The 60,948-nt window shown below is 40.9% G+C and overlaps 2 protein-coding genes and 1 long non-coding RNA gene across 3 annotated transcripts; all 3 read left to right on the forward strand.

The window, feature by feature from the left end:
• Positions 1-883: 883 nt before the first annotated feature.
• LOC122133472 (C-type lectin domain family 4 member E-like) lies at positions 884-28,941 on the forward strand. Its single transcript, XM_042709742.1, has 4 exons — positions 884-1,842; positions 2,588-2,712; positions 27,780-27,877; positions 28,061-28,941. The coding sequence occupies exons 1-4, from the start codon at positions 1,647-1,649 to the stop codon at positions 28,203-28,205; spliced, it is 564 nt and encodes a 187-aa protein (XP_042565676.1). The 5' UTR covers positions 884-1,646; the 3' UTR covers positions 28,206-28,941.
• Positions 28,942-50,106: 21,165 nt separating this feature from the next.
• LOC116223546 lies at positions 50,107-56,583 on the forward strand. The gene is made up of 3 exons (XR_004165133.1): positions 50,107-50,154; positions 55,605-55,847; positions 56,536-56,583. It is a non-coding gene; the product is annotated as an uncharacterized LOC116223546 (long non-coding RNA).
• Positions 56,584-56,598: 15 nt separating this feature from the next.
• LOC116223498 (CD209 antigen-like) lies at positions 56,599-58,733 on the forward strand. The gene is made up of 3 exons (XM_042709743.1): positions 56,599-56,660; positions 56,871-56,968; positions 57,153-58,733. The coding sequence occupies exons 1-3, from the start codon at positions 56,613-56,615 to the stop codon at positions 57,298-57,300; spliced, it is 294 nt and encodes a 97-aa protein (XP_042565677.1). The 5' UTR covers positions 56,599-56,612; the 3' UTR covers positions 57,301-58,733.
• The last annotated feature ends 2,215 nt before the right edge of the window (positions 58,734-60,948 follow it).

The raw sequence follows: 60,948 nt of genomic DNA on the forward strand, positions 1-60,948 counted from the left end.
GGACGTTTCTTGCCATGTCTTGATCCAATGCCACGATGTGCACACACCCATGCGGCCCATTTATCCACCGATATCCACACAGAGACTAACTCATGACTTGGGATCGACTTCTATAGATTTCCACTGTCAAGTGCCCTGGTTCAATACAGCTGCGCCATTGACGTACGAACCAGAGGCCAATGCAGCATCTACGAAGGCCTATATGTTTATGCAGTCGACGTTGTAGGCTAGAAGTGTGCGTGTGCGTGTGCGAATACAAATTATTTAACATAAAAGTAGCGAAACGTGTAAGCGCATAATGTAACAGAGCATGAGTAAAAGAAAAATGAATTACAAATGTACTAGAGTAAGAGTGAAACATATTCTGCATTAGATTAATTCGTATAAGTAAAATGTACTGAAAAAATACTAAAGTAGGCTACATGTAACAGGGTTAACACCCGCCTCTGAAAAAGAGACTCCCTGTAAACTGCCTCAATTTCGGTGTTCTCACAGTCCTCCTTCAGAACTTGTACATACAGTATGTTTTGCATTTTGAAAAGTGTTCCAAATATTCAATGTTCAATGGCAAACAATGAGCTTGCGAATTTGGTGTGGGGTTTTGTCCTCTGAATCACGTTTCAGAAATGTTGTGTGTAAGCAACAGTAAGAAAAAAACTGAGGTATAGCATCAAGAAAATCACAGTTTTTTACAACTGGTCACACACGTTTTCTGAAACTTATACATCTAACACTCCTGTCTTTATTAGGAACTCCTTTTGATGTTATACTGTTACAGTGCACTTCATAGAACAATCTGACATAACTGTTTGCAACAGACTGAATATATGAACACACAAATACAGTACTTCTAACAAATTTCAGTAATTATTCCTCAGTTCTGTGAAACATTGACAGTGCACCTTTTGCATTTTCAGTGCTAGAATTTTTTTTGCTAAAAATGTTCATGATAATAGACTTTAATATACAACTGTATTTAGTCAACACATACGCAGGTCATTTAGGATGCTGAGGGTTGTAACAGTGTGTTCAGTTATAAAACACATATACACAATATTTTGTAAGTTGGTTGGTATAAATAAATTAACTCTTAGTACTTGATTCATAAAAAAAACCTACAGTACTTGGGTCACAGCAACATAAAATCACAACCAATCTCTACCTTTGGAACTGGTATGTGTGTCTTGCATTTGCATTTTGAAGGGTAGTGCCGTAAAAAATGCACACTAGTGTTCAATGTCTGTGTAATGTTTTGCAAAAAGTATTTTATGATATTGAGAACTGAGTGAAAAGCTGAGAATTAGCTTATAGTATAGTTTATAGTTTCAAGATTAGGTGTGAGTATTTGCTCTTTGAGTGACATGTTTCAGATATCGTATGACATGAAGATATTTTGTGTGTAAGCAGTTAAACTGCTATTTTGTAAATGTATCAAATTATTTGTGCATAGCCTTGATATTGGTGGAGTGTTGTACACATGACACTTATTTTTTCCCCTCAGCATAATACACTAAGTGATTTCCAAATGATTTCATAAGGTATTTGTTAACTCTGTAGGAGCTGATACCACAGAGGTAAAATACTACAGAGGGGCTGTAGTGAGTCTGGGGCTGCTGTGTGCTCTCCTACTGGTTGTCATTATATGGATGGGCACCAAATACACTGCAGAGAGAGACCAGCAAGAAAGGAATATGGACCAACTGCAATTAACTAACAACAACCTGACCCAAGAAAGAGACCACTTCCAGGCAAGAAACACCAACCTAACCGCGGAGAAAAATGATGTGATGGCTAAAATCAACATTTTAACTGCTGAGAAAGAGATGCTTCAAAAGGCCTCTGGTGAGTATTCCACAATAACTGACCTCTGCAGCTCAGATGAGCATTTAGAATAGCCGACCTTACAGTCTTTTTACAAATATGTACACACCTTCTGTGTTTCATTTTTTAAAAGCTCTACACACAAAATGCAGAACAACTCATATATCCTACAACATGAGACACAGCACTGAAAACTAGAATCTCATTTTTAAAATCAAATGGCAAACACAACTATTCATACAGTTAGAATTTTTCAAAAACAAAGATTAAAGTGGTACATTTACCATCATATTCCTTTAGAACTTTTACATGTTTAGACTTTTGAAGGACAGTGCCATGAAATGGCACACAAGTTTTAAATGCGTTGTGTCTTAGGAAATAAATCATGTGTGAAGTGTTTTCCAAAATTATTATTGGAAATTCAAAAAATTGAGTGTTACACAGCAAATTAGCTTTTTGTTGTTAGCGAATTCGTTTTGCAGAATTAGTTTGTTCTTTGAGTGACGGTTTCAAAGATTGTGTCACATGTAAGATTTCTGTTTATAATCTGTTGTTAAAAAATGTGTTGTCCTCTAAGTACTTAAAATCCCCTAATACCATGAATTCAGTATAATGCAATAAATACAGCAGCAAGCATTTTTAAACTTTCCTTGGCAGGAGATCTTCAGGATGGATCCCATATATGAGAGTACAAAGTGAGAATAGAAATGTAAATAAATGTGTCGCTTTATCCTTTTGCATAATAATGAAACTTTGACACTTCAAGGTTGGAGGTGTTCCAATTCCAGTTGTTACTACATTTCAACCAGCCTGAACACTTGGAATGACAGCAAACAGCACTGCATGGATCTAGGGGGGCATCTGGTGATCATTGACAGTGAGGAGGAACAGGTGGGAGACAAACACACTTAGCCAAGAAAATACAAAGAGGGGAAATAGAAAAGAGAGATATTTGAGTATTTGAGAGAGATACTTGAAAGACCATAGCAGCACAGTTATGTTGTGTAGAAATCGAATCAGCTAAGAACCATGGGCCTCATTCTCGAACGCAGTTAAGAAGAATTTAAGAGGAATTTCTTCTGAATTGGATTTAGGAAAACATTTGGCATTCATGAAAGATCTCTCATCTGGGATTTGTTCTGAACTTCAGAAGACTTTCCGAACTCGAAATAGCAGTCGTAACTCCTTTTTGGAGGAATCGCATTTAAGAAAACTCTCCGTGTTAGAAGTGTTAATGAATTTGTGAGAACTCGTTGGTGATTGCGTTCACATCAACTCTACAGACATCCTCGGATTAAAGTAATTATAATAATAATAATTATGAGAATATTTGTATCAATAACAATTACGTTTCACATGTATAGTCATTCTACGAGGCACCGTGATGTCATAAAATAAATAAAAGGACTGCGCTCGTCTAGTGAGCGTCGTTTGGCACTGCCGTCTGTGCAAGTACGGCAATCCAGAATTTTCATTTGTAGTTCCACGTTGGTGGAACGAACTGCCTAGCACTACCAGAGCAGGGGCGTCCCTCTCTACCTTTAAGAAGCTTTTGAAGACCCAACTCTTCAGAGAGCACCGCCCTTCCTAACTGGCACTTCGACTAGTGCTTAACTTGCACTTACAGCAGTTACATTCCTGCACTTCGTTTTTATTTTCTATTTCGTTTTTCTATTTCTTATGTAAAGTAGTATTTATTGTTACACTAGGTCTCTATTGCTCGTAGCTTGACTGTTCTCTCCCTTGTACGTCACTTTGGACAAAGGCGTCTGCTAAATGACTAAATGTAAATGTAAATGTACACGAACACTGCAAATGTAAGTGAATAAATAAATAAGCACTAAACTCAATCGCGTAAAAATAGCCATAGTGGAATATAATGGACACATCTATCCTGCAACAGTACCTCCACCTCTACACCGGTTCTGCGTTTACTTGTGCTCGCTTTCCGCTTTGACATGACTCGCTTACGAGTTGCTTTCGCGTGGACTTGGTAGATTCCGACAGCACATGTCACTACGGTTGCGTGCCCTTATAAGGTGCTGGCGGGGCGTGTATGTATGCAAATCCAGGTGCACGAGAACGCGCTTTCAATTTAAGAAAACTCTTCCGGGGAAGCACAGCTCAGAACACTTCTGCTGTGTAGGAACACATGTTCAAGCGTTCATGAATTTGGTGGAGGTCTTTTTCTTACGTTGCTTTTCCAAAGCACGTAAGAAACTTTTAAGAAGAAACTTCAGAAAATGTTCGAGAATGAGGCCCCATATGTATGTCCTTACCTGCATGACAACAGATTTGTTTTGGACCTGACTGTTTGTTTACATGTTCATGGCAGAAATTCATCTCAGGATTTAAGAAGAACGTTTGGATTGGTGCTGTGAAGACAGACGGAGCCTGGAAATGGGTAGATGGCGAAGACCTGGGTAATGCAGGGTAAGATCACTGGAACTCACTCCTTAAAGATAATGAATTGCTGCATAATGTTAAGATCTCCAGTCATGTTTGTGTAATTTTGATTTCATGTCAAAATGTTATTCTGAAACCTTACCCATGAGCAACCTAACAAAGCATGAAATATACAGCATATGTGTAGGAGCCATTTGTACTTTAGTTAGATTTTCTTTGAATTGAAGGTTGAGCACCTATGACCCTGCTGGCAGAACTAATTATTGACACCTGGAATGATTGATTGGTATCGCCTTACCTGTGTTAATTAAGAGGTGAATAACTACTAGACAAAGGCATTGGGCATTGCGTTTGGTAGAGAGCCTGTCGTGTGGAATGTTGGAACTTTAGAGACGCTAGCAGGCATATGGTTTTTCAATTGCATCTATTTGCATCAATATGGTTTAGTTGTAATAGTTGCATCAAGTTGTATCATTTACTTTATCATTTATATTTTGTGACAACTAAGTTTATTAAACAAACTGAACTATTGAAAACTCCTACGGTGTCAAGATGGAAGTGACTTATAAGAGGACACTACAATATGAATACATCTCTTGCCTTATCTAATTTCAGGTACTGGGATGAGGGAGAACCAAATGACCACAGAGGAGAAGAAAACTGTGTAGAGATCAGAGTTAGGGCTGACCCTCTGAGAAACTGGAATGACGGAACTTGCAATTTCGAGCGAATATATATTTGTGAGAAAGCAATGTGATTTCAATTAAAATCTATCTTATTTCGAATCTTCCCATAGGACAATTATAGTTTTCAAATATTTTGATAGCTCAGGAAACATAGATGTGATCTCACTGTTGTTTCAATTATGTATCAATTTAATCTCAGATATTTCTGCTTAGTAGAAACAGTTGGAGACAGAAATGAGATGAGACACTTTATTGTAACAATCCACCATAATTGAGAAAAATATATTTTAGCTACCCCTCTCCAAAATGTCTTTGAGCAGTCTTCTTGTAGGCTGGTTATATACACTTAATTGTGAAAATGTGTGCCTCACCGCCAAACATCAAGGATGTCTTGAGAGAGAATCAGATGAGGTAATATTGAGATGTCTAAATATTTAGTAAAAATGGAGCATGATTTGTGACCCTGTTGAGATCTCTCCTTTAACCCCATCGGAGAAATTTGGTCCGTATAGAAATCTGAGGAGCAGGAGATTTAAGCTTTAAAATCCTTTTCATCTCATTGCTGTCTAGGGTAAACTGAAAGATCTCTTTTTAGAAAGATGATCTCTTTTTAGATTTTCTCTTCTTAATGTTTTTCTAATTCTACTAGGATTTCTTCTGATCTATTGACCTGCTGATATACAAACTCCCTTGTATCAATGATGCCAGACTGCCCATGAATCTTTAACTGCAGGGTTCCATGTTAATGATACCTTGTATTAATCAGGTGCTGTGAGCAGTTTTACAGAAATGTTTTTTGAAAGCAGAATTTGTTTTAACTCGAACCTCCCTGTAGTCACTAACTTGCTTTTTATTAGTAGTTATTCTCAGAGTGTCCACCAGATGACGCAAAATGTGCATATAATGTAAGGATGACTTTAGGCCTACAATAGTGACAGCAAAATGTAAAAAAAAAAAAATGAAACAAATAAAAACATGTATTCTTTTCCATATTTATTGTCAATGCTGAGGAGCCACTAAAGAGGGGCTAAAGAGCCGCAGGTCGCTAACCCCTGGTCTAATCAAACACTAAACTCACAGTTGTCCACATATACATTACAGTAACAGTTAGTCATTTGACAGACGTTGTTATTCAAAACAACAATGACCCTTCTCCATGCAGTTTCACCTGCCGTACATATCAGATAAGTCACAGAGACTGGGGGAAGAGGGAAATGTTTTGTTTTAATTTAAATGGGTATTATGCATGGTCACGATGTACATGATTATGATGTTGTTAAAATGATAGGTCATTAAAATGACCAAAACACTGATATAGACATCAAACAATTCACCCACTGGAAATCCCCATACCCTGTGTAGAGTCTGCATGTGTAGAGTGCGTTAAAAAAAACAATCAGTGGTCAAAACCCATTTATTCACCATCACATGTTACAAAAACAGGAACTTGTATGTTAATGAATAAATCCACTCACAAGAATAAATAATGTGGAAGATCACGTAAAACAATTTTTCCTAAATAAAGAACTATAGTGGGTAAAACATTCAGAATTACCCAAAGTCACATTTAACAACAGAAATCAAACCTGAATTTCATTCCTTGCCCATGATACGTATTACTATCAGAATTAAAACATTTCTAAACAGTGAAAAACAGCCTCCTATTCCAAATCTAATTTCAAAACCATAAGACCTGCCAATACATTTCCAAGTGTCAGCATCTACATTCCTGAGACAGCAGAAATGCCAACTGAAAAGACCGACATGAGACATCAAAAGAGAAGGAAAGAAAATGAAGAATGGAAAGACCTGACCGCTTGCCCTGCTGTAAACTTGCGATGAGCAAATGACATTGAGACTCACACTCACGGGCGGAGGCTGGGGGAAGTGGGCCGTCCATTTCATGGCATGGAGAAGTCCCATACGCTTGACTCTACATCAGCATCAGCCTAACAAGGTTCAGGATGATTTTAAACAGTAGATGGCGTGTTGAGCTATTTCCAACCCATAAAATGTAGATTTAAAAAGAAAAATGGCAATATCAATGATGTGTTTCATCACAGTATAGGCATATTAGGCACTTAGTTTATAGTTCAAAACAACACATTTAAGGGTGCAGTTACACTTTCACTTGAATTGTGCTGTCCATAATCATTTAATTGATCTTGGTCATTTAAAAAAAAAAAAAAAATGAAACCTTTACAATTAAATGTAGAGTTGCCACTACAAGCCACCAGATAACTTACCTAGCAATTACCTATTAAGTAAGGCCTGAAGAATTAGTTTACTGATGAACACATATCTACCAAAAAAAAAAGTGGTGAGGTTAGTGAATTGCAATGAGCGGAATACCCTACGTACCACTACTTATCTCCAGTGGTGGGGGAAATACTGAAGCTTAGTACTTAAGTAAAAGTACAAATACCCAGCAACATATAAACTTTAATAAAAGTAGAAGTACTACATCAACAATTCTACTTAAGTAAAAGTAATAAGTAATTACTTTTACATTTACTTTAAGTATTAAAGCTACTGGTAATACTTATGCCTCTACAGATGTCATTACTAGTAATAATTATAATTAAGCAATATAGTACGAGTGCGAGTGGGGTAGGTAAGGGATATTCCCACGGGTGGTGTTCGGCCGTAGCCACGAGACATTTGTTCATTGGAAAGGTTGGTGTACTTATTGTGCTTACCCTCTGTAATACTGTTCACACTCTAATTTACAATTCTGCGGATGACAAGTTATCTACCAGGGATTATCTGCAAAGTTAATACCATTAAGCCAAACCAAATAAGACAACATGTTATATCTTTAAATCATTTATTTAATTGTAAAACTATTCAAAACATTGGGCTCTGTTAATAGCAGTATAGGGGAAAACACTAGCCTGACGTTGTCATACTCATAATTCTAGTCAGAATATGAGTCTGATACTGCTCCATTGGGCTGTGATTATGGGGCGTGTTTCAACCGAACCAGGAGAAAAACTGCCTCTTCGCTCAATTGGTTACCTACAACCAATCAGAGCAACGTAGTATGTGACCAGGGCCAGCTGATAAATTCAACTTTTACCGAATCCCTTGGAAGGACGGCAAAATCTTTTCGATCTACAAATGCCTTGATCGCGTTTCTCTGTTCCTCTTTCAAAATGAATGCACTGTCAATGTCTAAATGGACTCGAATCTATAGGGCGTATTCACCCACGTGACCCCTATCCATAACAACAAGCTTTGGCGGCCATCTTGGGGTCCATGTACGGCATTGTTTTGCTGTGTTTTATTCCGCTCTGACCATCATATTCTGAAGGAGACACAATTTCAGTGCCTTGTAATTATGGTACTGTGCCTCATTGTTGGATGTGGGACTAGGACGGGTAAAGCGCACACACACCGCGAAAAGGTTAGGTTATTTCGCGTCCCGCGTGTGATAACTAACCAGGGGGAACATGTGGATAGACTAACATCTACTCGGCGCAGACAATGGATTTCTGCCATAAGTAGAGCGAATCTGACAGCGGAGAAGTTGGAGAATGAACGTGTGTGTGGTAGCTTCAAAAGTTCTTGCTGCTCCTGAGGAACAAGACAACGCTACTACTGGTACCAAAGAAACATGGACAACTTCACATCATCCAGAAAACCAGACTCCATCCAGTTGTACGGAACTCACAGGTACAAGCACTTCTGACAAATCTTCCCAGACATCCGAATTTAACTATCTGTTCAAGGAAAGCAAGATGCAGTCTTTTACTGAGGAGTATTTTGTCATGACAGTGATGACAAGGTACGATTTTACACGATTTTACACGATTTTACACAGGCTTGCCAAGTTTTGATACATTGAATACAGTTTTCAATTTTGTTGAGGCCCATGTGTCAAGGAGGACCAAAACCTTAACACCATTTCAAGAGTTTGTGATGGTTCTCATGAAACTGAGGCTCAATGTGCCTCAGCAAGATCTGGCATATCGATTTGATGTCAGTCAGCCTACTGTCTCAAGGATTTTCTGGTCATGGATGATAGTGATGGATGCACGACTCTCACCCCTTCTCAAATGGCCTGAACGAGAGGAGATCATTCGGACAATGCCAGCATGTTTTGAGTACTCATTTGGTAGTAAGGTGACTGTAATAATTGATTGTTTTGAAGTGTTCATCGAGAGGCCTTCCAACCTGCTCGCAAGAGGGCAGACCTTCTCCAACTACAAGCACCACAACACTGTTAAAGTACTAATCGCTATCACACCACAAGGATCCATCTGTTTTGTGTCTAGGGCATGGGGGGACGTACATCTGACAAGCACCTTACAGCAAACTGCGGTCTGTTGGAAAGACTGAAACCTGGTAACTTAGTCATGGCTGATCGTGGTTTCACAATTCAAGAGAGCCTTGCCCTACGCCAAGTGAAACTGGCCATTCCTACATTCACTCGTGGTAGCAAACAGCTTGACCCAGTTGAAATTGAGCACACAAGAGGAATTGCCAATGTGAGGATACATGTTGAACGTGTGATTGGACAGTTGAAACAGAAGTACAAGATGTTACAGGAAACCTTGGAGATTGATTATGTCAGCCTTACTGGTGGTTCCACAGAACCGATGGTAGACAGAATTATCAGAGTATGTGCTGTGTTAACAAACATGTGCCCATCAGTTGTACCCTTAACTTGAATTGCAGATGTCTCAACCATTACATGATAAGGACACTGTTTTTTATTTGATATACTGTTTTGAATTCATATTCATACTGTACAGATAAGGATAGTAATAAATATACTGTTTTGATATACTGTTTTGATTTTATATTCATACTGTACAGATAAGGATAGTAATAAATATACTGTTTTGATATACTGTTTTGATTTCATATTCATACTGTACAGATAAGGATAGTAATAAATATACTGTTTTGATTTCATATTCATACTGTACATATAAGGATAGTAATAAATATACTGTTTTTTATTTTATATACTGTTTTGAATTCATATTCATACTGTACAGAATAGCGCTAAATCAAGTTTTAGTGCAGATACTACCATACAAATTGTGACAGTGTGAATGTAGCAATGCATCTTGAATTTATTTCCATCTTTATCCAAATGACTTAGATCATTCATTGCCCCAAATAGTGATGGAATGGGGGTGAACGGGCACATGTTGACCCTTCATTTCTGTAGAGTTTTTTGTAGTGCTCAGTCTTCAGGAACAAAACCTCACAACTCCAAGGTATGTGGGGAGGGGGGCACCTGCAGCACTGTATGACTTTATTTAGCCTTGCACTGTAAACAGGGGGAAGGACAGTAAAGGTTACTATGGTAACAAGAATTACAAACAACGACATTATCTCCAGGTTAACATAACCTCAAATGTAAAATACAAAAACTTTCCCAACCACGACGTATTTCCCATCAAACCGTTTTCCCTTGACGCTTTGTACAAAGCCAGAGACGACGTAGTTGTAAGCCTGCAGACTTTTGTACGCCTTGCAACTTTCCTGTGTGTAAAAAATTGTCTCCAGTACTAAGTACGACGCAAGATCCATTGCCTCCACTGGCGGCAGGCGATCTGCTTCTAACTGCTCATCTTGAATCAAAAAAGGATCGATTCCAACCGCTGAAATCTTTCTTTGGTAACGCAGAAGGACATGAGGTTGCAGGCCTCTCGCATAATCAGACAGCGGACACGCTAGGTCAACTTCTTCTGACATTTAATAAGTGGACCCCAAGATGGCGCCACGCGAGATGCTGACGTCACGTGAATACGCCCTATACATTTCAGCTCTCCAGCGGCAGCCATGTTTGTTGAAAACGAATTCAATCCGTGTGTTGGTGACGTGTTTGATTACGTTACAGTTGATCATCTGTCCATCATCGTATAAAGCCCGCCCTGACAATTTGATTGGTCCGATCAAGTTCTTGATTGGCCATAATTTCTCCCCAACGGAGTAATGCCCATAGACATAGTATACATGGGTATGGTAATGCCAGACCGAACTTCCCGACCTAAAAAGTTGTGGGCGGGGCTAAGTTCGTTTGGCATCCAGGCTAGGAAAACAGTAACCCAAGTAGTAGTAACCCAAGTATAGGCACAAAGTGTGCATGCCAAGCAAGAGACAGTCAACAGAAAAGGCAGATCGTACAATGAGGAAATTGACAATAAATACATTTTGAGGGAAATCAGAATTTGACCATTTGCCAGGCAGCCAAAAGTTAATGAGAAAAAAAAAGAAAATATGTCAAATGGCTATCGGTATTTTAAGCCTAATTTAACCTGCACCATATAAGCAAAGTGCAATTGCAAACTAATCACTAACACTATTCTAACAACCTAGAAAGACAACTACAAATATAGCTGCAGGCAGCAATGGCGGGTTCCTCCAAAGATTGCGAACCAGGGAAAAATGTATATTCTGCACAATTTGTCACTGTATAGAAAAATCCATGCTACAGACTTAACCAATGGGATATTCAATTTGAAATGCAATACTGTCAAGATCCACAAGGGCCTTGGCTTCAAGCTAAGGAGAGAGCGGGGCCTTGGTCAGGCCACAATGTCATGAAATGGTGTGTGTGCGTATTGCCAAGCCTTTGGTGTGTCAGTGTCTGTGAGAATTGGCACGGGAGCGAAGGAGGAGAGAGGGAGAGATTACATTGGAAATCGTGCTAGCAATTAGCCAAGCATGCATGTTTCAAATATTCACCAAAAATCTACTTTTCATCTTACAGTCAACTTTTTTTTCAGATTTGTGTACTAAACATTCTCAAGTGTCTTCATATGAACTTGTGATTGAATCAGAGTATCACTTTTTGAATGAAAAATGTGTAAAGCATTATTTTAGAGTTAGCGATTAATGCAATTTGCTTTATATCAATCATTTTTGAAGATATGAAGTTGCCTTTGCACATGGGAACATGTTGTAGTGTCTTCCACGTGCTTACCACGTTTGGTGTTGATATCTGAAATATTTGCTGAGATATGACTTCACTTCCTGTTTGGCGGCTTTTCTGCTGAATTTTAGTGGCTGTACCGGACAAACGGTTGTGAGGATCAAAATTCTGTTGGGTAAATTCTGTGAGGCTTGGTCTGAAGATCATCTCTGGTGATTTTGAAGAAGATTTGACAAAAATTGTAGTAGTTGAGGCCTTTCAAAGGTTTTTGATAAAACCGGAAATTGCGGAAAATCTATATGACCGGAAATTGACGCCATAGGGTCTGTTGAATTCGTCTTGATCCAAGGAATCCAATGGTACCTCATTTTTGAAAATCGGTCAAACGGTTCAAAAGTTACCGTGTTAACAAAAGTCCAACTTTGACCCATTGGTGGCGCTAGTGTGGTCTAGTGGAAGACATGAAACTTAGTGTGAGTAAAGTAGGGACTGTCCTTAATGAGTGTGCCAAATTTCAGAAAAAGTTACCATACGGTTCTAGGGGCTGCCATTGACTCCAATGTCATTAGGAACCCTAATTACTGCAATTTAACCTGGTGTCCTGTGATCACCATCTCTAGTGAAAGAGGAGCCACTGACAGCCGAGACAGGCGGAAAGAACCACTGTTCCAAGCAGACCATGGACGTCGAGCTAGCACGCTAGCTTGACATAGCTAACCTACCAGCTTTATCTTACCACTAAGTTAAATAAATAAATAAGGTGCAATCGTGATATTTTGATGCTATTGCTGTATGTCAACATGCATTTCGCTAGACAACAGTATAATATCATGTCAGTAACCAAATTAAATATAATATGCAAAAGTCAGGGACATTAACTCAGCATAGCAAGAACTCTGCTTACCTCGACATGTTTCTTCAAATTTGAAGGGGAATTTTTGAAAGCCAGCAACTCCTTTCTTTGAGGCAGACTGAAATCTCCACGAGTCATTCTTGGGGCCTCTAAACTCGAACAATTCTTTTAAATGGGGCCAAGGGTGGCTAAATTCAGAGGGGTCAGTCGAGGCTGACTGGATCCATGTTGAATGATTAGGCTATATGCAAAGGAGGCAAGTCTACCACACGTGCTGCAGCCAAACGCGTGCTCTGCTATCATTGGAGCTGGAGTGTGTAGGCAATATTGTGTAACGAGTAAGGACACATATTGTAGAAATGTAGTGAAGTAGAAAGTATAGATAATAGCTGCAAAATGTAACGGAATAAAAGTCAAAAGTATGCACTATTATTTTTACTTAAGTAAAGTACAGATACATACACATTTACTTAAGTACAGTAACAAAGTAAAAATACTTTGTTACTTTCCACCACTGCGTATCTCATGCCAGTGTTAGGGTTTGGCCGTTCTGGGCCCCTGTAGAAACATAGCGGACTCGGTGGAAGAGGACCTGCTCCCTTTGTAGATACGAAGGGCTCCTTCTAAGCTAACTAAAGCGCAACTAAAGAGGAGTTGATTGGCAGTGTTGGCCATGCGTTGGCACCGGGTACAGGTCTGACCGGCCGGACAAATGGCATTGGTTAGGACAGGGCTAAGCATTGTTTTGGAAAGGTATGACTTGTTAACGTGACAGCTAAGCCTACACTTACCCTTACCCTGGATTCATCAGAAATGATTGACCTCAGCTCGCCAGACTGAGACCTTAGCAGTACAGGACCCAGTCACAGAACAAACAACTGTCAGTTAAGAGCTACTACTCTTCTGCATTGGGTTTCTGTCAGCATATCATGTTGTTCTTTTCCAAATAGTGAAATATAGGTATAGTGTCAGAGGGAGGGGGAGGATACGGAGTACAATCATAGTGATCACTGTGTTAGGATGAAGCAAAAATTAATTAAAAAGACCAAACCAGCCTGTTAGCATTAGCGTGAACACAGGGTCAGGAGGCCAGGCTGGCTTTGCTGTGGCTGTGGAGGTGGGGGAAGGCTCAGCAGCAGCGCCCAGGTGAGCACGGACAACAGGAAGAAAGCCAGCACGCCGTAGGCTTCCAGCAGGAAGTAGCAGGAGTAGGCCTGCCACAGGAGCAGCGCCAGCATGCCCAGGTGCACCAGCACCGTCCAGCGCCGGCACCCCACACGGCAGAAGTGCAAGCTGATGGAGTTTCCATGACAGCGCAGGTGGGGGCTCCAGCAAAGGTGGCAGTTGAGAGGGATGTTGAAGACCAGCTGTGGGGGAGAGAGGTAAAAAAGGAAAAGATTGCGGTAGTGTTAGATTACAAACAGTGATATTTTATTTTTTTAAGTAGAGAAAAACATAATCTTTTAAAAGAGATACTGTGTCTGTCATGATATGTTCAGTAATACCAGGTTTGAGGTTACTTTATCTACTTTATCGTATTGTATTACGCATGACAGACAGCCTACAAGACTTTCTCACCTGGAAAATCCAACAACATAGGTAAGGCTGCCCTCTCGGAAGTGTCCGTCAACAAACACTCCAATGGCAAAACAAACACCGCTGTGTCCGTCAATCACCTCACCGATTAACACGGGACGTGAAAAGGGGACCAGAGACACTATGTCATCAGACAAACCATGAAGCTGTGTTGTCAAAAAGACAAGAATAACAGACAACTCATAAGGCAGCAGAGATATTCCAGTCGGAACTAAAGTCTTATGATTCGTAAATATTAATGTCCTTTTATTCTACTCAAATGCCTTTATGTTCCTTAGAATTAGTAGTAGGGTTAAGCAAATATCTGTGTGTTCCTGAATGTGCCATATATGTCTGTGTGCCTCTGTGTTTCTAAGTGATAAGGATTGTGGTGTTTTGGTTACGTCTCAAAGGCCATAGGGTCGATCTGAGTGTAATCTGAGCTCTGTGACTTAGACTGAGATGGAGCGCATAGTGGTTGTAAAGAGAAACATGACACAGTGTGTGGATTCACACTAGTTCTGTCATTTGGATTGTGGAGGTGTTGTAGACGTGGCTTGTAGTCACTGATGACTTTGTTGCTGTCTCACCTCTGCACACTGGAACAAGCTGGAATCTAAACACCACGAGAAGACCAACATTGAGCAACACAAGAGTCATGAATCCAACATGTTCCTACAAGCACACACAAGCACACAAACAATCTCACTGGTGGAGTCATGATAGGATATTCTAGCTAATACAGCCCGTTATCAAGCCAGTCAGCCTTGATTGTTTTCCTGTTGGCATGTGGCAAAAGACAGTATGGGACAACACTGGCCATTGTTCCACACTCAGAATCACACAGATATATTGTATTAATCAGGTGCTGTGAGCAGTTTTACGTGTATGTTGGTTCATGGCAAAACCATGTTCACTTTCACATCCTTGTGCTGATAACATAAACTTGCTTGCTGTAGTTGCTGCTGCTTTTCTAGTTGCTGTTACACAACAAAAACATTAAGTTGACAGCAGTGAAGAATGTTGGATTGTTTAAGACAACATTTTGGCTGCTGTAAAAGACAAGGCCTTCTTTGATATTTTTGTACAATGGTATGATGTGAACTAGCTCTGTTAGACCAGACAGCAATGACGGCATGTATTCTTCAGCAGCACACGTACTTTATTAACTATCTCCAGCTTCGTACATCAGTCATTACTCAATGGTCAAGCGCACCCTAGTGGCCTGACATTCCACTACATCCCCCCCTTTCAGTCATTAACCATATTACTGTTAAAACTTCATTTAACTCTCAATAACCTGGCCACAGAACAAACCAAACATTTAGCATAGTGCATTTCCATCAAACATGAACAACATGTGTATAACATTCTTTAGTGTTTTTCTTTTCCTAAACTTGAAGGAAAGGGTAGACTACCAAAACCTTCCGACTCTGCTACAGGGGTTTATTCTGCCCTTTTTCACAGCAGGCCTACTAAGCTACAATGTTGTGTGTGTGTTACCAGTCCAGTCTTTCAGGTGGGCGGGAGACTCTCCCGTATCTGGTCACAGTCACATTAGAGTCGGGCTGGTCTTCCTGTGGCTGGCCAGGTTCTGGAAGAACAGTCAGCTGAGCCCGGTTTCTTCTCAGCGTTCCCAGCTCCGTCTCCACATTGTATGATCTTGGAGATGATGCCGGTTCTTGGACTGTTCCAGTGGTCTTTGCCGTCCTGATCCATACCCTCTGGCCTGGTTCAAGTATCGGCAACTCTTTTGCTCTGTGTCTTGCTCCATGCGCTTCCTTTTGATTCTCTTTCAGCTTTGTGTCTTTTCTTCTGAAAACTTGGAGATCTGGCCACTTTGGCTTGAGAGTTTGTGGCGGACTGGAACTGTAGATTTCAATTTTCGTCCCATCAGAAGTTCTGCAGGTGAGACTCCGTGAGCTAATGGGGTTGTTCTGTAGGCTAATAGAGCTTTTTGATGATCTTGATTCTTACTCAGTATCTGCTTCACGGTTCTGACCGCTCTCTCCGCCTCCCCGTTGCTCTGTGGGTATCTGGGGCTACTAGTGACATGTACAAAATCATATTCTTGGGCAAATGCTAAGAACTCAGATGAGGCGAACTGCGGCCCATTGTCTGTCATTAATACCTCAGGGATGCCAAATCTGGCGAAGATGACTTTCAGTCTCTCCACTGTGGTTGCAGTTGTGAGGGTCGGCAGATTGGCTACTTCAATGTACCTGGAGAAATAGTCAATCACTACCAGGTAGTGTCCTTTCCCCCACTGAAAGATGTCTGCAGCTAACCTCTGCCATGGTCTAGCTGGTAACGGTGTTGTGATCAGTGGCTCTGTGTGGTAAGCAGAGTATTGGCAGCATACCTCGCATCTTTCCACCAGCTCTCTGATGTCTCTTGATAACCCTGGCCACCACATGGATTGCTGTGCTCTGGCAAAGCATTTTGTCATGCCCTGATGGCCATGGTGTATTCTCTCGAGCATCTCTCTGCGCATCGGCGCTGGGATGAGGATTCGTTCTCCCTTCAGGAGGATCCCATCAGCCACATGTATGTCTGCTCTGTATGGCCAATACGGTAACAGAAGCTCAGGAACTGCTTTCCTCTGCACTGGCCACCCTCTGTCTGTGTATGCTCTGAGTTGTGTCAGTGTACCATCTCTGTTCTGTAAGTTTTTGATCTGTTCCAATTTAGTTTTTGTTGCAGGTATATGTTCCATGACGTGGTCAGTGTAGACTTGGCACTCTCTTTCCAGGTTGTCACATTCTGTGCTGTTTTCAGGTCCAAGGGGTGCTCGTGACAACGCGTCAGCTAGCACCAGCTGTTATCCTGGCACATGAATGATCTTGTATGTGAATCTCATCATTCTCAATCTGAATCTGAGAATACGTGGAGGTAAATCATCCAGCGGACGGGTGCCTAGCAATGAGATGAGAGGCTTGTGGTCTGTACATACGGTAAAGTCTAATCCCAGGAGGTAGGCACTCAGTCGCTCACACGCCCAGGTCAGAGCAAGGGCCTCCTTCTCAATTTGTGCATATCGAGCTTCTGTAAGAGTTAGACTTCTGGATATGTACACCACTGGTCTGAATTCTCCATCTGACTGTCTCTGCATTAACACTCCTCCCAGGCCATAAGACGATGCATCGGCTGAGACAAGTGTTTCTCGCTTTGAACTGTATTGAGCTAAGACAGTTGGTGAACTCAGCTCTTCCTTTACTGCCTCAAAAGCAGTCTTTTGTTGAATGTCCCACGTCCATGTGCAGTCATTCTTAAGCAAGTCTCTTAGGGGTTTTGTGAGAGTGGGCAGATGAGGTGAAAACTTGCCAACATAATTCACCATACCCATGAAGCGCCTCACGCCTTCAATGTTTTGTGGTTCGGGCATGTTCAGAATTGCTTTAATTTTGTCTGGATCAGCCTCTATCCCCTGAGCACTGATTTTATGTCCCAGGAATTTCACTTGTTTCACCCCAAACTCACATTTTTCATTCAGGGTCATCCCCGCGCTCTCAAACTTCCTGAGGACCTCACACAGCCTGTTGTCATGCTCAGTTTCATCCTTGCCGAACACTAATATGTCATCGGCATGGCACAGTGTTCCTGGTGTGCCGGCAACGATCTGGGACATTCTCAGCTGGAAATGTTCCGGAGCTGAAGAGATTCCGAATGGGAGTCTCCTGAAACAATACCTCCCAAAAGGAGTGATGAATGTTGTTAAGGGCTCAGAGTCTTTGCCAAAATCCTGAAGTGGCATCCAATTTTGAGAAAACTATGGCTCCATCTACCTTTGCTAGAGTTTCATCCACAGCTGGCAGTATGTGTCTCTCGCGACGCACACTTTCATTGAGCCTCGTTAGATCTACACAGATCCTGATGTTTCCGTTAGGCTTCGGGACAACCACTATCCCCGCACACCACTCGGTCGGCTCTTGGATTTTTCGGATGACGCCCATAGTTTCCATTCTATGGAGCTCTGACTTCACTTGCTACACGTCTAGGAGCTGATAGGGCATATGGCATTGCACCGTCTGCTAACTCAATCTTATAGCTACCTTGTAGCTTCCCTAAGCCTAAGAAAACCTTTGGGAACATGGTCTTAAATTTGTTTCCCATGGCTTGGACTGCTGCCACCTGCTGGAACAGCGGTAGACTCTGAATAGCAGGGAGACCTAGCAGTGGCATCACTAGATCCTGGACTACAAATATTTCCCCGCTCTGTTTTCTGTTTGCCCTTTTTAAGACATGCATTAAATGTGCCCAGTACCGTCAATGGTTGGTTATTGGGGCCACATATCAATCGCTGTGCTTTTTGCAGTTCACCATCTCTGCCTCTTGAGTACACGGATTCTGGTATGGCGGTGACTGCCGCTCCTGTATCTAACTTGAAATGAACAAGTACTCCATTCATTTGAATGTCCTGTTTCCATATGTCTTGTTTCTGACACTGAATCGTTCCCATGAACGCATCTTCTCCCGTTTCCTGACTTTCTTCAATAGCCTCCACTCGCTGTCCTGATCGACACACCACCTCGAAATGGCCTTTCCTATTGCGTCTTCTACAGTCTGCCTCTCTAGCTGGACATTGTTTCCATGAGTGCTGAGGGCTTTTCCCGCATCTTTTACAATTTTCTGTGTGATTTCTCTGTGTTGGCGCCGACATCTGAAATTTCCCTGGTTTTCGTGTAGACATTGCATCCACATTTGCTACCTTAATTTCAGTTTTTTGTCTAATCAGAGGCTGTTGTTTCTTTACTTCTTCATTTTGTCTGACTTGTGTTTTTGTTTTAGCCAATGTGAGATTAGGATCTAATTGCAACTTCTCTGACAGTTTGGCATCTCTGATTCCAACTATGATCCTATCTCTTATCATTTCTTCCCGCAGAACGCCATATTGACAATGCTCCGCGAGCTTTTGAACATCAGTGATAAAACTTTCCGCTGTTTCACCTGGCTGTTGATATCTGGTATTAAATTTGGCTCTCTCATAAATGACATTGTGTTTGCCAATGAAATACTCACTCAGGGCTTTGCACACATCTTCATATTGCTTTCTCTGAGCGTCACTCAATGTCAGCGTGTACAAAACGTCGTCACTCTTCTCCCCCATAATGTATAGTAGCGAGTTGACCTGGTACTCCTCAGTCTTTTCTGCTAGTCCAGAAGCTATCCTAAATCGCTCGAAGCGCCGTAGCCATTGCGTCCAACTGTTTGGCTCATCAAAATTGAAGCTTGCCGGGGGCGGTATCGAAAATATCTGGTCCATTCTGACCTATGAATCTGACGATATCCCTCTCCTTTTCTTATGAGGACAAGTCAACGAGCTAGCAGCTAGTTCTCTTGCTTAGCGACTTGCTAAATCACCACTGCAGGCAAATTCTAACGTCTTCTTGACAGTTCCAATTGCACTTTCGTTTTACTCACATTATCATCACCATCTTCTGACACCATGTACAATGGTATGATGTGAACTAGCTCTGTTAGACCAGACAGCAACGACGGCGTGTATTCTTCAGCAGCACACGTACTTTATTAACTATCTCCAGCTTCGTACATCAGTCATTACTCAATGGTCAAGCGCACCCTAGTGGCCTGACATTCCACTACAATTTTAGTGTGAGGAACTGCCTCTGCTAGTTAGGTAACTGTGTATTAGTCTATGTGTGGTCTATCAGTAAGATCTTTCACTTCCTGAATATGTGAATGCAGCGTATTCTAGTGCAATGTCAAGATAGGACCTAACATGACCTCTATACAGCTGAAGATGAAAGGAACAGATCCTATCCTGCCTCAAGATTTCTGTTTATGTCCTGGACAATGTCCAAGTAATCAATGTATTACAGGTTTTTTTTATTTAGCATTGCAGGAGTTCTACAAAGTTGGGTGCACCATGACAGACTAAAGTGAATGTAGCCTGCTGATCACAGATAGTGTTGTGTAACTTCCTCTGTGACAGTTGGTTGGACTGACGATTATATGTGGCCGTCACATATGATACAGTACAGACTGGATAGAGTTTCATGAAATTACGAAAAAATTATGAAAATGAGTCAAACAGGTGGTAACTTGAATGAAGACGAAGGCATTTATGCCAATCAGAATGAAACTGTTGATGAAGACATTTATACTAATCCGGAAACAATCAGAGCTCAGACAGATGGTATTGACAGAAAAAAACAAGGGGGAAAGCTCCCAGGTAAGTATTTTTTCCTGAAAATGAAACATTGCGCTGTCATGGTACTCATAACTACTTACACACTTTTTCTGGAACTAGGTCTAATTTTTTCAAAACTTTATGAACCGTTTTTGAAATCCAAATTTTAGTGTCAAATGTAGACAAAATGTAGCAATATGTGAACACACAATTACAGTACTGCTAGCCTACTTTTTAGTTTTTTGTTTTCCAAAACACTTCTGGATCAAAGTGTTGCGCATAGACAGCGCACCTTTTGCATAGCTAGTTCTACAATGTACAATATAAAGAGGAGTTCACCGAAAAACATCATATACAGACAACTGAACTGAGAACTCTTTAGGGTGCTGAGGGTTGTAGCAGTAACACATAATACAATACCTTTACAAATGGTATCTGTAAGTGTTTGAAAGTGATTGTACAAACAGATCATACACAATACTTTGTACAATATAGGATATAGGAGGTGGGCAGGGTAAGCAACAGCTGTACTCAAATAAAAGTATTCTTACTTTATAATAATAGTGAGTCAAATAGAAGTGAAAGTACCCATCAAAAAAATTACTTGTGTAAGAGTAAAAATCTATCTCATAAAATGAGTACCTAAGTAGTGAGTAACTTCACGTGATGATATTTGTACACCTTCTAGGCATATGTATTATATTCAAATGTAGGGTTTTGCCCAGTTGTTAACACAATTTAACATATTTAATGTAACATTTAATTAAGTCACATTCCGAATTAACTGAAAAAATTATAGGCTTTAGGGGTGCTGCTGGTCATTTGGGTGACCCAAAAAGATAACTAAAAATAAACATTTGTATTATAGTTATCAATGTAAATCTCTTAATAAATATGTAAACAATAACACAAAAATGTCACACAAATATTAACGCAAGCAACTAAAGCAAATAAAAGGCCTATACCTTACAGACTATACAGGTGTCCACTTCTTTATCCAGTTGAAATTGCAAATAACATATTTAGCTTAGAAAAGAGTGGTTGTAGTGATTCAGGGCTGTCACTACCGGATGGTAGTCCGCTACCCGATGGTAGTCGCGCATGCGCACTACCCGATCAGTCGCTACCCGATGGTAGTCGCGCACATCGCGCATGCGTGACTTTGCGACACTGTCGACAGCGGAATACAATCGCTAGCTACAGCTGGTGGAAGTTTGCGAAAGAAGTTTGGTCATTGTATACAGCTGTAAGTTCTTAACGTTTATATAATAAAGAAGTTAAAGATATACTGGATATCCTCTTTTGTTCTCCCTGTCAAGTTCTATTGGCTGGCACAACAATGCTTTATTTGTTTTACTTACTGCTACATTTCTCACTTTATCATAATACAAACTATTTGCCTTTTACCCTTACTCCGTCTCCACACTTTTAATATAATTAAATATACCCACATTATGTGTTAAGACAACCCCATATGTTGCCGTTGAGCCTTCTGCCATAAACCGTTTGTGTCTGAGCATGCACAATGTGCGTGATTACCATCGGGTAGCGGACTACCATCCGGTAGTGACAAGGGCCGCTGTGTGCTCTCCTACTAGTTGAACAGCCAAGTAGACCAAGAATATTGCCAGTTACAAACATTAAGTTGACAGCAGTGAAGAATGTTTCATGGTTAAAGACAACACTTTGACTGCTGCAAAAGAGAAATTTCAAATTGCCCTTCTTTGATATTTTAGTATGAGGGACTGCCTCTGCTAGTTTGGCAACTGTGTATAAGTCTATATGTGGTCTATCAGTAAGATCTTTCACTTCCTGAATATGTGAATGCAGCGTATTCTAGTGTGAGGTGAATATAGCACCTAACATGAACTCTTTACTGCTTAAAATTAAAGGAACATATCCTCTCTTGCCTTAAGATTTCCGTTCATGTCATGGCCCATGTCCAAGCAATCAACGTATTACAGGTTTTTTTTTATTTTGCATTACAGGAATTCCACAAAGTTTGCACCATGACAGACTAAAGTAAATGAAAGATGTTAAAAACTCACTCAACCTCAAAGTTCTGGTGTCTGATTTAAAATCCGGCAATAACCAAATAGATGGATAATTAGCCAAAATGATCACATCAAACATCAACAGCCTTCTGTATTATTTGTGTGTTATATATTGCAGTCTATGTTTTTGCCATCCTCTATGAAGTGCCCTTTACTGTTACACTCTAACTATACAAGGCATAAGCCTAAGAAAGATCGGAGTGTTTTATCACAGATTTATCACACTAGAGTGTAGTTAGTGGTTGAATAAGGTTAGCCGTATGAATAGTATTGTTTGCCATTAGACATAGAAATTAGATTTTGATAGGGGATCACAGTGTCTGGAATGTAGTACTTCATTCTGCAGGAGATTCAGCTATTTGTGCATTTTATGGGTGCAGTTTTGTGATTTGTTTTTAATGAGACTTATAGTTTCAGAAAACGTGTGTAGGCAGTTGAAGAAAATTTACTAGAGCTGCTATCTGAGGACCTGTGAGCGTCTGTTTCCCAAACTAGTGTCTGATGTTTTTTCCTCCCTGCACAGTTGTGCCCCGCCCACTTCTCTTTCTAGCTCGGTTAAAGCCACAGTCAACGTTGTAGGCTAGAAGTGTGCATGTGTGAATAGAAAATGATTTAACATAAAAGTAGTGTGGGATATTTTCATATGAATAAGGAATGGCGGCGGACCAAACTCCGTAGATGGTCGTATTTCTATATTAAAGTAGTTTTTTTTACTTTTTTTTGCTTAGATTTTTTAAAAGTTACCGAGAAATAGACATTCTGCAATGTAAAAACCCCGCTATTCTAAGTGAAAAATACATCTGAGGGGATTTGCGAGGTGTCTGAGCCAGCTATCTAATGTTGGCACACTACTACCCACAAGGTAAACAGCAATGTATGACGGATTGACGGAGTCGGATAGTTACAAAATCAGGCCGCGGAGAGGTGCTCGGAGAGGGTTTGCAATGTCTCTGTGTCTCCGAAAACGAACGACCATGAATTACGCTTGAGTGTGACGTCATCCGTTGCCAAACTGAATTGTGGCTCCATTGGGTTCCATTGCGTTGCTTGCGTTTCAACATTTTCAACTTTTCCAGAGAGCCAATCAAATCGCCTTTCATGCAAATACGACAGCACAGGCTCTAACCAATCAGATCGCGTTTATGGTTTTTAAAAAAAAGATGGCGGACCAAACTCCGTAGATGGTCGTATTTGTACCTAAAAGTTGTTTGTTTGACTTTTTTTTGCTGAGATTTTTTAAAAGTTACCGCATTTTGGTCTAGTCACAGTCCTCCTTGCATTTTGAAAAGTGTGTCAAATATTCAATGTTCAGTGTCTGCTTACTGTGTCTTGTAATGGGAATAATGTGTGTAATGTTTTGCAAAAGCAGTTATATGAAATTGAAAACTGAGTGTTAACCAAACAATTAGCTTGTGGTTTCGCAGATTTGGTGTGGGGTTTTGTTCTTTGAAACACAGGTTTTAATTTTTTTTGTGTGGAAAAAAAAAAATTTAGATATGGCATCAAGAAAGTATTTTTTTACAACTGCTTACATCCGTTTTCCGAAACTGATAAATCAAAAAAAATCCTGTCTTTGTTAGGAATGCCTTTTGAGGTTATAGTGTTAAGCAGCTTGCACACTGCCCCGACAAACGGCAACATTCTCCAACTAACGGCAACAAACACCAACAGTCGGGTCAGTGTGCGAGTTCAACATGTTCAGTCGGATCGGGTCGGATCGGGTAATGTTGGAGAATGTCTGATGTAGAGCCATTTCCAACTAACTCCAACATTCTGACAGCTCATTACCTTGACAACTAGGCTCAACTTGCGTGCATAACATCCTCGAGCTCTCTTGGATGTCGAAGTTATGATGGTTATCAGCCAGTTTGTCCTAAGTCTATTTATATATTAACGTTATGTATTAGCTTCCCCAAACGAACGATTTTCGAGACATATATTTGTCTACCGGTATTTCAACTTCTACGACTCGTTTAACACTGCAAGAAAACGTGTTTCTAAATATTAATATTAATGTTTACGGTGACACTTTACAAGAGTACGTTTGCACTTATGTTCGCTATCGGCCACTCCCACTTCGTTCCACTTAACGCGTTGGTTTTCGAAACCACGCACGCCTGCTTTTACATACTGTTGTATGAAGACGTTTTGGCACCCCTCTGAGGCTGCATGATAATTTACTCTGTCTTCACCAAAAAAAGATCACAGTGGTATATTGTTAATTTTCTAGTTAACACTGAGTAGCCTACTGGGGTGTTTTCCAGACAAAGATATTTAGTGTAGCAGTGTTTAGTTGTGTGAAATGCAATCAAATGTGAAAAATAGGCTGTGCAAATATTTAGGCACCCTAATCATTTTGCTGATTTGAATACCTGTAACTACTCAATACTGAATAATTGCAACACATAATTAGTCTGATTTGCTTGTTAAGCCTTCATTTCTATAGAAAGGTGCATCCAATCATTAGAAAAAGTATTTAAGGTAGCAAGTTGTGCTTCTCTTTGAATCTCCTCTGAAGAGTGGCATCATGGGGGCCTCAAAACAACTGTCAAATGATCTGAAAACAAAGATTGTTTAGCTTTGTGTTTTAGGGGAAGGCTACAAAAAGTTATCCCAGTGGTTTCAGTTGTCAGTTTCCACTGTGAGGAATGTAATCAAGAAATGGAAGGCCACAGGCACAGTTCTTGTTAAGGCCAGAAGTGGCAGGACAAGAAATATATCGGAGGCAAAGGCAAAGGATGGTCAGAATGGTCAAAGACTACCATCAGACCACCTCCAACGTGCATCGCTCAACAATTCAGCGCTACTTGCACAAAGAACAGCTGTATGAGAGAGTGATGTGGAAGAAGCCATTTCTGGACACACGCCACAAACAAGCTCCCTTGAGCTATACAAAAGCACATTTGAACAAGCTAGATTCATTTTAAAACAAAGTGCTGAGGACTGATGAGACAAAGATTGAGCTATTTGGTCACAACAAGAGGCATTATGCATGGCGGCAAAAGAACACAGCATTCCAAGAAAAACACTTGCTGCCCACAGTAAAATTTGGTGGGGGGTCCATCATGCTGTGGGCTAGTGCAGGTACTGGGAATCTCAGCAAACTCTTGAAAATAATGTTCAAGAATATGTCACAAAGTTGAAGTTACGCGGGAGTTGGGTGTTCCAGCAAGAAAACGGGCCAAAAAATTGCTCCAAATCTACCAAGGCATTTACACAGTGGAACAAGTATAATCTCCTGGAATGGCCATCCCAGTCCCCAGACTTGAATATTATTGAAAATCTATGGGATGACTTGAAGCGGGCTGTCCACGCTAGGCAGCCATCAAACCTAACTGAACTGGAGATGTTTTGTAAGGAGGAATGGTCCAAAATACCTTTATCCAGACACCGGACACAAATCAGAGGCAATAGGAAGCGTCTTTTTACAAAAGGAGGCTGTAGTAAATATTGATGTGGGTGTCCAAATGTATGCACCTTTTATTCGGTTAAGATGCATATTGCATATTTTCTGTTTATCCAATAAACCTTATTTAACCGCTGAAATAGTACTTTGTCCATGAAGTATTATATATATATATGACAAAGAAGTTGCTGATCCAAACGCCCAACAATTACTACATAAAAATAATGGAAATTATCAGGGGTGGCCGAACTTTTTCATACGACTGTATAATGGTCTATTGTTCTATACAAATTACTTGTTTTCCAAATATGTTTTGACAAGCAAACGTTAATCTAGGTATCAACCTCATCCATTTTAAAATAATTTAAAACACAATTGAAAAAATAAGTAGCTAGTTGGAAAAAGTCTGTTACTGTCTGAGCAGTGTGGAGCTGGCAGTTGGTTTACTGGACATTCTAAAGACAGGTACCAACAACTGCCAACTTTAGAATGTTGGCGTCAGTTGGAGAATGTTGGCGTAGTGTGCAAGCTGCTTTACAGTGCAGAGAGCAATATATTTATAGAGCAATTTAAAGCAAGTGTTGAAATTGAGAACTGAGTGAAAGGCACCAAAAAAACATTTGTAAATGTATCAAATAATTTGTTCATAGCCTTGATATTTGTGGTGTTGTACACATGACACTTTTTTTTCACCCTCAGCTAAATATACTAAAGAGATTTCCAAATTATTTCATAAGGTATTTGTTAACTCTATAGGAGCTGATGCCACAGGAGTCAAATACTACAGAGTGGCTGTAGTGAGTCTGGGGCTGCTGTGTGCTCTCCTACTGGTTGTCATTATATGGATGGGCACCAAACACACTGCAGCGAGAGACCAGCAACAAAGGAATAAGGACCTACTGCAATTAACTAACAACAACTTGACCCAAGAGAAAGACCACTGCCAGGCAAGAAACACCAACCTAACTGCAGAGAAAGAGATGCTTCAAAAGGCCTCTGGTGAGTATTCCACAATAACTGACCTCTGCAGCTCAGATGAGCATTTAGAATAGCCGACCTTACAGTCTTTTTACAAACATGTACACACCTTAGAACCTAATTTTCAATATCAAATGGCAAACACAACTATTCATACGCTTAGTCTTTTACAAAAACCAAGATTAAAGTTGTAAACTTAGAAGAAAAAACTCTTTAAGATTAAAGATGTAAATTTAAGAGATGCAATACACTGTCATATTCCATTGGAACTGGTACAAATGTGAAGCCTTTTGAAGGAATGAACTCATAATTTTACAGACTTAGTGTGGTTTTTAGATCTGTGAGTGACAGGTTTTTAGAAATTGTGTCACATGTAAGATCTTTGTTTATAATCAGTTGTAAAAAATGTGTTTTCCATTAAGTACTTAATGTCCCCTAATACCGTGAATTCAGTACAATGCAATAAAAACTGCAGAGAGCATTTTTAAAACTTTCCTTGGCAGGAGATCCTCAGGGTGGATGAATGCCTGAATCCCATATATGAGAGTACAAAGTCAGAAAAGCAATGAAAATTAATTTGTCACTTTTTCCTTCCGCATAATAATGAAACTTTGACACTTCAAGGTTGGAGGTGTTCCGATTCCAGTTGCTACTACATTTCAACCAGCCTGAAAACTTGGAATGACAGCAAACAGCACTGCATGGATCTAGGGGGGCATCTGGTGATCATTGACAATGAGGAGGAACAGGTGGGAGACAAACACACTTAGCCAAGAAAATACACAGAGAAAATAGAAAAGAGAGATATTTGAGTATTTGAGAGAGATACTTGAAAGACTATAGCAGCACAGTTATGTTGTGTAGAAATTGAATCAGCTAAGAACCACGTGTATGTCCTTACCTGTATGACAACAAATTAGTTTTGGACCTGACTGTTTGTTTACATGTTCATGGCAGAAATTCATCTCAGGATTTAAGAAGAGAGTTTGGATTGGTGCTATGGAGACAGAGGGAACCTGGAAATGGGTAGATGGCAAAGTCCTGGGTAATGCAGAGTAAGATCACTGGAACTCACTCCTCAAAAGATATTTAATTGCTGTATAATGCTAAGATCACCAGTCATGTTTGTGTAATTTGTGATTTCATGTAAAAAAAATCTGAAACCTTAACCATCAGCAGCCTAACAAAGCATGAAATATGCAGCAAATGAATAAATCTCTTGCCTTGTCTAATTTCAGGTACTGGGGTGAGGGAGAACCAAATGACTACCAGGGAAGAGAAGAAGACTGTGCAGAGATCTTTTTTCTGAGAGTCCCTCTGAGAAACTGGAATGACGTCATTTGCAATTTTAATAATACATATATTTGTGAGAAAGCAATGTGATTTCAGTTAAAAACATCTATCTTTTTACGAGTCTTCCCATAGGACAATTTTAAATGTAGATGTGATCTCACTGTCAATTATGTAACAATTTAATCTCAGATATTTGTGCTTAGTAGAAACAGTTTGAGACAGAAATGAGACACTTTATTGTAACAATCCACCATTATTGACAAAAATATCTTCTAGCTACCCCTCTCCAAAACATCTTTGAGCAGTCTTCTTGTAGGCTAGTTATGTACACTTAATTGTGAAAATGTGTGCATCACCCCCAAACATCATGGTTGTCTTGAGAGAGAAACAGAGGAGCTAATATTGAGATGTCTAAATACTTGGTCCATGTAGAAATCTGAGGAGCAGGAGATTTAAGCTTTAGTCATCTTTGCTCATCTCATTGCTGTCTAGAGTAAACTGAAAGATCTCTTTTTAGATTTTCTGTTCTTAATGTTTTTCTAATTCCACTTGGATTTCTGTGATGATCTATTGACCTGCTGATATACAAACTCTTGTATCAAGGATGCCAGACTAACCATTCATATTTAACTGCTGGGTTCCATGTTAATGATACCTTGTATTAATCAGTTGCTGTGAGCAGTTTTACAGAAATGTTTTTTGAAAGCAGAATTGTTTTTAACTCACACGTCCCTGTACTTACTAACTTTCTTTTTCATTAGTAGTCGTTCTCAGAGTGTCCACTAGATGACATTAAATGTGCATCTAATGTAAAGATGACTACAACAGTGACAGCAAAATGAAAAATGAAACAAATAAAAAAAATGTATTGATTTCCATATTTGTTTTTGACAATGCCGAAGAGCCACTAGAGGGGGGCTGTAGACCTGCGGATCTCTGACCCCTGGTCTAATCAAACACTAAACTGACAGCAAGTTGTCCACAGATGTGTACATTACCGTTACAGTTAGTCATTTGACCCTTCTCCATGCAGTTTCACCTGCCGTAAATATCAGGTAAGTCACAGAGACTGGGGGAAAAGGGAAATGTTTTGTTTTCATTTAAATGTGTATTATGCATGGTCACGATATACATGATTATGATGTCGTTAAAATGATAGGTCATTGACCAACACACTGATGTAGACATCAAACAATTCACTCACTGGAAATCCCCATACACAGGAAAGATGCATAAGAAAACCCATCAGTGGTCAAAACCCATTTAATTTCCGTCACAAAGACATGAATTTGTATGTTTAGCGCCCCCTAGCTGTCCTAGCTATTTTAGCTGCACGAATTCCTAAACTGTTAGGAACTGTTACGTATATATATATAATTAATACTAGGTTAAAGCACGTTATAAATACCATTATATAGCGCAATACCAAACATAGCAATTCAATATCTATCTTTATTACACGGCTCTTCTTAATGCTGTAGAATGCTCCATTCACTTGAATGGGGCTTCCCAACGTTCTGTGGTCAACTATTTTCCCATATTTGACCGTTGCTATGCATAATTGACCGCTGTCAAGGGAAGTGGCCTTTTTGCCTCGGATTCACGTCTTTCGTAGCACTCCGCAAGTAGTCCGGTAATTTATCAACCTCAGTGTATTCCGTTGCTTAGCGACGTCAGCTGCTCTGATCTTGAGTTTCAGCTGACAGTTGAGCAGCTGTGTTCTAAAGAATGTTCAACGTCTTTGAAGTTCAACGTCTTTGGCGAACTATTTCTCTGCTTTTTAACACCACGAATGGTAACAAATAAATTGTAATTAAAATGATATTATAAAAAGACACACTGTTAAGTTATTTTTTCGTTTTGGCAAGTAGCCGTGTAATAAGCGGGATAATGTATAGAACGCCGGTCATTATCGGGAAAATAAGCCCCTTCAGGGCGAAGCAACACCCCTCCGCTTCGCGTCGGGGTGCGGTTCGCCCTGTCGGGGCTTATTTTCCCGATAATGACCGGCGTTCTATACATTATCCCTTACATAATAGATTGCAGCCACAGATTTAAATCATTATATTGACCTATTTGAACCTATTTATTTGAACATTATTTTAACCTATTTGTTTGCATGTCTGAAGCATCACCTATTTTAATTAGGCCTAGCTGAGTGGTCTTGTTTGCATGTTTCATCACTTGTTTTGAGTGCATGCTATCTTTTGAGTCTATTCTGGTTTTATTTCCTTGCTTGTTTGCTGTGCACAAATAGACCTAGGCCTACTGCAATTCATTTTCTTTATTTCAAATCCCTTTTGACTGAAAATGCTCTGTGCGGTTTTATGTTGTTTTCTGGTGCACAATACAATTTTGATTGCAATATCTAGAGGAAGATTTTCTTGTATTAATTACTAGGCTCCCACCTGTAGCAGGTGCTGATGTTGCTCTTTGTGACACATAACAATCGCTTATTAATAAGAATGGAATATAGATTAGCTAAAATAAGCGGGGTGTCTGTTGGGCCCCGACCTGTTACAAATACGAAAAGGTGGGCCTCTGAGTAGAAAAGGTTGGGAACCCCTGGTCTAGAGGGGGAATAGAGCTGAATCATAGCATTTAAATAAGCAGTATTTATTCATTTTTATTTATTTATTCAGTTCATTCGGAATGTGATTTGAAAATGTGCAGAAGGCTTTGTTACATTGTGTTTACTAGACAACTGGGCAAAACCCCACATTTGAATATAATACATATAGTATGTGTAAATATATCATCACGTGAAGTTACTTGCTACTTAGGTCCTCATTTTACTCTAGTCATTATTTTGATGGGTACTTTTATTAGAGTCACTATTATTACGAAGTAAGTGTGTATGAGTATTGTGTATGATCTGTTTCTACAATCACTTTTAAACACTTTAAGATACTGTTTGTAAGGTATTGTATTATGTGTTACTGCTACAACCCTCATGACCCTAAACAGTTCTCAGTTCAGTTGTCTGTATATGATGTTTTTCAGCAAACTCTTCTGTATACAGTATTGTACATTGTAGAACTAGCTATGCAAAAGGTGCACTGTCTATGTGCAACACTTTGACCCAGAAGTGTTTTGGAAAAGTTACAGTACTGTAATTGTGTGTTTACGTATTGCAGTCTACATTTGACACAAAAATTTCAAAAAGGGTTTATAAAGTTTTGAAAAAATGAAAAGTTTTTTTTCAGAAAACGTGTGTTAGCAGTTGTAAAAAACTGTAAACAGAGTACCATGTCAGCGCAATGTTTCATTTTCAGGAAGAAAAATACTTACCCGGGAGCTTTTCCTTGTTTTTTTACGTCAATACCGGCTGTCTGACCTCTGATTGTCTTCACAGTAGTATAAATCACTTCGTCAGCAGTTTCATTTGTATTTGCATGAAGCTCTATCTGGTCTGTACTATTCATATTTGATGGCAACATAGAATCTGTGTGATCTGAGTGTGGAACAATGGCCTACTGTATTTTGCCACATGCCAACAGGAAAAACAGGCCTCAGCATGGGAGGGAAGACCTTGAACTTCCTCAGCCTGCGGAGGAAGTACAACCGCTGCCTAGATGACTTAGTCAGGTGTTGTGTGTAGAGGGTCAAGGTCAGGTCCTCAGTGAGGTGCACCCCCAGAACCTATATTTCAGTTTACTTCACTATTTGGAAAAGAACAACATGATATGCTGACAGAAACCCAATGCAGAATAGTAGAAGCTCTTAACTGATAATTCTTTGTTCTGTGACTGGGTCCTGTACTGCTGAGGTCTCAGTCTGGCGAGCTAAGGTCAATCATTTCTGATGATTCCAGGGTTAGGGTAAGTGTAGGCTTAGCTGTCATGTTGACAAGTCATCTCTCCAAAACAATGCTTAGCTGATATTTTACTCGTCCTGTCCTAACCGATGCCATTAGTCCAGCTAGGTCGGACCTGTACCCGGTGCCAACGCATGGCCAACACTGACAATCAACTCCTCTGACAATCTCTCCCCAACACTCACCTTTCTGACTTTTAGTGTCAGTGAATCTTAGGAGTTCCTTGAATCAGCAAACTTTGTCATCACACAACTTCAAGATAAATCAGTGGTTAGATCACAAACAGCTGATGTATTTCTTATATAAATTCTCTAATAGCAGTGTTAGATTCTTACTTTTTCAGAATTGGGTTAAATATTCCAGCATATCGGGGGGCACTGTGGCGCAACCAGTAGCCCCGACCACATTCGGGCTTGATACCCATGGAGGACACAGGTTCGATTCCGGCCTGATGTCATTTCTCCTGTCCACTCCCCGCCTCTTCTCCCTCTCATTTCCTGTCCCACTCTTCACTAAGACTATCGATTAAAGGCCAAAAATCTAAAAAAAAAAAAAAAAAATCCAGCATATATTGGGCTTTGACATGCACATGTGTGACAGTGTTTGACAAATTGAAGAAAACATCTTTGGTGAATTTGCAGTGTTTCTGTATGTTTGAGCCATTTGGTTCTGAGGGTATTGATGTTCTATTCCCTAGTGTTTCTCTATTAGCACAGACATTGCCATGTGCTGTAAGAGTGGCGTGGGGTAAAGACTTATGTTAGTTTAGCGTTCCTTTTCTGAGACCCTTTCTTTAGGGGAGACACTATAACTTATTAACGGTACAGTGTGTAGTTTTTAGTGGCATCTGTTCCTAGAAATTGAATAAAGTAGTCAAACTATGTTTTCATTAGTGTACAATTACCTGTAAATATGAATCGTTGCTCTTTCGTTAGCTTAGTTGGAAAGTGGCCCAGAACGGACAAACCATAAGACTGGCTCGAGATGGGGCTTTTTTACATTGTTATGGCATTTGACAGCCACCATAGGTACTCTCACATGCTTATAGGGAAGGGTATTTAGCTCAGTATCCTCACCACTAGATGTCACTAAAAACTACTCCCTCACCGTTAAGAGTGATGTTGGTGGATATGTGTTCATCAGTAAACTGATTCTTCAGGCCTTTTACCTTTAGGTCATTGCTCAGTAAGTTATCCTGTGGCTTGTAGTAGCAACTCCACATCTAATTTTCAAAGTTTCATGTGAAACTCCCTGAAAATTACTATAGAAATAAATGCTTTAAAATGACCAATATCAAGATCCAGATCCAGTTCAAGTTAATGTGTAACTGCACCCTTAAATGTGCTGTTTTGAGCTGTAAACTAAATTATATGACTGTACTGTAATGAAACACATCATTGCGTCTGTTGATATTGATATTTATAATTATAAAAGTCTGCATTTTATGGGTTGAAAATGGTTCAACACGACATGTATTGTTTAAAATCATCCTGAACCTTGTAAGGCTGATGCTGATGTAGTCAACAGTATGAGACTTCTTTATGTCATGAAATGGGCTTGACTCACAGGAGTTTACCTCAGGTCTTTCCATTCTTCATTTTCTTTCCTTCTTTTTTGCTGTTTCATGTCAGTCTTTCCAGTTGGCATTCCTGCTGTCTCAGGAATGTAGATGCTGACACTTGGAAATCTATTGGCAGTCTAATGGATTTGAAATCAGATTTGGAATAGGAGGCTGTTGTTCTTTCACTTTTTAGAATTTATTTAATTCATGATAGTAATACGTATCATGGGCATGGAATGACATTCAGGTTTGATTTGTGTTTGTTAAATGTGCCTTGTGGTGATGAAAACAAATATGAATGTTTTACCCACTATAGTATTTCGTTTTTTTTTAAGAAAACATAGTTTTGCTCAATCTTCCACATAATTTTTTCTTGTGAGTTCCTTTACACTATTAAGGAATGTATTGATGAACATACGGATTCTTGTTTTTGTAACATTATTGTGACAGAAAATAAATGGGTCAATGATTGGTTTTCTTATGCACCTTTCCTGTGTATGGGGATTTCCAGTGGGTGAATTGTTTAATGTCTACATCAGTGTGTATCATTTTAACAACATCATAATCGTGTATATCGTGACCATACATAATACGCATTTAAATGAAAACAAAACATTTCCCTCTTCCCCCAGTCTCTGTGACTTATCTGATATTTACGGGGGGTGAAACTGCATGGAGAAGGGTCATCTTCAGTGTTGTTTTGAATAACAGCGTCAGTGAAATGACTAACTGTAACTGTAATGTACACATCTGTGGACAACTTGCTGTGAGTTTACTGTTTGATTAGACCAGGCGTCACGACCTCCGGCTCTTTAGCCCCTCTTTAGTGGCTCCTCAGCATTGACAAAAACATATATGGAAATCAATACATTTAAAAATGTGTTTTATTTATTTTTTACATTTTGCTTACAGGCCTAAAGTCATCTTTACATTAGATGCACGTTTGTGCCATCTGATGGACACTCTGAGAACAACCACTAGTGGAAAAAGCTATTTAGTGAGTACAGGGACGTGCAAGTTAAAAAAATGTCTGCTTTCAAAAATTATTTGTGTAAAACTGCTCATAGCACCTGATCAATACAAGGTATCATTAACATGGAGCCCAGCAGTTAAATATTAATGGGTAGTCTGGCATCATTGATACAAGGGAGTTTGTATTTCAGCAGGTCAATGCCAATTACAGAAATCCTGGTGCAATTAAAAACCATTAAGACAACAAAATCTAAAAAGAGATCTACTTATTATCTCAGCAATGAGATGAAAAGGGAGATTAAAGCTTACATCTCCTGCTCCTCAGATTTATACATGAACCTCCTTTGGTGTTACAGGAGAGATCTCAACAGGGTCACAAATCATGCTCCATTTTTACCAAATATTTATATTATATTAATATCTAATTTCTCAATACAACCTCCTCTGTTTCTCTCTCAAGACATCCTTAAGGTTGGGCATGAGGCACACATTTTCAAAATTAAGTGCATTTAACTAGCCTATGAGAAGAAAACTGTGCAAAGATGTTTTGGAGAAGGTTATCTAGAGGATCTTTTTGTCAATTATGGTGGATTTCTACAAAAGAGTGCCTCATCTCATTTCTGTCTCAAACTGTTTATCCTAAGCACAAATATCTGACATTAAACAACAATGAGATTACATCTATGTTTCCTGAGCTATGAAAATCTTCGAAAACTAAAATGATCCTATGGGAAGACTAAAAAAAACACAGATGTTTTTAATTGAAATCACATCGCTTTCTCACAAATATATATTCTCTCCGAACTGCAAATGACGTCATTCCAGTTTCTCAGAGGGCCACCCCGAAATTGGATCTCTACACAGTCTTCTTCTCCTCCCAGGTTATTTGGTTCTTCCACAGCCCAGTACCTGAAATTAGACAAGGCAAGATATTTATTCATATGCTGTATATTTCATGTTTTGTTAGGCTGGTTAAGGTTTCAGAAAACATTTTTACATGAAATCACAAATTACACAAACATGACAGGAGATCTTAACATTATATAGCAATTCATTATCTTTGAGGAGTGAGTTCCAGTGATCTTACCCTGCATTACCCAGGACTTTGCCATCTACCCAGGTTCCCTCTGTCTTCATAGCTCCAATCTAAACTCTCTTCTTAAATCCTGAGGCGAATTTCTGCCATGAACATGTAAACAAACAGCCAGGTCCAAAACTAATTTGTTGTCATACAGGTAAGGACATACAGGTGGTTCTTAGCTGATACGTTTCCTACACAACAGAACTGTGCTGCTATGGTCTTTCAAGTATCTCTCTCAAATAATCAAATATCTCTCTTTTCTATTTCCCTTCTGTGTATGTTCTTGGCTAAGTGTGTTTGTCTCCCACCTGTTCCTCCTCACTGTCAATGAGGCTCTCACTCACGGGCGGGGGCTGGGGAAAGTGGGCCGCCCATTTCATGACTTAGAGAAGTCCCATACGGTTGACTCTACAGGTTCAGGATGATTTTAAACCGTAGATGGCGTGTTGAGCTATTTTCAACCCATAAAATGCAGATTAAAAAAATATGTCAATATCAACACCAGCAATGATGTCATCACAGTTTAGGCATATTAGGCACTTAGTTTATAGCTCAAAACAACATATTTAAGGGTGCAGTTACACTTTCACTTGAATTGTGCTGTCCATAATCATTTAATTGATCTTTTGAAAAAAAAAATCGTTTCATGTGAAACCTTTACAATTAAATGTAGAGTTGCCACTACAAGCCACCAGATAACTTACCTAGCAATTACCTATTAAGTAAGGCCTGAATAATTAGTTTACTGATGAACACATATCTACCAACAAATCTCTTTAAAGTGGGGGAGTAGTTTTTAGTGGCTCCTAGTGGTGAGGTTAGTGAATTGCAATCAGCTGAATACCCTACGTTCCACTACGTATCTAGCATGGATACCAGACCGAACTTAGCCCCGCCCACAACATTTGAAGTCGGGAAGTTCGGTCTGGCATTATATTATTACTCCATTGGGGAGAAATTATTTTCGGACAGAAATTGCCGGACCAATCAAATTGTCAAGGCGGGCTTTATACGATGATGGACAGATCATCAACAGTAACGTAATCAAGCACGTCACCAACACACAAGTTGAATTCGTTTTCAACAAACATGGCTGCCGCTGGAGAGCTGAAATGTATAGATTCGAGTCCATTTAGACATTGACAGTTCATTCATTTTGAAAGAGGAACAGAGAAACGCAATCAAGGCATTTGTCAATCGAAAAGATGTTTTTGCGTTCCTTCCTACGGGATCCGGTAAAAGTTTAATTTATCAGCTGGCCCTGGTCACATATTACGTTGTTCTGATTGGTTGTAGGTAACCAATTGAGCGAAGAGGCATTTTTTCCTCCTGGTTTGGTTGAAACACGCCCCATAATCACAGCCCAATGGAGCGATATCAGACTCATATTCTGACTAGAATTATGAGTATGACATCGTCAGGCTACTACGTATCTCCAGTGGTGGGGGAACTACTGAAGCTTAGGACTTAAGTAAAAGTACAAATACCCAGCAACATATAAACTTTAGTAAAAGTAGAAGTACTACATCAACAATCCTACTTAAGTAATAAGTACTTCAAGTATTAAAAGTAAAAGTACTCACGCAATGGGTTGTCTCTCAATGTCTAGGCTGTGCCATTTTGATAAAGAATGCAGATATAGCTACTGGTAATACTTCCTCTACAGATGTCATTACTAGTAATAATTATAAGCAACAACATTTGTTTATTGGAAAGGTTGGTGTACTTATTGTGCTTACCCTCTGTAATACTGTTCACACTCTAACTTACAATTCTGCGGATGACAAGTTATCTACCAAGGATTATCTGCAAAGTTAATACCATTAAGCCAAACCAAATAAGACAATATGTTATATCTTTAAATCATTTATTTAATTGTAAAACTATTCAAAACATTGTGCTATGTTAATAGCAGTATAGGGGAAAACACAGTAGTAAGCCAAGACTAGGCAAGAACCAGTCAACAAAAAAGGCAGATCTTACAATGAGGAAATGGGCAATAAATTAATTTTGAGGGAAATGAGAATTTGACCATTTGCCAGGCAGCCAAAAGTTAATGAGAAAAAAAAGAAAATATGTCAAATGGCTATCGGTATTTTAAGCCTTGCTTTTCTGTAGCTTCTTGTATGTAACATGAAAAAGAAATTTGATTGCAAAAGTTCACTACTGCAAGGTCTGTGCTCTTCTGAGAGGCTTTTGTGTCCTCGAGTTTTTGCTGCTTACTGGTTGAAGCACCCTCACCAGCAGGCAATGTCCACTTCCTTCTGGTTGTAGTTGCAGTCAGGTCATTGTATTGCTTGAGAAGTGTTCTGTGCTTTCTCTATAAAAATAGAAACAATAACAATAATACACTGTTAATCTTAATCATAATTTATTCAACCTACAACTCAAATTCTCACAACCTAATTTAAAACATTTACAGGGACAAGGCTAATTTAACCTGCACCATATAAGCAAAGTGCAATTGCAAACTAATCACTAACACTATTCTAACAACCTAGAAAGACAAGGCTTTACTACAATTTAACGTGGTGTCCTGTGATCACCATCTCTAGTGAAAGAGGAGCCACTGACAGCCGAGACAGGCGGAAAGCACCACTGTTCCAAGCAGACCATGACCAGACCATGTCAACATGCTTTTCGCTAGACAACAGTATAATATCATGTCAGTAACCGAATTAAATATAATATGCAAAAGTCAGGGACTTAGCATAGCAAGAACTCCGCTTACCTCGACATGTTTCTTCACATTTGAAGGCGAATTTTTGAAAGCCAGCAACTCCTTTCTTTGAGGCAGACAGGAAATGCACTGAAATCTCCACGAGTCATTCTTGGGGCCTATGCCTATGTTCCCACAGCCCTATGTTCCCACAGCCCAATGTTCCCACAGCCCTATATTCCCACAGCCCTATGTTCCCACATTTCTAAGAGCTTTTTCGATCTCTGGCATTGCCTCAGACCTGGCTCTCTGCATTGCTGAACGGATTGACTGAAACTCTGGTATTGGTGGTCTATCACCTCGTCCTGGGACTGCCCGACGATGTCGCACAAATTCTGCATTGTAAACTCGTCTCACTGGCACCGTTGGATCCTGCCTCACTTGAGCCGGAACATCTTGTTGGAATTGAGCTCTGCTTACCATGGCTTCATCCTGGGGGTGGGTATGGTCCTCCTCATGAAACCCAATCACTCTGATAACTGGATCGTCATCCTCTTCATTCAGCAGCTTTGTGTACACCTTTGCTCTGCAGTTCTGGCGCCAGCAACGCCAATGAATCTTTTCGCCTCTTGTTTCATGTCGGTGGAAACGGGAAGTTCTGAACAACTAAAACCTTTCCTCCACGGTTTCCAGGGATCAAGCTACCATGAAAAACGTCTCGGTTACTTACGTAACCTCGGTTCCTTAAGCAGGAACCAGATATAACAGTATGGTACATGACGTCAGTCATGGGGTACAAATCGAAGCATTTATCTATTCACGCCTGAAAGGCCGCGAGATCTGTCAGCGCGCGCTCCTGGGCCCGCCCCCCAGGAGTCCTATAATCTTATTACGCGCCCTCAGATCTGCCTCGGAAAGAAACTGAGCAAGACGATCAATCCAAGGTAACACTGTACACGCCAACTTTGTTATATCTGGTTCCTGCATAAGGAACCGAGGTTACGTAAGTAACCGAGACGTTCCTTATCGCAGTTCACTGCGATATAACAGTATGGGACCCTATACATTCCCGCGTGATAATACAGTGGCAGCCAATTACACACACCAGCTTTATTGAAGCCTTATAGAGGTTCATACGGCCGCTGGCGGTGAACATATTAACAGGGCAACCTTTATCATAGGCGGCGAGGATCGTGATCCTGCGCCTGTAGGAAACCACCCTGAAATGTTTCATGTGCAACATAACATGTAGACACCAATGAACACACTTATCATATACATCGTTCTCAGGTCAGGGGATTCAGAGATCGCTTGCCTGCAGAACACCATGAATTTAACAGGGCCACCTTTATCATAGGCGACAGGGATCCGTGATCCCGCGCCCGTAGGAAAACCCTGGGATGTTTCATGTGCAACATAACATGTAGACACTAATGAAAACACTTATCATATATATCGTTCTCAGGCCAGGGGATTCAGAGATCGCTTGCCCGCAGAACGCTATGAAGAAAACTAGGTTCAGCCACATCTAACATATAGAATCTAATGAAAGTGTGGCGAGAACTCCAGCTTGCAGCTTTGCAAATATCTTCCACTGAGACGCCCTTTAGTAAGGCCCAGGAAGACGAGACCCCCCGCGTAGAGTGCGCATGCAACTTCTCCGGGGGATCTAAAGACAAGCTCTTATAAGACAACACGATAGCCTCTACTATCCAACGGGAGAGGCTCGGTTTTGATAGAGGTCTGCCTTTTGCGCGTGCACCGAAGCACACGAATAGCTGATCTGACTGTCTGAAAGCTCTAGTGCGCTCTGCGTAACAGCGGAGAGCGCGCACTGGACAGAGCTTATTCAAACGTTCCTCCTCTGCTGACGCAAAAGGAGGAGGCGAGAAAACTGCTAATTCAATTCTCTCAGGTGCCAGGCTCTGAGACGCCACCACTCTGGATGGGGATGCCACACTGTCCTGTGCGCCTGCGTTAGGAGGTCTCTCCGCAGAGGCAGCTCCCAAGGCTGCTGCACTGACATACTGACTAGATCTGCCGCCCACGGCTGATTGGGTCAGTGGGGGGCTATCAATATCAATTCCCTGCCCTCGTCCGCTATCCTGCACAGCACCTGCTGGAGGAGCGGGATCGGGGGAAAAGCATATAGGCGTAGAGCCAGTGGCGGCGCCAGACATTTTTTTCTGCAGGTGCTATGGGTGAGCTCGGCGTTTTAGTGAGGGTGCTATGAAATGAGGATGATAGCCTATGTGTCACATGGTTCTCTACTACAACAACTTTACATGTTTGCTCTCTGAAGTGTCTTTGGGGTCCATGAAAAGCGCTAAACAAACCGATTGTATTATTATTATCATTATCTAGGCTTCTTCCGACAGACGCGCACATCTGCGACGGTCACTGACAAAAGGCATACAGCATGTTATAGAGTCCGCAATCCCAAATACCTAACTTACTTTAAAACACTTGTGGTAGTGAGGATTAAAGTTGGGTGACAGGTGACCACTATGCTACCATGTCAGATAGAGTGAAATTAATCTTGGAATAGCAGATAGAATTAACTAAAACAGTCAAAGAGTCAGAAATGCGTTAAAAAGTATATATTATTTCAGTTCACAATCATCAGTAATTACATAGAACCTTATGTATACCTAGCACACATACAGACTGCTTGTCTTAGGCTAAAGAGTCTCTGATTTTTTTAAGGCGGCTCCAAAAAAATCCAAAAAAGAGGAAAAAGGCAAAAAGTTAAAATCTTCGCCAAAAAAGGGCATATTCGTTGCTAATCAACGGAAACGAGTCTTCAGCAACACAGGGCAATCAATGCATGCAACAAATCAGACAGCTTTCATTAATGTTACACAGCTAACAATACCTTAGTTGCATCGTACTCCAACCACGCAAACTGTCCCAACCAGCTTTTACAAAAACTCCTTTGTTGGACTCCAAACATGCAAGGTGGATATTTCTGGAGTTTTGGTCTTCTCGGACCATCCTGAGCGTTCATGCTAATGTCACTGATGCTGCTAGCACTATGGTTAGCACCCTCAGTAGTGGTGGTGGGTTGACCTCCTTGACCACAACGTTCCTCTCCTTAAAAATCCACACCAGATACCCCTGGCATTTCTTCTTCTTCTACGTCAATCTTGTTTCTTAATCGTTCTTCCAAACATGGACATTTAGGTAGCAAGAACCGATGCATTGTTGATATTCACTTGAAACTACCACGCACTAGCTCGCTTTCTCCTTCAACCGTCCGGTAACGTCAACATTCAGGCGTGCGACGTGAAAGTTGGGTCAAAGGTTATGACAGAATGATTGCTCTGTGTCTAAAACAATCTGTTCATTTCAATCTGTTATTATTTTCTTTTGTGAGTTAAATATTATTATTACACAATAAATAACGCAGAATGAAATTAAATAACAATAATAAATAAAACATTATTTTCTTGGGGGTGCTATGGCTAATCCAGGGGGAGCTAGAGCACCCCCTAGCCCCCCCCTGGCGCCGCCCCTGCGTAGAGCTGGCCACTGGTGGCCCAGCGCGTCTATGCCTAGAGGGGGATCGTAGCCCCCTAGCAAGAACCAGAGCGGGCAGCAGGTGTTCTGCCTGTTTGCGAACAGGTCCACCTGTGCCCTGAAAAAGCGCACCTAGATCTGGTCTATCACTTGTGGGTGAAGACACCAGTCTGCTGCTCGAGGATCGCCCCTCGATAACAGGTCCGCACCGTAGTTGAGGTGACCTGGTACATGAACTGCCCTGAGGGAAGGACGTGCCTCGCTGCCCACAGGAGCAGGCGAGCCCATCGTGCCCGACGTGGCGAGAAACCAGGGGGTTTTCCAGATCGGCAGGGCTTTCCTGCATCTGGAGGACACCCCTACTCTGCGATGCCTGTCTGTGACTGCGTTGAGCCTCATAGACAGGTACCATATTTGGAATGGCCGCATACGCAGCATCCCCAACGGGAGCGCTATGACGGCTGACGCCATCATTCCTAACAGGCGTTGGCAGCACAGCGACGAGACTGACTGTCCCAGTCGGAACTGGCGCACGCATGTTTTGATGGCATTTATTCGGTCTTGAGACAGCCTGACCTCCATGGAGGAGGAGTCTAGAATCATGTCTAAAAAATGCGTAATTTGCCTCAGGCACAAAACGCTTTTTTCTCTGCTTATCACAAAGCCCAGTCGATACAGGTGCGCCACCAGTAGATGGCCATCCTGCAGCGCTGCATCCTCTGAATGAGAAGCAACTAACCAGTCGCCCAAACAATTGTATACGCGTAAGCCGCGTAGGCGTAACGGAGCGATGGCTGCCTCTACGCACTCTGTGAATAGTGCGTTGAATTGGTACGCTATTTCTCCGAACGCAAACCTCAGATATCTCTGATGTCTGTGGTGGATCGGAATGTGGAAATAAGCGTCTTTTAAGTCTATCGTGATAAACCAATCGTTTGGCCTTATAAACTGCACAAGCCTGCGTGGGGTCAACATTCTGAACCGTAGCGGCATGAGTGCTTTGTTTAACACACGTAGATCTAATATTGGCCGATAATTCCCGTCTCTCTTGGGGACGAGGAAGTAAAGGCTGTAGAAGCCTGCATTTTCCCCCTCGGGAGGAACGGTGTGGACTCCGCCGCTCCCCCCTGTGTGACGAGTGGCTGACTGTCACGATCAGGAAGCCTGAGGTCTCCCTCTGCCTCGCCTGGGCAGGGCGCGCAGCTGGTTGCTGTGCTGCAGGCTGCGCTGGAGGGCGGAAGGGGTGTCTCTGCCAGCCTCGCCCGGTGGACACCTTTGCTGGAGGCGCTGGCGAGCGGAACCCGCTTCTCTTCTGGCCCGGTGCGGGTGTGGTGTGTCCTGAGGAGGACGTCTCACCCGTGCTGTAGTGGTAAAATTAGAGGTGGGTAAACTATGAATTTTGGGATCAGACAGACCTCGACGCGATGCAACACGACGCGAAGCAACGCAACACAAAGCGTTGCGACTCTGTAAGGCTGTCCTGTCTATATTCCATTATGATATCAGTTAAAGTCATATTAAATCAATGACAGTGAATAGATGAGTTTGTAGTTTATTAAATTTCAAGAAAACAGTAAAGAAAAGTATGTGTAGGCCTCACAAAAATGAAGGGGGTGGTGGGGGAGACAAAAGAAAGGACCTCTATAGGACCTAAAAAAAAAAAATTAAGGCCTCTGGAAACAGGCCCAGGGTGATACACCTGAAAAGTTTAATATAAAAAGAAACCATGCTGCAATTAAACACTTCCCCTGTTCTTTACCCATTGGAGAACCCTGCCTTGCAGGGGCGTGTTCTGGGGTTCATGGCTCTCCTGTGCTTCACCAGCCAGGACTTCACATACTGCGTTGGATTGAACAAGCATGTTTTTTTCACATTGAGAACTGACTTGTTGACTTCAAATAACGTATTGATTAAGCATATAGGCCTATTCAGTGAAGCAACAGCTTGGCTCCCCGCTCACGTTTCTATGCGAGAGCACGGACGTGCGGTCAGTGGAGGCAGAGCCTCACCTGTCATCATGAAAGTAAAAAACAAATAACGATCAAATAAATATTAATATTTTAATTTGCGCTTGTCCTGTTCAAACAGACATGAGACAGCGAGACGGTGAGGCAGCGACGAGCTGTGCCTCATCTCAGATTGCGCAATCCCTCACAAACTGGGTTGAGCGCATGCGTAGAACCTATTCAGTCTTGCTGATCTGACAAAAAAAACCTCAAAGGGTAGGCAAACAGTACCTCTGCCTCAATGAAGGGAGCGTGCGAGAACCCACTGGTCGGGTTTATGCTTGTTCTGCTGTTGCTCTTCCTCTACACTCATATTTTACCTTGACCGCGAAAATGGAAGATTCTATAGCTAAGCTAAAACATTTCACTTAGCTATGTCTAACTGGCTTGCAAAGAATCTGTCTACAATTTTCAATGAAATAGCCCTATCTGCAGCGATATGCGTGTAATTACTCATGCATCTTCGATTGCTGAAATAATTTACGTTTTATCAGGCCTATTTAGATGGAACAGGGAAGGCTTGCTTGTTACCTGCATCGTCGTATTTGAAAGCAAGTTATTAATAGCGTTTGTCCCTGTCTTAATACATGTTGTTCGAACCAAAACAACGATTTAAAATGTGAATTGATCTTCTTCAGTCTTACTTTGTACTTGAGGCCTTCTGCGGGCATCTGTGTGAGTGAAAGCAATTGATGGTCTCTTCAAAAATCGCCTGATATCCATGGCTAATGAATTCATTCCAAACGGGTAGTCAGGCAGGCTAATCCACAACGTGTATGTGTTTACATACTTCCTGGATCCTGATTGGTGTCGCCGCCACAGCACTGATTGGACCAGACCAGACCATAATACAGCGCAGATGAAAATGATTCAGACTACAGCGTTTATATGTTCAACAATATGAAACTTAGTCTTAAATTACACCAAATTTATTTTGGATTATTCCAACGGCAGAATACAAGGCGCAGGGAACTTTGAGGTGCGTAAACGCTATTTAGAGGTGCGTAAACGCTATTTCCAAAATTCCAGAGGTGCGTAAACGGCGTTTACGTGCGTTTACCCTCCACTACAGCCCTGCCCGTGCCACTAGAGCGAGGCATCCAAGCCTGGAATACCTCTCTGCTCTTCTGCTGTTCTTCGAACTTGGCAGCCATTGTGACCACTGCCTCCCCGAAGGCACCCTGGACAGAGACCGGGGCGTCGAGGAGTGGTGCTTTTTCTCTGTCTGACAGCCTAGCCAGTGATAGCCACAGAGACCTCTGGGTAGCCACCGCGGCACCCATCACCCTCCCCAGTGCCTGTGACGTGCACCGAGTTAGTCTGAGCGACAGCCCGAGTAGGGTATCGCCCATGTCGCCTGCAGTTCCTCGTGCACCTCCTCGAAAAAGGGGATGCAGCTGGGAACTGACGCGGCGGAGCCAGCATAAAACTCCCCGTCCAGCAGCGAGGACCGCACGCTGGGAGGGGGAGGGAGAGGGAGCCCGAGGCAGCTGGCTGCTCTCAGCGCAACCTCGTGGAGTTGCTGGCCCAGGAGCCGAGACGAGGTAGGAGGTGTCTCCACCCGCATCCTAACGTCATGGCTCGTCTGCATTGCTTCAGCAATTGAGCTGTGCTCATCGGAGAAGTCTAGCAGACCATCATCATCCAGGCTGATGTCCAGCTCGAGTTCAGGCTGGACACCGCTTGGTTGAAGCTCCTCAGCCTCGCTGCCCGCAGCCCCAGGGCTGACAGGCGGCGGAGACGGGGAGAGACCCGGGGGCGGAGCTGCCGCTGCAAGGCGACTGCTCACGCTCACCAAGTCCAAGGCTGAAGACGCACTCATTCCTACGGGGACGTTAGCCCCGGATGGAACCAGTGCAGTCTCCTCGGCGTCCTTGCGCTTCCAGAACGCAAGGCGCCTGGTAGCCTTAGCTAGCGGGAGGCTAGCACAGATGGAACAGACAGGGGCTTTGCCCGAAAGCGCGCCCTCTGCGTGGTCCCTGCCTAGGCAGGTCCCGCACCGACGGTGGCGGTCGCCCTTGGGACGGACGTGACCGCAGTCGGGGTAGTGTCTGGCCATCTTTTTTTCAATCTGAAAGTAGAGAAGAATGTTAAAACACAAGCACACTATCTGCAACGAACACGTTGTTAGCAAGCTAGCAGGCTAGTCAGAAACGTAGCCAGCCAGGCAGCCAGGATAGCAGCCACTACTTTCAAAATGAAGTTGAGCCAATGAATTTTGTAGCGCCCTGAGCTAGTGAGGGTTAAGGAACCCAGATAACTCACCAACCCGTAGAGAGCGAAAAGCACACAAAACTCTTTTGACTGTGGTAGAGCGTTTGAGATATGCTCGGAGATGTTCACTCCGTCTTGCGAAGTTTCAAAAGAGGCAGATCTGAGGGCGCGTTATAAGATTATAGGACTCCTGGGGGGCGGGCCCAGGAGCGTGCGCTGACAGATCTCGTGGCCTTTCAGGCGTGAATAGATAAATGCTTCGATTTGTACCCCATGACTGACGTCATGTACCATACTGTTATATCGCAGTGAACTGCGATAAGGAACAGCCATTTGAGCAAACACGAGGGGGTCGGTCCTGTCAAATTACTCATTCATTTACCATTTAAAGAGCTTCCAAAAAATATTGTGGTAGGATAGGGCATACATTGAAGGTAAATATAAGGAACGCAAGACCTAATTTTGAAAATGTCTTAAAGAATCTTGAATTTAATCTGTCACATGCATTGTTATACCTGCACAACAAGCACTGACATGTACTCCTGATCTAGCTCCAAGACTGCACTGACACTCAATTTAACCCTTTAAACCCTTTTTTTTTTTTTTTACAAATTTGTTTTACTCAAGCAGAGTAGCAGACAGACTATTTCTGACCATGGGAATACATTCTCTGACATATGTAGATGTTCGTAGATGTCAAGAACATGCCAATTGACCGTATAATTGTGGAATTGTGGTGAAACTGTTCATAAAATGTAACGAGTAAGGACACATATTGTAGAAATGTAGTGAAGTAGAAAGTAAAGCTGCAAAATGTAACAGAATAAAAGTCAAAAGTATGCACTATTATTTTTACTTAAGTAAAGTACAGATACATACACATTTACTTCGTATCTCATGCCAGTGTTATGGCTTGTCCGTTCTGGGCCCCTGTATAAACATGCCGGTGCAACATGGCGGACTCGGTGGAAGAGGACCCGCTCCCTTTGTAGATACGAAGGGCTCCTTCTAAGCCAACTATAGCGCAACTGACACTGAAAGTCAGAAAGGTGAGTGTTGGGGAGAGATTGTCAGAGGAGTTGATTGGCAGTGTTGGCCATGCGTTGGCACCGGGTACAGGTTCGCCCGGCCGGACTAATGCCATTGGTTAGGACAGGACGAGTCCTATTAGCTAAGCATTGTTTTGGAGAGGTATGACTTGTCAATGTGACAGCTAAGCCTACACTAACCTTTACCCTGGAATCATCAGAAATAATTTAGCTCAGCTCGCCAGACTGAGACCTTAGCAGTACAGGACCCAGTCACAGAACAAACAACTGTCAGTTAAGAGCTACTACTCTTCTGCATTGGGTTTCTGTCAGCATATCATGTTCTTTTCCAAATAGTGAAGTAAACTGAAATATAGGTGTAACACCAGGTTCTCGGATCAACCAGTGGTAAAGCACCAAAGAAGAGTCACAGAGTCAGTCAATAAGTTAACAATTTATTAAGATGACCATTGGGCACACAAAGGGGCGTTTGGGGGATAACTGCTCTACTTTCAGGGGCTAAGACACACTAGGAGCTCACAGCAAAGTGGATACACTACAAATCAACAGTTGCAAAGTTTAAAGTGAGTTAGAATCTCAACCATGACACCAATCACACACAGCAATCCGAAAAGCCTAAAAATAAGCAGCTAACCCCCTAGCAACAGCCAGTGGCCCGGAAATGGTTAAGGCAATAAATAGATTAAAAGCTTTGTTCTTTATTAAGTTAATTCCCAAGATTTAGATTAAAAATAGGGCTATCAATGCTGATCTTAAAACACCAAGCTGACCGCTGGCTGAGCCACTTAAAAGCAGTAGATGGCGTATACAGTCTCAGTACAGGTCGGCCGCCCTGGCTGGGACTGAAACAAACTCAAAAGAAATAAACTCCAACAGTACAATCATCATCCCAAACAATTACACTGCCACATGCAAACAACAATCACATAACAACAAGTCAACTAAATAAACTGCACGCCATCTACCTTACCCCCTGTTCACAAAGGAGACCAAGAAACCAAGAGGGAACGGATTGTTTGCAGACAGTTTTTATATGGCAGTCTTCTTCCACTCTCCTCATTACTTCCTGCACTTCCTGCTTAAGCGCGTTGGCTCCCCCGCTGTATTGGTCCCGACATTACACCCACATCAGTCCATCCTCTTACACCGGTATAGTGTCAGAGGGAGGGGAAGGATACAGAGTACAATAATAAAAAAATCATCGTCACTGTGGAAGTTAGGATGAAGCCCTAATAAATGCAAAAGACCAAACCAGCCTACTAGCATTAGCGTGAACGCAGGGTCAGGAGGCCAGGCTGGCTTTGCTGTGGCTGTGGAGGTTGGGGACGGGGCCCTTCCAGGCACGGAAGACCAGCAGGAAGCTCAGCAGCAGCGCCGACAGGAAGAAAGCCAGCACGCCGTAAGCTTCCAGCAGGAAGTAGCAGGAGTAGGCCTGCCACAGGAGCAGCGCCAGCATGCCCAGGTGCACCAGCACCGTCCAGCGCCGGCACCCCACACGGCAGAAGTGCAAGCTGAGGGAGTTTCCATGACAGCGCAGGTGGGGGCTCCAGCAAAGGTGGCAGTTGAGAGGGATGTTGAAGACCAGCTGTGGGGGAGAGAGGTAAAAAAGGAAAAGATTGCGGTAGTGTTAGATTACAAACAGTGATATTTTCTTTTTTAAGTAGAGAAAAACATAATCTTTTAAAAGAGATACTGTGTCTGTCATGATATGTTCAGCAGGGGCGGCCCGTCCATAAGGGCGATTGGGGCAACGCACTGCCTAGGGAAAAAAAAAAAAAAAACTCCTTATGTATAAACGCAATATCCTTGTAAGTCGCGTAAATGACATGTAAATTTAAATGTAATAATTTTTTTTCTGTCGGATTCTACCACTAGACCGTCTGATCTGCCTCTGTATGTCATTGTCGAATCAGGTAACAGTCGTTCAGTCAGCCTAAAGTCGTGCTTCAAATGGCCCCGCCCCTTCTGGGGCGATTTGGGGCGAAATGAAAATCGCCCCAGACCTCTCCCATTGACTCCCATGTTAAATCCATTTTTTTCACAAAACAGAGCTCTCAATGCATTATCTATGGCTTCCGGGAGGGCTCACCCCTCCATGTCGTGTCATAAGTAGTGGACGTAAAAGCCTATACGAACGCTGCCCTGTCCAGTGCAATAACTCGATTCGCTCTTTGACAGAAACTCCTTTTTAGTCGGCTTACTAATGAAGATAAATTGACAACAAAACAGTTAGGACTTCCTAGACCAAATGTATCCATTCAACAGGTTTCTACAAAGGGAGGGAAATCCTACATCCGAGAATTGGAACGAAAGAAAATTGCGGTCGTGAAGTGGCTAAAGCGGTCTGTATTTCATATACCACTGTCACTTTTCATAGGTTTTACAGTGTGTTTCACAGTTCGCTTCTTGCACTAACACTGGATAATTTTTTATGTAATGACTTATTTTGCTTTTGAAAGCCAATACTTTCAAGATCAGTCAATAAATATTGTCGGTTTTGACTTATGTTACCCCTTCTTTATGATGTTACTAGACATATCATGTGTCCTGTTAAGCTATGTTACATCATACAACATTTGAGACACGTGGATAATGAAAAAGTGGGATAACTTAATGTGGAGCCACATCATGTTTGCTTATGAAGGCTCCTGGATGCAACTTTCTTCCATAGCTTTCCACCTGTAACTTGCTACTCTAGCTATGTAGCAAGAGGGGACATATTACTGTTGTGTGCTGCCAATAGTGGACAAAAAGGTATTGCTGTATGAGTTAATCAGCTAACTTAATGTACCTACTGAATGGGTCGCCTTAATCATTATAAAAAAAATTGCCCCCCCTGAGAATTTTTTCAGGAGCCGCCACTGTGTGGTGAATGTAGCCTGCTGATCACAGATAGTGTTGTGTAACTTCCTCTGTGACAGTTGGTTGGACTGACGATTATATGTGGCCGTCACATATGATACAGTACAGACTGGATAGAGTTTCATGAAATTACGAAAAAATTATGAAAATGAGTCAAACAGGTGGTAACTTGAATGAAGACGAAGGCATTTATGCCAATCAGAATGAAACTGTTGATGAAGACATTTATACTAATCAGGAAACAATCAGAGCTCAGACAGATGGTATTGACAGAAAACAACAAGGGGGAAAGCTCCCAGGTAAGTATTTTTTCCTGAAAATGAAACATTGCGCTGTCATGGTACTCATAACTACTTACACACTTTTTCTGGAACTAGGTCTAATTTTTTCAAAACTTTATGAACCGTTTTTGAAATCCAAATTTTAGTGTCAAATGTAGACAAAATGTAGCAATATGTGAACACACAATTACAGTACTGCTAGCCTACTTTTTAGTTTTTTGTTTTCCAAAACACTTCTGGATCAAAGTGTTGCGCATAGACAGCGCACCTTTTGCATAGCTAGTTCTACAATGTACAATATAAAGAGGAGTTCACCGAAAAACATCATATACAGACAACTGAACTGAGAACTCTTTAGGGTGCTGAGGGTTGTAGCAGTAACACATAATACAATACCTTTACAAATGGTATCTGTAAGTGTTTGAAAGTGATTGTACAAACAGATCATACACAATACTTTGTACAATATAGGATATAGGAGGTGGGCAGGGTAAGCAACAGCTGTACTCAAATAAAAGTATTCTTACTTTATAATAATAGTGAGTCAAATAGAAGTGAAAGTACCCATCAAAAAAATTACTTGTGTAAGAGTAAAAATGTATCTCATAAAATGAGTACCTAAGTAGTGAGTAACTTCACGTGATGATATTTGTACACCTTCTAGGCATATGTATTATATTCAAATGTAGGGTTTTGCCCAGTTGTTAACACAATTTAACATATTTAATGTAACATTTAATTAAGTCACATTCCGAATTCCGAAAAAATTATAGGCTTTAGGGGTGCTGCTGGTCATTTGGGTGACCCAAAAAGATAACTAAAAATAAACATTTGTATTATAGTTATCAATGTAAATCTCTTAATAAATATGTAAACAATAACACAAAAATGTCACACAAATATTAACGCAAGCAACTAAAGCAAATAAAAGGCCTATACCTTACAGACTATACAGGTGTCCACTTCTTTATCCAGTTGAAATTGCAAATAACATATTTAGCTTATTCTTTAATTATTTGCTTACTGTGTATCTTGATGCTGTTTGATGAGATATTGGTTAACGGTGTTGTCACTTTAAGATATTTTGTTTGGGCAACGTTCTCATATTTTGACTTTATATCAAGATGATAAATGGGAGGACTGTTTTCTCTGTGTGTGGTTGGGACATAGTCTTTGTCATAGTTTGTCTTCCTGGGACATAATCTGGGTCTTTGATCAACCAAAGAGGACACATGTAACTCCTCTGCTGGTCACCCTTCACTGGCTCCTGATAGCTGCTTGAATTAAATTTGAAATCTCTCACTGTGGTTCACAAGAACAGCCACTGGATCGGCACCTGACTATTTAAATGCTATGATTCAGCTCGATTCCTCCTGTCAAGTGCACTGGTTCAATACAGCTGTGCCATTGACGTACGAACCAGAGGCCAATGCAGCATCTACGAAGGCCTATATGTTTATGCAGTCGACGTTGTAGGCTAGAAGTGTGCGTGTGTGAATAAAAAAAAATAATTTAACATAAAAGTAGCAAGACTTGTGTAGCTGTCACAGATGTCAGGCTAGTCATGGACTTGACGGTGATAGAGTTTATTACGAGTCAGCCAGAAACAATTCACAGGCAAACGGAATCAGAAGGTAAACTGAACAGAATGGAGATAGCACTTAAAACGTACAAGGAACTACATACAAAACGCTCAGATCATCATTAGAATGAACAGAAACAGTCCATGGTAGGAATCAAATTTAGGAACGAAATTCTCGAAAACCAAAAATACCTAAACCTTGGCATTCGAAGGAGCAGGACTCATTTTAGTCAGTTTTTTCTGACTTGCTGATGCATTACGTTGCAAAAAGTATAGTAAGATGATCACGGACGTCAGAGACCCACCACGTGGTAATCCCTGCTGACAAGGGGTTGGGTTACACAGTAGTGTGATAAATCTAAAACACCCATCTTTGATAAGCACTAATGGCAAAGTCTTTGGTAAGTCGAATGGCAAACAATACTATTCATACGGCTAGCCTTATTCACGCACGCACGGGTGCGTGCACACACTCACATGCACGGACACACACACACACACGCACACAAAAGAGTGGTTGTAGTGATTCAGGGCTGTCACTACCAGATGGTAGTCCGCTACCCGATGGTAGTCGCGCATGCGCACTACCCGATCAGTCGCTACCCGATGGTAGTCGCGCACATCGCGCATGCGTGACTTTGCGACACTGTCGACAGCGGAATACAATCGCTAGCTACAGCTGGTGGAAGTTTGCGAAAGAAGTTTGGTCATTGTATACAGCTGTAAGTTCTTAACGTTTATATAATAAAGAAGTTAAAGATATACTGGATATCCTCTTTTGTTCTCCCTGTCAAGTTCTATTGGCTGGCACAACAATGCTTTATTTGTTTTACTTACTGCTACATTTTCTCACTTTATCATAATACAAACTATTTGCCTTTTACCCTTACTCCGTCTCCACACTTTTAATATAATTAAATATACCCACATTATGTGTTAAGACAACCCCATATGTTGCCGTTGAGCCTTCTGCCATAAACCGTTTGTGTCTGAGCATGCACACTGTGCGTGATTACCATCGGGTAGCGGACTACCATCCGGTAGTGACAAGGGCTGCTGTGTGCTCTCCTACTAGTTGAACAGCCAAGTAGACCAAGAATATTGCCAGTTACAAACATTAAGTTGACAGCAGTGAAGAACGTTTCGTGGTTAAAGACAACACTTTGACTGCTGCAAAAGAGAAATTTCAAATTGCCCTTCTTTGATATTTTAGTATGAGGGACTGCCTCTGCTAGTTAGGCAACTGTGTATTAGTCTATATGTGGTCTATCAGTAAGATCTTTCACTTCCTGAATATGTGAATGCAGCATATTCTAGTGTGAGGTGAATATAGCACCTAACATGAACTCTTTACTGCTTAAAATGAAAGGAACATATCCTCTCTTGCCTTAAGATTTCCGTTCATGTCATGGCCCATGTCCAAGCAATCAACGTATTACAGGGTTTTTTTTATTTTGCATTACAGGAATTCCACAAAGTTTGCACCATGACAGACTAAAGTAAATGAAAGATGTTAAAAACTCACTCAACCTCAAAGTTCTGGTGTCTGATTTAAAATCCGGCAATAACCAAATAGATGGATAATTAGCCAAAATGATCACATCAAACATCAACAGCCTTCTGTATTATTTGTGTGTTATATATTGCAGTCTATGTTTTTGCCATCCTCTATGAAGTGCCCTTTACTGTTACACTCTAACTATACAAGGCTAAGAAAGATGGGAGTGTTTTATCACAGATTTATCACACTAGAGTGTAGTTATTGAATAAGGTTAGCCGTATGAATAGTATTGTTTGCCATTAGACATAGAAATTAGATTTTGATAGGGGATCACAGTGTCTGGAATGTAGTACTTCATTCTGCAGGAGACTCAGCTATTTGTGCATTTTATGGGTGCAGTTTTGTGATTTTTTTTTAATGAGACTTATAGTTTCAGAAAACGTGTGTAGGCAGTTGAAGAAAATTTACTAGAGCTGCTATCTGAGGACCTGTGAGCGTCTGTTTCCCAAACTAGAGTGTCTGATGTTTTTTCCTCTCTGCACAGTTGTGCCCCGCCCACTTCTCTTTCTAGCTCGGTTAAAGCCACAGTCAACGTTGTAGGCTAGAAGTGTGCATGTGTGAATAGAAAATTATTTAACATAAAAGTAGTGTGGGATATTTTCATATGAATAAGGAATGGCGGCGGACCAAACTCCGTAGATGGTCGTATTTGTACCTAAAAGTTGTTTGTTTGACTTTTTTTTGCTTAGATTGGTCTAGTTACAGTCCTCCTTGTTCAGTGTCTGCTTACTGTGTCTTGTAATGGGAATAATGTGTGTAATGTTTTGCAAAAGCAGTTATATGAAATTGAAAACTGAGTGTTAACCAAACAATTAGCTTGTGGTTTCGCAGATTTGGTGTGGGGTTTTGTTCTTTGAAACACAGGTTTTAAAATTTTTTGTGTGGAAGCAACAGTAAGAAAAAAATTGAGATATGGCATCAAGAAAGTATTTTTTTACAACTGCTTACATCCGTTTTCCGAAACTGATAAATCAAAAAAATTCCTGTCTTTGTTAGGAATGCCTTTTGAGGTTATAGTGTTAAGCAGCTTGCACACTGCCCCGACAAACGGCAACATTCTCCAACTAACGCCAACAAACACCAACAGTCGGGTCAGTGTGCGAGTTCAACATGTTCAGTCGGATCGGGTAAAGTTGGAGAATGTCTGATGTAGAGCCATTTCCAACTAACTCCAACATTCTGACAGCTCATTACCTTGACAACTAGGCTCAACTTGCGTGCATAACATCCTCGAGCTCTCTTGGATGTCGAAGTTATGATGGTTATCAGACAGTTTGTCCTAAGTCTATTTATATATTAACGTTATGTATTAGCTTCCCCAAACGAACGATTTTCGAGACATATATTTGTCTACCGGTATTTCAACTTCTACGACTCGTTTAACACTGCAAGAAAACGTGTTTCTAAATATTAATATTAATGTTTACGGTGACACTTTACAAGAGTACGTTTGCACTTATGTTAGCTATCGGCCACTCCCACTTCGTTCCACTTAACGCGTTGGTTTTCGAAATATTAATATGCACGCCGCCTGCTTTTACATACTGTTGTATGAAGACGTTTTGGCACCCCTCTGAGGCTGCATGATAATTTACTCTGTCTTCACCAAAAAAAGATCACAGTGGTATATTGTTAATTTTCTAGTTAACACTGAGTAGCCTACTGGGGTGTTTTCCAGACAAAGATATTTAGTGTAGCAGTGTTTAGTTGTGTGAAATGCAATCAAATGTGAAAAATAGGCTGTGCAAATATTTAGGCACCCTAATGATTTTGCTGATTTGAATACCTGTAACTACTCAATACTGAATAATTGCAACACATAATTAGTCTGATTTGCTTGTTAAGCCTTCATTTCTATAGAAAGGTGCATCCAATCATTAGAAAAAGTATTTAAGGTAGCAAGTTGTGCTTCTCTTTGAATCTCCTCTGAAGAGTGGCATCATGGGGGCCTCAAAACAACTGTCAAATGATCTGAAAACAAAGATTGTTTAGCTTTGTGTTTTAGGGGAAGGCTACAAAAAGTTTATATATATCTATGCCAACAACTGCCAACTTTAGAATGTTGGCGTCAGTTGGAGAATGTTGGCGTAGTGTGCAAGCTGCTTACAGTGCAGAGAGCAATATATTTATAGAGCAATATAAAGCAAGTGTTGAAATTGAGAACTGAGTGAAAGGCACCAAAAAAACATTTGTAAATGTATCAAATTATTTGTTCATAGCCTTGATATTTGTGGTGTTGTACACGTGACACTTTTTTTTCACCCTCAGCTAAATATACTAAAGAGATTTCCAAATTATTTCATAAGGTATTTGTTAACTCTATAGGAGCTGATGCCACAGGAGTCAAATACTACAGAGTGGCTGTAGTGAGTCTGGGGCTGCTGTGTGCTCTCCTACTGGTTGTCATTATATGGATGGGCACCAAACACACTGCAGAGAGAGACCAGCAACAAAGGAATAAGGACCTACTGCAATTAACTAACAACAACTTGACCCAAGAGAAAGACCACTGCCAGGCAAGAAACACCAACCTAACTGCAGAGAAAGAGATGCTTCAAAAGGCCTCTGGTGAGTATTCCACAATAACTGACCTCTGCAGCTCAGATGAGCATTTAGAATAGCCGACCTTACAGTCTTTTTACAAACATGTACACACCTTCTGCCTTTCATCTCTTTAAAAGCTCTACACACAAAAGGCAGAACAACTCATGTCTCCTGCAACATGAAGTACTGCATTGAAAATTAGAACCTAATTTTCAATATCAAATGGCAAACACAACTATTCATACGCTTAGTCTTTTACAAAAACCAAGATTAAAGTTGTAAACTTAGAAGAAAAAACTCTTTAAGATTAAAGATGTAAATTTAAGAGATGCAATACACTGTCGTATTCCATTGGAACTGGTACAAATGTGAAGCCTTTTGAAGGAATGAACTCATAATTTTACAGACTTAGTGTGGTTTTTAGATCTGTGAGTGACAGGTTTTTAGAAATTGTGTCACATGTAAGATCTTTGTTTATAATCAGTTGTAAAAAATGTGTTTTCCATTAAGTACTTAATGTCCCCTAATACCATGAATTCAGTACAATGCAATAAAAACCGCAGAGAGCATTTTTAAAACTTTCCTTGGCAGGAGATCCTCAGGGTGGATGAATGCCTGAATCCCATATATGAGAGTACAAAGTCAGAAAAGCAATGAAAATTAATTTGTCACTTTTTCCTTCCGCATAATAATGAAACTTTGACACTTCAAGGTTGGAGGTGTTCCGATTCCAGTTGCTACTACATTTCAACCAGCCTGATAACCTGGGATGACAGCAACCAGCACTGCATGGATCTAGGGGGGGATCTGGTGATCATTGACAGTGAGGAGGAACAGGTGGGAGGCAAAAACACTTAGCCAAGAAAATACACAGAGGGGAAAAAGAAAAGAAAGGTATTTGAGTATTTGAGAGAGATACTTGAAAGACCATAGCAGCACAGTTATGTTGTGTAGAAATTGAATCAGCTAAGAACCACGTGTATGTCCTTACCTGCATGACAACAAATTAGATTTGGACCTGACTGTTTGTTTACATGTTCATGGCAGAAATTCGTCTCAGGATTTAAGAAGAGAGTTTGGATTGGTGCTGTGAAGACAGAGGGAACCTGGAAATGGGTAGATGGCAAAGTCCTGGGTGATGCAGGGTAAGATCACTGGAACTCACTCCTCAAAGATAATGAATTGCTGTATAATGTTAAGATCTCCAGTCATGTTTGTGTAATTTGTGATTTCATGTAAAAATGTTATTCTGAAACCTTAACCATCAGCAGCCAACAAAGCATGAAATACACAGCATATGAATTAATCTCTTGCCTTGTCTAATTTCAGGTACTGGGCTGAGGGAGAACCAAATGACTACCAGGGAGAAGAAGAAAATTGTCTAGAGATCAGAGGAGATCTCAAGGACCCTCTGAGAACCTGGAATGACAGCATTTGCAGTATGGAGAAAATATATATTTGTGAGAAAGCAATGTGATTTAAATTAAAAACATCTATCTTATTTCGAGTCTTCCCATAGGACAATTGTAGTTTTCAAATATTTTGATAGCTCAGGAAACATAGATGTGATCTCACTGTTGTTTCAATTATGTAACAATTTAATCTCTAAAGATTTAAGCTTTAATGTCCTTTTCATCTCATTGCTGTCTAGGGTAAACTGAGGAGATAATAAGTAGATCTCTTTTGAGATTTTCTCTTCTTAACATTTTTCTTATTCTACTTGTATCAATGATGCCAGACTACCCATGAATCTTTAACTGCTGGGTTCCATGTTAATGATACCTTGTCAGGTGCTGTGAGCAGTTTTACATAAATGTTTTTTGAAAGCAGAAAAAATGTTAACTTGCACGTCACTGTACTCACTTATTACTTGCTTTTTTATTAGTAGTTGTTCTCCGAATGTCCACCAGGTGACACAAAATGTGCATCTAATGTAAAGATGAATTTGACTTTAGGCCTACAATAGTGGCAGCAAAGTGTAAATCAAACAAACATGGATACATTACAGTTAGTCATTTGACAGACGCTGTTATTCAAAACAACACTGAAGATGACCCTTCCCCATGCAGTTTCACCCGACGTAAATATCAGATAAGTAACAGAGACTGAGGGAAGAGGGAAATGTTTTGTTTTCATTTAAATGTGTATTGTGCATGGTCACGATTTGTATGATTAGGATGTTAAAGTGATGGGTCATTAAAAAGACCAACCCTGATGAAGACATTAAAGGGGACATCTAGTGCTTCTACATGTTAATTTGGGTATCTGGCATGTCTACCGACCCAAAAAAGAACTCCCGCGATTTGTTATGGTTCTAGTACGTCAGAAACGTCATGCTTGAGTGACTGCGAATGAGCTTCCTTATCATTCTCTCGTCACTATGATATGGGAGTCTCTCTCTTGCATGGCCTTGGCCCGCCCCCCCTACACCCACTATAGTAGATACGATATTTGCCAAAGCACTTCACTTCGTTTTTGCAAACCTCAGATACACTTGGAATAGCTAGCTAGCTGCATGAAGCAAATTAAGCCCTCAAGATGCGCTGTGGTCGGCTGCACAGATTTGTACATAACGTCCCAGGCTCAGAAGACACAAGAGAGAAATGGATTGAATTCATATTTAATGGTAATTGTTGAGTTGTGGTGCACTGTTGCTGCAGCTACCGTTGCATTCGGAGGAAAGAATAAATGATGGAGTTATCTTTAGCCGTTCTTGGCGTATTTATTTAACAGGCTTCTGACACATCAGTCTCACGGTCAGAGCTAACTTCAACTGACTAACTATCATATGGCAAATCGGCCTTTATAGCCTGTACCCTAGCGCCACCCTGTGGCGTAACCATATATACATACCACAGTACAGCATTACATTACATATACATCTGAGTACATAATGAACATATCTCAACAGTAATGTTCCGGAAAGAATTGGCAAAAGTCTGTTGGTGTGCGCAAGCCACTTTGAATTGGACTGTTTTACCAATCTGGGCCAATATAGCTCTGGACTGGCAATAAGATTGACCTTGCAAGTGAGATCGGTACCATCTATTTGTCGCAGTACAACAAGGGAATTGTAAAGCCTGAATTATAGATCTGCGTCGGTGTCCGTCCGTTTTACGGATGGGCGGGGAAACAGATTCGGACGGATTCGGACGTACTGGTTTTGATTTATACTTCTCCGACGGCTGTGGGTGTTGAAAACAATTCACCGCCAGAACAGTAGGTGGAGCAGCGGTTTTTTGGTCACAGACGAGCCGCTACGCGACCTCTTTGAATGATACAATTCGTCGATTGTTTATCTCCCTCCTCCCAGCCGTCACGTCATCAAGAGCAACAGGTGTAGTCACATGGGTCTTTGAGACACACTACATTACAATGGATAGTCTGTCTAACGCTATATATTCACTTGAAAAAGCAAACTTATCTCCATCATGGTAGGTATTATTTGTGTGAAAAATAGTAGCAATCTATAACAAAATGATATGCTTATCTTACATACACTATAGAAACTATTAAAAACGATTCAATGAAATGAATACTATCTCATTTTCTTTGGTATTTTTTGTCATATTCAGATTTGTAATGATGATTGCTGGGTAATATGTATGCTGTTGTCCAATGTCAAGTCTCTATTTGATCATGTGACGAGACGATATGATAGTTTAGGCGCAACATCTGAACGTCAAGACCAACAAGCTGACTGGGCAAATAAATATCTGTGACAACGTGATTACAGGAGGAAAACTGGTATCAGGGAAGAAGTTAAAAATAAACTGTCATCTGGAGAGTTTAAAAGAATACAAAACGAGGGGGAATCTACTGTATGGAGATATTTCTGCTTAGTAGTCAACGTGGATTGATTAAACCTGGATGGTTGGGGGAGAGAGATGAACGTCAAAACCGACAAACTGGGCCAGAGGCAAAAGCACCTGCAAGCTGAAAACAATGGCTTTCAAACATAAGCGTGATAAGGCATTGAACATTCCATATTTAAATATCTTAATAAGTAGTCAAGTCAACGTGTCTGCCTCACGTGATGGAGAAGTTCGTTTTTGAGACTAAAATAAATCACATTTAGGATAATAGCCTTCTTGTGTGCGGGGATTTTTTTTATGTCCTAGCTGTGACAACGCGATTACAGGAGGCAAACTGGTATCAGGGAATAAGTAAAAAAATGAACTGTCATCTGGAGAGTTTAAAACAATACAAAACGAGGGGGAATCTACTGTATGGAGATATTTCTGCTTAGTAGTCAAGGCATTGAACATTCCATATTTAAATATCTTAATAAGTAGTCAAGTAAACGTGTTTGCTTCACATGCTTCTCCCCTGTACAAAAGCGTCGGCTAAATGACTAAATGTAAATGGATTAAACCTCGATTGTTGGACTATGTAGATCATTTTATAACGAACTTTGTGCACTTAAAGTTTTAAAAAAAAGAAACTGTCATCTGGAGAGTTTAAAACGACACTCGAGGGGAAATTTACTGTAGGCCTATGGAGATATTTCTGTCGGATGGCATCATATTCTATGCGGATTCTAATGAGGCTGTTTGATATGTCCAATGTAAGAAGTGTGAAGCTTTAATGAAATATGATTGATGCCATCCTCTTTCTCCACAACATGGATTAAACATCGATGGTTGGACTATGTAGATACCTTTATAAGGAATGTGTCCGTGTACTTACATTTTTCAAGAAAAAAGATAATCTTCAATGGTAAGACTTGTTTTATTTGCGCCTCTTCTGGTGTAGCATATAACGTGAGTTTTATTTAGGCATATCAGATGCATAGCGTGTGTAATGTGTAGGCCATTTCATTCCGTTCTTGCAATGTGAATAATTCATTTCAATATGCTTATATCCCTTTTGTGCGCGCTTGTGCGTTTAACGGGGCTTGTTTGTGTAAGCCAGTGCATTTATCATTCATCTGTTGATGCTCGAGTTTAATAAAGGCAGGCTATTCTTAAGAAACGTATGTAAATGTGTCAGTAGTATGAACAGTTGAGACATTGACTCATTGGGGTTCGGACTAAATATTTTACTTGCTGTCGGGCTGGGGTAGGGCTGGGACAAGTCAGCGCGATAAGGCATTGAACATTCCATATTTAACTTGCCGGCATAG

This window comes from Clupea harengus, chromosome 14 (genome assembly GCF_900700415.2).
Source record: "Clupea harengus chromosome 14, Ch_v2.0.2, whole genome shotgun sequence".
Lineage (NCBI taxonomy): Eukaryota > Metazoa > Chordata > Actinopteri > Clupeiformes > Clupeidae > Clupea > Clupea harengus.

Coding starts and splice junctions, on each gene's coding strand:
- LOC122133472 (XM_042709742.1), top strand. CDS start 1,647: ATGGGCACCAAATACACTGCAGAGAGAGACCAGCAAGAAAGGAATATG. Junction 1,843..2,587: donor GATGCTTCAAAAGGCCTCTG/GTGAGTATTCCA, acceptor TGACACTTCAAG/GTTGGAGGTGTTCCAATTCC. Junction 2,713..27,779: donor TTGACAGTGAGGAGGAACAG/GTGGGAGACAAA, acceptor TGTTCATGGCAG/AAATTCATCTCAGGATTTAA.
- LOC116223498 (XM_042709743.1), top strand. CDS start 56,613: ATGGATCTAGGGGGGGATCTGGTGATCATTGACAGTGAGGAGGAACAG. Junction 56,661..56,870: donor TTGACAGTGAGGAGGAACAG/GTGGGAGGCAAA, acceptor TGTTCATGGCAG/AAATTCGTCTCAGGATTTAA. Junction 56,969..57,152: donor AAAGTCCTGGGTGATGCAGG/GTAAGATCACTG, acceptor GTCTAATTTCAG/GTACTGGGCTGAGGGAGAAC.